Source organism: Brachyhypopomus gauderio, chromosome 11 (genome assembly GCF_052324685.1).
Source record: "Brachyhypopomus gauderio isolate BG-103 chromosome 11, BGAUD_0.2, whole genome shotgun sequence".
Lineage (NCBI taxonomy): Eukaryota > Metazoa > Chordata > Actinopteri > Gymnotiformes > Hypopomidae > Brachyhypopomus > Brachyhypopomus gauderio.
In genome coordinates, this window is record NC_135221.1 from 16,840,886 (window position 1) to 16,912,974 (window position 72,089).

At 46.7% G+C, this 72,089-nt stretch overlaps 2 protein-coding genes across 4 annotated transcripts in view; both read right to left on the minus strand.

Annotated features, from left to right (window-relative positions):
• Positions 1–5,925: 5,925 nt before the first annotated feature.
• On the minus strand, positions 5,926–55,286 carry LOC143526570 (AF4/FMR2 family member 2-like). The gene is made up of 4 exons (XM_077021043.1): positions 54,965–55,286; positions 21,401–21,521; positions 11,600–12,452; positions 5,926–6,041 (listed from the first exon to the last, which is right to left on the minus strand). Exons 1-4 carry the CDS (start codon positions 55,012–55,014, stop codon positions 5,926–5,928), a joined length of 1,140 nt encoding a protein of 379 aa, XP_076877158.1. The 5' UTR covers positions 55,015–55,286.
• A 15,240-nt stretch (positions 55,287–70,526) lies between these two features.
• fmr1 (fragile X messenger ribonucleoprotein 1) overlaps positions 70,527–72,089 on the minus strand; it is a 9,732-nt gene continuing 8,169 nt past the window's right edge. For all 3 annotated transcript variants that reach the window (XM_077022468.1, XM_077022469.1, XM_077022470.1), the window contains one exon: positions 70,527–72,089. This exon is cut by the window's right edge and continues 1,117 nt beyond it. The gene's annotated coding sequence lies outside the window, so the exon portion shown is untranslated.

A 72,089-nucleotide genomic window follows, 5' to 3' on the forward strand; every position in this document is an offset into this window, starting at 1 on the left:
GGGGAGCTGCCTGTAACCTGTGCACAATAACCCAATCAGCCCCAAACATGTGCCTGGGAGGAGGAAGAGGAGGGGCTCCATCTGGAGGGTTTCTGCAGAGCCCTGTGACACATGCGCACAGGGGCGAGAAGCCCGAGGCTGGGTGAAGTAGATCGGTGGAGTGGCGTCAGAGAGGAAGCCTCACACCTCCTGCGGCAGGTACGCCGTCCACGGGCGGAAGGGTAACGGAGCGGAGGGACAGGGCGTAGCGGTTTGATGACGGAGCTCCTCCAAAACCCCACACGGGGTCCTCGGCATGCCTGCTCTTTAGCACCTCTGCATGGTGCCTGTTTAATAAGCAAATCTGCTGCAGATTAAAAAAATAATAAAACAGAAAAAGGCAAAAGTGCACGCTTCACTGGGTACCTTCTACAACACATCACAAATGGCCACAGGCTAACAGCATCTTAAATAAGAAACAAAATACACGCACGGGGCTTCATTGACCACTACAGTGAACACGATCAGATAAACAGACCGAGTCAAAGGATTAAATGGAAATATATTTCGATGTGTACTTCCAGGAAAGGTAGCCAACACTAATCAGCTTCGCGTCCAGAGCTTCGTATCATTAGCCATTCATCTCACAAGGGTCACGTCTGCAAACAGGTGCCCAGACACACGGAGAAATAACGAGGACATGAGCGTCTGGAAAAAACCGCGACGGCGTAAACTCCAGCAGGAAAACCATTACCGAGCAGCACCACGCCGGAGTCAAAGTCGAACAGAAATACTCGGAGCGTCTGAAAGACACTTGCAAAGCCAAAACCAACAATACAGATATCGATCGTTCCGTATCACGCAGTACCGATATTTTTGAAGATACAGGCTGCACACTGTACTAATTGCAGAGCTGCACATGCAGTTTGGAGCTTGGCAGGTCTAATGAACTGGATTTTGTATTAAGTTTTTTTTTCATCATGGCTTGACAAGCAGCCCAGGAAAATGACTTTTGATGGGTATTATGCAAATGATACCAGCTGTTACTTCTAATGGGGGAGCTTCCTAATAATTCTCCTTCTCTAGTTCCCTTTCTCCTTTGTTTCCCCCAGTCTCTCCTGCTCTGTCTCTCCGTCTCTTTCCATCTCTCTCTCCCTCCCTCTTTACCCCCGTCTGTCTCTCACACACATCTGCCTCGGTCGTGAGGGGTGAAGTGTCTCTGAGGGGAGCTGGCAGCGGTGGCCCGCCCTGATTAGCGTCCGGCCGAGGCGCCGCGGTTTTCCTCCGCTCTCCCGCCTTCGTAGGACGAGCCGGCCGAACGGGAGCTCGTTAACTCCCGTTTCGTGGGGAGCTGCCGCACTCCCCCCTCTCTCCGCGCCTCCTGCCCGCCGCTGTGCGGGTGCGGGCAATCGCCGGGCCAGGCTGCGGGCTCCGCAGGGCCGGGGGGGGTTTGGGGTGGGGGTTGGTGTAATGGGGGGGAGCCAGTTCCCAGCACCAGCCCACATGCTGCCGATGAGGCCCACATACCAATCGCAGTGCGGCCAGGATTCTGGTCTCGGTCTCTTTTTGAACAATTTCGCAAGGAGGTGATTCTTTTTTTTTTTTTTTGCTGCTGAATAAATATGAGGGTCCTCTTGCCAGCTTTGAGAAATGTGACAAATCAAGACCTTTCAAAAAAGCTGCCAGGAGGGATGTAGAGAGAAAGCGTTCGGTACAGGTACTTAAGTGGAATGAGAATCTGTTGGAGGGACAAACGTCTCCGCTAATTGTGTTGCGCGGAAATTACCATACACACCAATGTCTATGCAAAATATTGCTTTGGTAATTACAGAGCATTCAGAGCAATCTAGCATGATTATTGTAAATCATAATAGTTTTGGATTGATTGAGTGCAGTTTAATAAATGAAGATTGCCAAATCCATTCTCAGATTGGGAGTATTTATCATTCCTTCCTGGGTATCTCCCCTCTCTTCTAGTGTGTCTGCTGGTGTTTTCTAGGCGTCTGCTGAGACGGCGCTGTGGAGCACATCGTTTTATGTTTATTAGCCATATTACAGACTATATCAGTGCATGTGCAGGAAGGAGGCACCCTTAACACTAGAAGTCCCTGAAATTTCAACCACCCCCCTGAAGTCCCAAAAGAGGGTCCAAAGAACCTTAGTCCAAACTGACACCTCTGGTGGCTCCAATTAACATCCATTCATTTGCAAAAGTGCCCATTGCCTGAGGAATCAGCAGGGGGAGAAGAGCTGAACTTGCCTCCAGTGTTATGTAAATGAGGCGTGTGTCAGTTATGGGTGGTTGCTGCTGAAAGCTTCACCTCCTTGGCTGCCATATGAGACTGTGCAAGATCTCTTGCAAGAAGTCTCCTCATCTACAGAACCAATGTTTGAGATTTGATTTGTGAAAGGTTGAAATAATGTGAAATTGACACAAACATAATATTTGAATTATAATGGCATATAAGTGGCATATTGATTAGTCAAAATGGCTCTGATATTTTTAACCTTATTTTAAGTAGTTTTTGTCTTTTGAAAAACTGCTAATAGGTAAAAATGTTTTTACATAAATGTATACAAAAACCCTCAGCTACTTGAAATAGAATAATATTATTGAGCAATTTTAACTTCAAGATCAAGATTTCGCATGTGTGTCTCTTCCAAATACAGCCATAACCAGCAAACAAAAATAGGAAATTTAGGAAATCTTACCAAAAGAGATATCACTACTACAGATTTTCACTACTCTCTGAAAACTAACAATGTGTTGTGTGTGACGTTTGTGACCCTAGGCTTGAAAATTGCTTCATATGGGCTTTTCAAACTTTTTTTTTGGCCCACCTCCACCCTTTCACCTTTGGAGGACAACTTTGTTTTCATGTAAGGATCAAAAGAAAACAATTCTGTATAATACAGTACAATAGTGATAAAAAACAATTGGGGTTAGGTAAACCATACAGGACAGAGAGAAAAGAAGGGGAGAGAAAGTAAAAGGGAAAAGACAGAAGAGCAGAAAAAACAGCTCAAATGATTCACCAACTGCTGCTACTAAATGAAGAGCAGAAAGTAAGACATACAGCACAAATGACTGATGTATGTGTGTGTGAGTGTGTGTGTTATGTAAGTGCAACATAGGATAAATGTACAGAATGTACTTATTAGCAAGGCCCCAGAGGCCAGAGGCAGGCAGAGAAAGACCAGGGAACCCCACCCGCCCACGGGCCCCTCCAGGATCATGTCCAAAGCCTGCTGTGTACTGGAAACCTTTGCTATCCTTGCTTCTCAGTCAACAGAGTAAGTGAAATGTGTGGTGACATGAATTTTCATCCACATGTAGGTGGCTACAGTCATCTTTCTCTTTATTATAAAACTGACAGACATTATTTGAACTATAATTCCAAAACATCTCAAGTCTGCCTCCTTTGTACTAATTTTGGATTTTTTTCTCACTGCAAAAGGTGACATGATTATTGGTCAAAATAGCTAAAGTTCAGATTTCTCTGAAAGGGTCTTTTCTTCTCCGTCTGAGTCAATGGATCAACATAGCTCACACTATCACCCATTCCCCCGTCTACCTAGAAGTGGCTGCATGACAAAGGATGGCCTCATGATCCAAAATACCTCAGCACTGACTTTTGGCAGGCTCAGGTAGAAATGTAGTAATGTTAGTAATGTTTTTCTTCTAAAAAAGATAAGTGGGTTCAAAATAACAATTTTGAAAAAAATTACCAAATTAATTGTGTTGATCCACCTCAAAAAAGGTCATGCAAAAGTGTGTAAGCTGGTCCTGAGTGTGTCTGCCCATCCCCCAGCTGCATTGTTGTGCAGGGGACATGCATAAGGTGAGAGAGGCAGTCAGAGGGCCTGGCTGAGAGCAGAAGCTACAGAGGACATGATGTAAGTTTAGAAATATATACAATAAAGTTGAAATGTTCTCAACAGAGCACTCACATACAATTATCCACTCAGTCTGCCACTCCCTCATTTGGGGAGAAACCTACACTATTGTGGCTATTCCCCCACTTTAGACAATTTAGACAATTTTTAATCATGGAGGGGTCTGAAATTTTCGTCTTAGGTGCATGTCCTCACTGTATTGGAATATTTTATTGTCTGAGTGAAAGAGAAACAAAATGGGGTCACTAAAGTGGGAATAGCCACAGTACTGTAGCTTTCTCTCCCCAAATGAGGGACTGGCAGACTGGGGTAGATAGTTGGTATGTGAATGCTCTGATGAGAACACTCATGAACAATTGTGCAAATGTGAGATGTGTGGACTGCTACAGATACACGTGTGGCAAATGTACCAGGGAGATACCCTGGCAGTGCCAGGCATGTTCTGACAGACTGCTGAGTGACTGCTAAAGTGCTAGTCACACAAGAAGGACATGCCACTCACACACACACACACCACACACACACACACACACAGCCCTGCACTGCAGCCTATTGTAAATATGTGTGGAATTGTTTTATTCCTTGTATTTTTTGTATAATTTTATGGCAATAATAAAAAGCATGGAACATAAAAAAGCATGGAAACATAACAGTTGTTCTTTTGTATGTTTCTCATGCTGAAATTTCAGTCCTCCTGACTTAGACACAAATGCTTCTGGTCATTACTCACATGTACCTGGCTATAAAATTTCTAATTTTCTATTTAAAATATAAAAAAAATAATTTATTGTTTGTGCTTTGTTGCTCAGATAAAACTAAACTAAATACAATATATATAACCTTTATATTATAAAATACAATAAACTGAATAGAACTAACTAGAAACTAAATGGCCAAACTCAATGAAAAACAACAATTAGTTGTGAGCTGAAGCATGCCCCCCTCCTGTGGTGCGCCAGTAATGGCCTTATTTTACAGAACAAAAGTGCCTGCTTACAGCTGATAATAGGGTGTTAGCTAAAATCCTTCAGTTCTCTCGACCCTTCTCTGGGTTCCGATAGTAGAAGTGTTGAAAGACCCTTCTCTGGGACTTCTAGTGTTAATGATCCCAAATTAATTCTGCAGAGATATTAAACAAAGGCTGAGAAAAACAGCCCATCAAGCATGACAGTGGGGTATGGGTGTGTGTGTATGAGCATGTGTGTGTGTGTGTGAGAGAAATGGAGCGGTTGGGAACAAGAGAGAGACAGAGAAATAGCCATAGAGAAAGAGGCAGAGAGAGAGAGAGAGAGAGAGAGAGAGAGAGAAATCAAGGATATGAGCCAGGGTGACCTAATTCTGAACAGCGATTGAGTTCTGACAATTTCCATGGCTTCACCCAGGCTGACCTACAAATGTCCCCTACTTTGTCTGAACTATACGAGTTATTTTATAAAAAATACTACCCCCCCCCCCCCCCCCCCGATTGTATTTTTGTTTCTGTCTGTCACATTAGACGTCATTAGCCCAAAAACCCTGTGGGTGTATGAGCGTGAAAGGTGTAGGTGGGAAGGCAAGGCTTACTGCTTCTGTTGTGTAACCCATATATTTGCCAGCAAGTGAAGGCTCTTTGTGAAACTAGGCTTGATTTGCACTGTTTAGTCCCATAAACAGCAGTGGGCTTCTAGTGATCTGCTAGCATCTGGTATTAAGTGGGAGAATGTTCACTAAAGCTCCCTGATGCCGTGTTTAACAGCAAGGCGAGCGAGCGATGTGGCTCCTGTGGTATTGAGTGATAATAAAGTAGTATTCATCCTTCACGCCTGTTTGGGGGGGTGGTGGGGGTTCCCAAAATGCAAGTTCAATTGACTCACATAACAATTCCACAAATATTCTTGCTGTCTTATGCTGTGGTGCCTTATAGCATTTTAGATAAAAGCTCAGTGATGTGCATAGACCCATGCCTATTAGCTGATCTGAAATCAGCCTGGCTGTCACCTCCAGCATGCTCCAGTAAGCCCAGTGTGGTGCTGTATATGCCGTATGCAATCTGCATGCTGCAGACCCAGATTAGGGGATGTGGCCTGTGTCCAAGCCCGGAGACAAATCCCAGGTGTCCCCTTTTGGTCTCTCCATAGACCCCTGGGCCTGCGGGTTGCTCCTGGAGCTGATCCAAACAGGGGGTTCTATCAGTCACACGGAAAGCAGTTTCACTCTTTCGAGGCGATTAGCAACTCTCAGGGGAAGGCGTTAGCAAGAGGCTAGTATAACTGCTAAGTCTGGCGAGACAAGCAAACAGGAAATGTCTGGTAGGAAGGTGAAGTCTTTGGCCTGCAAGGTGGTGGTGTTCGGGCATACGCCAGACAGGTTTGACGGAGGACGGGCGTATCGCTTAATGGGTTGTAGCAGGGAACAGATGAAGCGCTACTTAGCACGAAACTCAATATCCCACAATCACCAGGGCTGCCAGATTTATTATGACAGAAACAAGCACAGACCACACAAAAAATCAAACAAACAAACATACAAATATATATAACACAACCCATATAACGCCCATAATCCCCTGCTGCAAAACCACACAGGAGGTACAATCCAAAAATCAAGCCCGGCCATGTTAGCGATTTCACCGCATTAGCTATTTTAGCACATACATATTCCGAATGGACCATTTATCATATGTGACCCAGAACAAATATAACAGCCTTGTCTCCAAAAACATACAGCAGAGGGTATTTACTGAACATAATCACATTAACATGAATCACTACAATGTCCTGTGCTGTGGCGAATACCCTGGTTTCCCCACTGCTACGCGGCTCACAGAGCTGCACGTGGTGTCGGAGATGAGGGGCCAGACGACCTGGGCAGCAGACGACCCCGTCGGGCCGAGGACGCTTTCCACCGGGAAGTGGCGTCTCGCTTTGTGAGTCTTGGCAGTGCGGCATAATCAAATGTTCCTGGAAATGGCTTCCTGTCCTGAGAGGAGGAGTCGGCCTCCGTGAGAGATAAAGATTTCTCTGCCTGCGACGCCAAGACTTGTTTTAATAACCCAGGCTGGCCGGCTAGACCACGGCGACCAGTCTGTGATGGACTGCTATGGGGGACAGCGCCAAGCTACAATCCAGCAGTATGCTTCCTGCCGCGGCCCTGAATAGCTGACCAGTGGTTCCAGATCAATTCATTTCAAATGCAGCGGATCGTAACTGCTTAAAAGCGCACACACCGTGATTCTGGACTCGCCTTTGAAACTGAAGAAAGCAAACTGCTGGGATTATGCTGCTAGCCTCAGAAACACACACACACACACACACACACACACACACACTCACATAGCACTGACACACACAAGTATATAAAGTATATATATATGTGCATGTTTAATTTGACATCAGGTGTAAATGTATTCTTTGGAGTCTTGCACCTCACAAATGGAAACAGTTTCAAGTGATAAATATCTGGCCTGATGGTGCATGTGCATAATTGCATGCAAAAAAAAAAAAAGCAACTGTCCACATTAGCCCGTACACAAGACTGTGTCCATGTGATATGTGACAGGCCATGGCTTCAAATTGCATCCCCCCCCCCCCCCCCCCCCCCCCCCCATTAGCCAGGGTAACAGGAGCTCGGAAGGAACCGTTAACAAATGGAAGTGGGTTCCCTGATCCCGGACTTCCTGCTGCGATCTTTCAGACGCGATCTAGCCGCGTCTCGGCCGTTGGAGACGTCTGGAGAGCGATGGAATGCGTTTGGCTGGTCGGCATGATCGTATATGTGATCGCCACGTGCAATCAGCAAAGAGGGCTGAGGCTGACGAGACATTGTGAGCTGCTATTGCATCATCACTACATCATCATAATCGCTGTTGCATCACTGCTCACCGCAATTGGTAAGTGCTGGCCGCTGAGGTGAAAGGTCAGCCATGCTGCAGCGGTTCAGCAGGGGATTGACGTACCAAGGGTGTGTTAACTGAGAGAGGGGGCCATAGGGACTTCCTGAACAGAGTCGACTGTGTGAACTGTCAGTACAAGGCGACATAAAGGCTAACGGGAGAACTGTGTGAAAGCTAAAGAAGATAAACATGTTTTGGTACTTCCCGCCACCATCACTACACGACACTGTATTTTCAAAGAAAGTTCATCACAGGCCTGTTTGGATAAAACAGGCAACATTCTGGTAAAACATGAACGTGACTCGTTGTTGGGGTGGGGGGGGGATGGGGGGGGGGGGGGCGTTCCCTCCCTCTCTCTCCCCCATTATGTAGCTGCAGGAATACGTGCGCTAATTTTACTGTATTTTCAAATCTGCGCTGTGAGGGGCTGGTGATAAAGCCATTAGGCCCATAAAGTGCAGATAACTCTGGGTGCCATAACTGTTTTTGGAGGGATCAGTAGTCTTATCTGCCTGTCGATGAGGCATATACTCTTTAAAAAAAAAAAAAGAAAATGAAGAAAGAAAGGAAAAAAAAAAGAAAAGCCAGACTCTGGGCTTCTCCAGGCTGAGCACCGAAGCACTATCCACTAATCAATACGGCAGGCGATAACAGACCACTCCAAAGCCATTTAGCGCAGTCTTATCGCTACACCGAGCTTTCAACCTGTCAAAATATTCCGCAGGGGTGGGTGTGTGTGGAGGGGGTGAGGCTTGGTGACAGCGGCCGCATTTTATGCCTATCAAGAACCCCAACTGCCCCAGTCCTCTCCTATACTCCCACAGGTCCTCCTGGGTTGGTAAATCAAAGCGTTCCTGAGACATTAGACGCTCTCTGTTGGAATACAGCGATGCAATTAAAGAGCAGACACCTGATTGGGAGCGCAGCGAAACAGCGTGTGTCCAGGTGAGGGTTCAGGTGAGAGAGAACTCCACGTGAGAGTTCAGCAGGTGAGAGAGAACTCCACGTGAGAGTTCAGCAGGTGAGAGAGAACTCCACGTGAGAGTTCAGCAGGTGAGAGAGAACTCCACGTGAGAGTTCAGAAGGTGAGAGAGAACTCCACGTGAGAGTTCAGCAGGTGAGAGAGAAACTCCACGTGAGAGTTCAGCAGGGTTTCGGGGACGAGACGCCTGCAGGACATGAACGTGAGCTTCAGACATTCCAGCCTTCAGTCAGACAGAGTCTGGGCAGGTATGGTTGAAGATGGAATAATAACTGGCTTGCACAAGAGAATGCCGGCGGCTCTCCTGGGAGCCATGCGATTTCCAACCGATTCCACTGTTTTAACCAACCAATGCTAAGCAAGGTGGGGGGGTGGGGGGGGGGGGGGGGGGGGTGGGGGGGGGGAATCAAGTCAGTGTCCTTGAAGATGTACGCTTTTCTCCTGAGAGCCACATGAAAAGTTGTGAACCACTGTGTCACTCTCTCTCTCTCCATTCTCACACACTCTCTCTCTCTCTTACGCACGCATGCATGCACACGCACACACACACACACACACACACACACACACACACACACACACACACACACACACACACAAACAATCCACCCTACCCCCTTCTCCCACAAAACACATGTACATCACACCCCCTACACACAAGCATCTACATAAACACACGCACACATACCCCCCCCCCCCCCCCCCCCCCCCCCCCCCCCCACACACACACACACCACCTACACACATTCTCTCTCTCCTCCGTCAGCAGGAGGGGAACGGCAGGGGTGTAAAGTGTGAAAAAGAGGACCGCAGGCCCAGCTGTGGTCCACTCTACAAGGTGGGGGGTGATGTTGAGGGGGTTGTATGTGTGTGTGTGTGTGTGTGTGTGTGTGTGTGTGGGGGGGGGGGGGGTGTTCCTCTGTTACCCCTGTCTCCAACAACAACATCCATCTCCATTTCCCCACGAGCTGACCGCTCCGAGACCACTCTAAGAGCAATTAAGACTCCCCAGGTCTCATTCTTGCCACATGCTAAAACCGTACGACGTGAGCGCACCATATGCTCCTAGATGGGATTTGCTGCAGTTTCCAGCCCGACAGCCTTCAACCGCGAGGAAGAACAAAGGCAGTCAACAGCTGGCTGCCTCTCCACGTCTGGGTGACGACGCCTCAGTCCGCTCACTCACGTGCCAGCCCCCCCCCTCCTCCTCCTCCTTCGCATCGCTTTACTTCCTCCTCTGCGTTAGTTACAGTCAACGGGATCAGCCAGTCGATGAGAAACTACGGAATTTCAGCTCCCGGCTTTACGCTTCACTCGGAACCTCGATGGATGCAGCTTTTGTTTTTCGGGAGTCGGGAAGTCGGGACGAACTTTCCTACGGGCGGTTTAGAGGTGGCGGGGGCCAAAACGTTCACCTCGTGCGTCTTCTTGAGTCGAGCCATGCGATGATTACGACTTTATTTACATCCCCGCTGGGCCACCAGCTCCCCCCCCCCCATCCTACCCCCACTGGTGCCTCCTCTCCACGAGTGCCCTGGGGTCAGATGTTTTCTAACGGCGACGGTGTGGGAAGGGGCTGGGGCTGTGGGTAACTCCGTGGATGATGCAGATGCGTTGCCTGGGCGATCTCGCCCCGGGGGTGGGCCCAGAAAACTCACGCACTTTCACATCTCCAGGATGTGGGCAAAGTCAGTATATGATGCAGAATACACACTTTCAGTGATTGTCCTGACAGGTGTGTGTGTAAATGTGCTCTTGTTTTGGGAATGTGGGAATGAATCCGCATACATTCACAGTTCGGAGTCCCAAAGCATCAAGGGCAGATACACAGAGCTTTGTAAAACAGTCAAGCAAAGGCTAGGAACGGGTTTGCCTGCTGGAACCCCTGGACAGAGCTCTGAATGCAAGACACATCCACTACGGTCAGGAGCAGGACTACAGGCTCTAAAGATTCTGCTTATGCTGACGCTATAAATAACGCAGTCAAAATCTCTGCTGTCACGTTTCACAATTGGCTAGCACAGTTGCATTAGCAAAAATATCCAACAGGCAATCAAATGCACTGTTCCATGCATGCGATGTAAACAGTTTACAGATTCTTGATTGGGGACACATATTTTAGGCATTACGTATTCATCACAGTGTAGCTCACCTGGAGCTTTAAAGACCAGTGAATTCAGACAGACAGATGGAACTGTGTTTAGCGCAAATTCACGGTAATTGGAGCATGTCTGACAAACACACCTACTTATGGGAAAATAGAGGGTCAACTATTCTGCTCGAGAGCAACGTTCAAATGCAGTTTAAGTAAACAAGCCTGCTGTTGCTAGCGCTGGTAAGCAGCGAAAAAGAAAGCGAAAAAGACCATAAATGTCAGCGTAATATGTTTTACGTCCGTTCTTTAATACTGAGCTTCTGCTCTCTCTCTTTCATGTATTGTGACTTTTTATGACTAATTCTGAACCATTCTTTTTTGCTCAGAGGAGCAGCAGTGTAAACCGGGTCTTGCAACCCGATCACATAATGAGCGCAAGACAAAATCGCAGGCGCCAAAAATTTCCATCCGCTCAGAGTCATTTTGTCCAAAGGCTGGACAATTTAATGTCAGTATGAACTCAGCGACTCTGTTGAAACAATGAGAAGGAGGCCTGGCTTAGTGGACGCTAACGTGCTAATGGGTATTTAGACGATTATTCACGAATTAATGCTTTATGGAAACCTTCCATTCTTTTAGCATTTCAAGGGAAAATGTGGTCAGCTAGGAGAAGTCAAACACAGCAAAGCTTATCTGCAAGTTTTGTTCCTCAGTATTCCCGGCATGTAAAAGAGATCAAATATTTTTCAAGCAGGAGGAGCAAAATGTCGCTTACCTCGGCCCGATTGGGGCAGCGTCAGTTTGGGAAGCTTGGTCTTGCTCCCTGCCGCGTTGCCTTTGCCGTCCAGCAGGGCGGCGAAGGGCGCGCTGCCGTAGCCATCCCCGATCTCTGGCGGGGGCTTTAGCTCGGGTGAATCGTTGGGCACCTGGTCCTGACCGTCCATGGGCCGCACGTAGGCAGTGGGCTTCTGCTGCACGGCGCTGCTGGACTTGCAGTGCAGGCCCTGCGGGAAGGTGGGCGTGGCCAGCCCCCCAGGGAGCAGCGACGTGGAGGCCACGGGCGAGCCACACCCATGGGAGCCCGGCTCCTGTTCGCCGGGTGACTTGCCGTGCCCGAGCTCGGCGGGGGCCGGAGCCTTGGCCGAGGGCCCGTGCCTCCGGCTGGGGTGGGTGGAGGTGGAGGCAGTGCTGGGGCTGGAGTCGCCCTGTTCGGGCTCGTGCCTGACGGAGCTCTGCTCGTGGCCCGAGTGCTTTCCCCGGCCGGCCGGCTGACCCGTCTGGCCCCCTCCGGAACCGTGCGCTCCTCGGGACCAGTCGGAGGAGCGTGACTTTTTGTTGCCTTGATGGAGGACGTTGGGGCCCGGCAGAGAGGCAGTGGGTGGAGGTGGCATGGAGGCGGTGGTGGTGGCGGTGTGGTTGCCCTGCTGAGATGAAACTCCTCTACCTCTCTGAGCTTCGGAGAAGAAGCTGGGCTGTTCGACCTTCTCCACAGGGGTCTGGGGGACCGAGTTCTTCGGGATGCCCACCAGATGGCTCTGGCTGGAATGGCTGGTCAAGAGCTCCTTCATCTCATCGTAGTTGCCCAATGTGTTCTGGACGCGGTTGGCAAGAGCATCGCCTTTGTTTGTCTGCAACAACAGAGAAGACGGGTCACCATCATGGCCTTTCATAACATGTAATCCATGATCATTCTTTCCTCCAGTATATATCACCACGGTCTATTCAATTCTATTCACGGTCTGTCCTCCTTCTTACTGCAAGAACTCCACCTTCATCATAATCTCCAACATGCATCTCAGGTATTTAGATTACCGGAGGACCACCAACAACAGTTCACTGCTCACATGCATATGCGTGCCTGTAATTGAATAAGTATGAAAGGCACAGAAAGAGAGAACAAAAAGATAAAGGGAAAAAAACCAGAAGTGAGTGCTTGTGTGTGAACACAGAGAGTAAAACACTCTTAGATGCATACTGTACGGGTGCAGGTGCGCCGTTCGAGATGAGCCCATTCTTCTGAGAGCATTTAATGGATGATCAGCTCGAGTGTGAAAATTGTAGTTGATTGAGAAAATAACGCAACACTCTCCTAAAGTTAAATTGCCGCTCTCAATTAATTCAAGAGGAATACTGATTGTGATGTTTGTTGTGCATAACATGAGCGAGCTACAACACGATAAACAGATAAAGGTGTGAGAGAACGGGCAAAGTTTGTAGACCGTAGGTTTTGAATTTAGATTTTGAATTTAGATTCCCGAACTCTGTCAGCACAAGGAATGCAGGGAACACAAATATGGGTCAAAACCGGAAGTGCTGTTGATAAGCTGAGTTTATGGTCTTCCCCACAGTGCACTGGTGCATGTGACACAACACAGCTGAGAGTGTTTATAGGGAATCTGAATTAGTGTAATTATGCATTGTCATGGAGAAGAGACTCTGGAACACTTCCTAGTCATGCTATGAAGATACAAGTAAACTGTGACCTGGACCCGATCTGTTACCTGGACCGGATCTGAGCATGTTGACATGTCAGATACTGCACCGATGCACAGCTGCGTCCTAGCAACCAAGCGTCCTAGCAACCGAGCATCCCAGCAACCCCCCTGTCCCAGCAACTCTGTCGGTATTCACAGCTCCCCAGAAATTGGCTTCTGTTAGTTTCAAGCATGCCTTGTTATAATAATTGTTTTCTTTTCGCTGTTCAGCACATCATTAGTTTATACAGCTTCCTTCTGCAGAGAGCCATGCAAATGCCCCCCCCCCCCCCCCTTGACTCTTTCCATAATAAGTAACAAGCCCTTTGATACGGGTTCGTTTCGCCTGCATTTACGTCTTTTGCTTTTGTGCGCGCGAGCACAAGAACCCACAAACAACAAAACCAATTCGGTCCACCGCACTGGACATCAATTACGGTGCGGCGGGGACGGCGGTGTCTCAGAGAGTCCGAGCGGACGCACTCGAGGAACAAACGGGCCCATAGCTCGCACGTCGCCCTCTGTTTGTGATACAATTAAAGGGTCCGTTATTCTCGAACGGCACGCGAGCCGAGATAAATCTATTAGCTTTCGCCATTCATTTCACATGTAATTGCCACATTAATAACGCTGCCGCTGCCTCTAATATGCAAATGCTGCCGTAGCCGCTTCCGACAACATAAAAAGTCGATAAACAAATAATGGTAAATGATCCGGGAACAGGAGCAAGTGCGTGTGGCCATTATTGCAGGGAGGGAATTATCTGCTGGGCAGTTAACATCTGACCTCCCAACACAAAGCAGGGTGCCAAACCCTGATCAGCTCGGCTTAGCCGCCAGCGTGACCCCTGCGTCCGCAAAGCCTGCGTGCTGAAGCAGGTCACGGAGGCGCGGCTGCCTCGCAGAAACGTATCGCACCTGGAGGAACTTTAAAAGGCTTTTTAAATGGAAAGTTACAGGAGCCTGTATGAGAACTCCTCACGCAAGAACACAGCGTGGCAGATCACGGATAGCGATCTGTGTTTCTGTGTACCAGCACAAACATGAGCCCCAGGGTCCTCATGACAGCAAGTCTGCGTCTCCGACCCCCCCCCAGCCCCCCCCCACCCATCACACACACTGAGCAGCCTGCTCACACCATAACTGACGTAAACCTCCTCCCCCACACCAACCCTCAGGCGGTTCTCAGAGCTCGGATGGGTTCCCAGGTCACCGTGGCTCCGATCCAGTCCTTTCCTGAGGGGAGAGTCTTTGTGGGGTGATGGGGGGGGGGGGGGTGCTGAAGTTCCCAGACGCTGGGTGTCGGGAGGCGTGAGGGGAAGCCCATCTGGAGAACACACAAAGGGCTGTTGTGTGAACTCCAAGTGGCGGACTGGAGCAGGAGAATCCTGGAGGAGGGCCAAGCCCACATTCTACCGGCCGGTGAGAGCTACAGGGAGATTCGCACCCGAGGCATTAATTGCTGACACATTATATTAAAGGTCTGGGTCTTAAAAAACAGCTCTTCACGACTGGTTAATGGTATACATAATAGTGTGAGCCAGTCTTTTAGAGCATTAGTTATGTGTTTATGAGGGTAAATAAACACTCTGAAAATGCTAATCTTAATGCAGACATTTCACAGACTGGCGTGCCACTAAACTCAACCGAGTCTAATTAATTCGGGAGATGAAATGCTAAATGCTCAAATGATTTTCACCAACCTTCCACTATTTTCTCACCGGATTTATCATCTAAGTGAATAACGAGGTTATTCAATAGACCAGACATTTCCTGATTAAACAGCATTTTGTCTTTTGTGAAGCTGTAACTCACGTCATTATTGTGACGTCACTCGCTGGCACAGATAACAACCCCCCCCCCCCCCCCTCCCCCCCCCCCCCCCCCCCCATCTCCACCACACGCAGCTCCCAGAAACCCCCACCATGCGGCTTTGCACACAACTAACATTTACACTAGTACATAACTGTTACAACCTCCCCGTCCTGCAGCGTACCTGCACGGCCTGTGCTCGTATTTTCTTCTGCTGGAACGGACCTGATCGAGCTGAAGGAGACGGAGGGTATCCGAGTGGGGAAAATGCCAGACTGGGGTGTCAGACTGGGGACTGGGAGCTGCTGGCACAGAACGTCACCGGGCAGTCACTCAGCTTGGGGGGGGGGGGTCCGAGACCTCCTCAACGGCTGGTGCTCAGCGGGTGGACACGTCGGCGGGATGAAGGCTCCCTTGTCGTCGACCCCCCATCCCCCCCCCCCCCATCCCCCCCCCCCCCCCCCCCCCCCCCCCGAGGTGGCTGCACGTTCCTCTAGCCTGGCGCAAATTGCCCACTTAAAGCCACTTAAGTGTCCAGAGCGTAGCCGTCCCTCTCGACCCACTCCACAAACCTCCGGCGGGATTCCAGCGCCGACCCTTCACGAATGCTTAACAGCCATCGCGAAATCAGGTGCCAACGTGCCCGAGAGCCTCTCTTCTGTCACCGCCTCCGCTTTGCAATGCAAATGCGAAACGCGATAAGACCCGCAAAAAATGACCCGCGAAAAATGACCCGCGAAGTCGGAATCGGCGGGTCCCCTTCGTTTCCGCCGGACTGTGTGTACGTACGTGTGTGTGTGTGTGTGTGTGTGTGTGTGTGTGTGTGTGTGTGTGTGTACGTACGTGTGTGTGTGTGTGTGTGTGCGCGCGTGGGCATGCGTGCACTAGCGCGCGTGTGGCCACGTGTGTACGCGCACTTGTATCCAAACGAGCGTTTGTTCGTTTGGCAGTGCTCGGAGTGTGTAAAGGTGGTTAAATAGGGGGAATGGCTGAAGAGAATCAGTGTGTGACGCTACGAGGTAGCGGTCCGGGTCAGAGCGCCGACTCGCCACCACTCGGCACCGCCCAACAGCCTCTCAATAGACCTGTTTGTTTTTCCCTCTCAACTGCCCCTCCAGTCCAGCACCGCCCCAACCATCCACACTAGTGCCTCCTCCACCGAACCCCTCCGTGAATAATCGGTCAGAAAACAAACTGCTGGTTTATTTGCAGAAACGAAAGCTCTGCGTTTATGAACTACCCATCTTTTTTTTTTATGCTGCCGTAGTAATCCTCCCGTGATACCGCCTGTAAAAGATTAAATCGCGGATAAGGTCCTCGTCAGTGCCCGTCATGAACTGGAATATCGAGCGTGTAAAATTTGGGCTTCACAAGAGAAATTGTGTCTCTGTGCATGATGTGAATCATCGCAGGCCTCTCCATGAGGAGCCGCTCCCACGGTTACGAGAGCCACTCCCACGGTTACGAGAGCCACTCCCATGGTTACGAGAGCCGTGATGGGGTTATCGCCCATGTTCAGCTGAGCTGCAGCCCAGCCAATAAGCTGATGTACACAACTTCATATTTGCTTTTAAAGCTAGATAATTTTTTCTGATGGTGAGACTGGCTTATTAATGAAGGATGGCAATAGCCTGAGCACAGGCTGCTAGGAGTGTGTGTGTATGTGTGTGTGTGTGTGTGTGTGTGTGTGTGTGTGTGTGTGTGTGTGCGCGTGTTCATTCGCTCTGCCTCTCCTTGACAAGGCACTGGCAGTGTTTACAAAAGAGCCTTGTGTTAGTCCGCCACAGACTCTTGGGGTTTTGCCCTCCGGCCCAAAGACCAACAACTAAAATGGTAATGAAGGTGCCAGCACCCCAAGATCTCCATCAGAGAGCCACGAAACATCAGAGAGCTATGAAACATCGCACTATTTCAATAGCAAAACCCACACAGCAAACAATCCTCTAAGAACAAAGGTGCCTTGGCAAAAGTTCAATATTTCTGCCGTTGGACTTCTGTTTCGGATCACGTGCTGAGAGGGGTGGGGGGGTGTGGGGGGTGAACAGCAGTGGCCTACAAGGCCATTAATGCTTCCAGATGAGGGATCGATACTGGCTCAAATGAGCAAACTCCAACCACCCATCATTGCAAATCAATACAGAGCTGGTTACAGCACAGGCAAAAAGGACCGAATATGCATGTCACAAAATGCCTGTAAGGTAATCAAGAAGAGTCCCTTTAATGTTTCCACACATCGCCAGAACAATGCCATTCTCAAATTACTCCAGTTCCTCTTCCAAACGCCTCGCCATTTTTAAACGTAGCGTTTGATGCAAGCGGAGTACAATACCAACCTACGATGTGGAAAAAAACACGGATGACCTTTTAGTGAAAAATATAACTCATTCATAATGTCAAGTCTACACTTACATTCATCACTCGGTACCCTGAATGTATTATCATGCATTATAGATTCATAGGGCCCGTCATGACCTGCCATGTTTCCGTAATTCAAAGCGAACAGGCCTTGCTAACTGAACCTGTTGATAGAATGTGACAACCTTGACAGCAGTCACTACAAAGCCTGGCTCAGTCCGGACATCCCACTGAAACATGGGCTGCACAGCCCTCCAGACACCAAATGCTGGACTGAATAAATTAAACTCAACCCACTGACTTGCTTCGGTTATTCTCAGCCCCGCAAACATGCATGCATAAAACATAGCCGGGGTGACGAAAACACTCCAGAATATGCTAGAAGACAGGGACAGAAACAGGGCATTGTGGGAATGAAGACGCAGACTCCGTCTCCTCGTTTGCTGGGTGGCTCCTGACTGAGCCAGTTGCTTTGCAGTAAGGGCTAATTTGGGAATATTTGCCTTGGGGGTAAAAATGAGTGGGGGAGAAAAACACACACACACACGCAAGCACACACACACACACACACACACACACACACACACACACACACACACACACACACACACACAGTCTCACACACACATACACACACGCGCGCACACACACACACACACACACACACACACACACACACACACACACACACAGACACACACACATACACACACACATACATACATCCAGCCACACACACACACACACACACACACACACACACACACACACACACACACACACACACACATCCAGCCCACACACACCCAACCAAATGCACACACACACACACACACACACACACACACACACACACACACACACACACAGTCTCTCAGTGACTGGAGTGGTAGAGAAGTGTTTTTCAGGCTACAGAGTACTGGAGCTGGACGGCTGAGAGGCCCTTTACAGCCATGTTGGACAGAGAGCGTGGCAGGCGGGGGGGGGCAGAGGAAGGGGTAGTGGGGGTGGACCTGGGGACTCCAACACGGCTACACCAGGCCAGGCGGCCCAGCAACCAGTAAATTAGTCCCAAATAGCTGTTAACGGCCCTGTTCCATTAAACAGGATTTAGAGGGATTAGCTAATAGCAGCCTTAGATGAGTGGGGGGAGGGGTGTTGGAGTGGAGGGTGAAGAGCATGCACGGAACACCCAACGGACAGTGGGAGAAGAAGCTGTAGCGTCCTGTGACGTCCTGTAGCGTAGGAGGAGTCCCTCGGTGACACTATTAACGCCCAGTGGAGAGAGGAGCCACAGAGTGGCTGTTAAACACTTAGAGTGAGTCACCGCACGCGTCCTTAAGAGACGTTCCCGCGAGAGTGGCCCCCATCCGAACACGTTTTCGGGTCCACGTCGTGAGAGCAGCGTCGGACCGGCTCGCCGCGCTCCTGCCCCGCCCCTTTTCGTGCGGATCCTTTTGACGGCCTCGCCTCTCGGGCGCCAAGATCCCACAAAAACCCGAGCGTGACATCAGCATGACTCAGCAGAGATCTCTCCTCTCCAAATCCCTCGGACGGGACGCCGCGTGGCCCGCGCGGCTTCTGAGGTGTGACCCAGGGAACGCCAGCACATTCTCACAGGATGAGCAGGGTGGGGTTTGGGTGGAGCACCACGACATGCAGTTCTCTCACACCAGTTATGTCAACGTGAACCATGGCGGCCTCATGACCAGTGCCACAGTAGCATGTGCACACTGAGTGTACACACTGAGATGTGAGTTTAGAACAACTCAGATGTTTATAGTCATACTGAAAAAAGTACAGCACTTTTGAATTTCCTTTTTACTACTATTATTATTATTATTATCATCATTAACATCTTATGCGGTGACCACACATTTTCATAAACTCCAGCATGTCCCAGTGGTTTCCAGTGGTGCCCCAGTTTCAGTGATGGGACTTGCACGCACGCAGGTCGGGGTTTTAAGTGGAGCGCTCTGATCGTGGGACGGCTAATTTCAGAGGCTAAGAGAGTGGGGCGCGGGCTCAGATGAAGACAAATGACGTGTGGGACTGATGAGAGTGAGAACGAAACAGAGAAAGTGAGGAAGGGGCGGAGCAGAGTAGGGGGGGGGAGAGAGAGAGAGAGAGAGAGAGAGAGAGAGAGAGAGAGAGGGAGGGAGGTAAAGCAACTAGAAATGAAGGGGGATGAGTGTCCCTTGTCTTGGGAGGACTGTAATTAGTCTTCAAAGGGAAGCATGGTCACATCGCTGAACCATGGCCGCTCTGTGGGAAGACGCATTTGCAGACCCCGTTTCTTTGAAAAGCACACTTCAAAGTTACGGTTTACAGACACGCTGTGACGTTTCGGCCACAGTTTACGACCAAATTAGCTTCCCGAAAGGAAACAAAAGTGATGCTCCCTTTGGTAGAAGAGCACATCTTAATCATAAATCCTGTTTCGTGTCTGTATCAATTATACTCGACAGAGGCAGGGCGTATGCACGTAGACATGTGTTAGGACACGTTCATCCTGTCTCCTAAATCTCAATCAAGCCATGTGTGATCCATATGTGAAACGGTCTGCTGTCATCTGTAAGACTAGTCGTCTGTATGGTTTACATATAGTGCCATCACTCCCAGTCATCTTAAATAAAGCATCAAGTAACACTCAAATCTGAATGGGCTGTAAAGGAAAATAAATTCCTTTACTTTTTTCTCACCAGCTCAAAAGCGAATCTGTAAATTCTCTTGCCATAAGCTGTCACAAAATATTATGTCAGAAATGTCAGTATAATGGACAACAATCAAAGAAAAGAGGGAGTGGAGACACTTCCTCGATCGAAGACCTACAACGTGATGCCCCTACTGGGCGAAAGGCCACTCCTTCAGGGTGAAGACCCGCCCTTCTGGGTGAAGGCCACTCCTTCAGGGTGAAGACCCGCCCTTCTGGGTGAAGGCCACTCCTTCGACATGCGTGGGAGCAATGGAGAGGTGCCGGGGTTGTCACTGAGTGGGCCTCTCCTCCCATAAGAGGTTCGGGAGCCCCTGTATTAACCGCATCACTCCGCTTGTGTGCACATTTTCTGGAAAGTCACCTGCTAACCAGCTGTTGTGGGACAGAGATCAAAGGGGGGCAGCAGTGCGGAGCTCGCCGCCCACAGCCTGAAGCAGCTCACAGGGCAAAATGCGACGAAAATGTGTTTTGAGTGTCGGGTGGGGGGTGGGATTAACCTTTGGCCGTGTGACGAAGCAGCGTAAAAATCCTCCCCTATTTAGATACAATACAATAGCATTTGTATATATCATATACTGACTCTAGGATTATCACTGAAACCCTTAAGATGCAAATCTAAACACATTCTCTGTGATTAAAATAGGTCCCTTGTCTATAAATTGAAAATCGCAAACCCCCATAACATGGGCATATAATAATCCACTTATTGTAAGTGGATGTGACGATCAAGTTTCTTCCTGTGGAAACGTGAGCAGGAATCACTGATGTATGTGATGGATTCTGTGCCGCACCACAATATTCTAATGTTCAGTACGTTCAGTACCTTAAAAGCAGCTGCTTAATCTTCAAAATGGATCACTGGGAACAAGGAAGTCCAGCAAGCACGGAAACTGGAATTTTAATGTCACTTAAGCAATCGTCCGTGTTATACTCAGCCCTTGCACTGAAACCCTTGATGTCACTGAGGATCACACTGCATGAAAACTGAAAAACAGGAAGTAATATGGAGGATCAGTGGGGCCAGACGGCACTCTTCCTCTGACGCTGCAGCCCAGTGATGATGTGAATATTGGGAAGATGGAGAAGGAAGGAGGAAGGAGGTGGTGACTTTCTTATATTAAACAACTCCTCGGCCTGCTGCCGTGGCGATGCCCCCCTCCCCCCGTGCGAGATGAGGAACGGCGGGCTGTGATTGGACCCCCCGGGGGTTGAGCCCTCACCTTGTACGGCTCCCCGAACAGATTGAAGCCGGTGGAGAACAAATCTTCATCCTGCTGCACTTCCTGCGTCCGCCTTTCCCATTCCTTCTTCTTTAGCGCCGAGCGGTCCTGTTCGTAATGACTGTGGAGAGAGACAGAGAGAGAGAGAGAGAGAGAGAGAGATGCAAAAAGAGATGAAGAGAGCAGAGAGGAAGTAAGAGAGAAGAGATGTCAGAGAGAGAAGGGAGGGAGCGGAGGAGAGTGAGAGGAAGGAGAGGGAGAGAGAGAAGGAGAGAGGACGGTAAGTATGATTTGACTTGGCATGCGAGAAATCAACTGCAAAAAGCCCCTGCTTTTAAAGATGCAAGGGAAGCCCTTATCTGTCTAATAGAGCCAAGCTGACGCTAAGCAGGCGGGGGAGGGGGCTGGGGTGAAGCTGTGGAGATAAAGTAACTGGATTGGCGTGCAGATGCTTCACAGGAACAGACAGGAGGCTGCCAGGAAGCGGCTGTGGTGTCTGAAACATGGCGTGAGGGTATTGGGCCTCGGGGACACTTCCTTTCAATAAAAAGGCCCTCATAAGGCAATCAACACAGGCACTCTTACAGGAAATTCAAGCTCGCCCTAACCAGGGGCGGGCGACGGAGCACACACGTGTCCCCAGCCCCTTTATGGGAAAAGCGGTGAGTCTGATGGATGATCAAATGGGGCTCATCTCTCACCGGGCAAATCTGACAGCCCTTACCACTGTGGAACCAAGTAATTTCATTCGGCCCCAAAAAAACAGGTTTCTCTCTTCTGTTCAAGCTACTTTGTAATGACGAATGACGTGACGCCTGGTGCTAAAAACTAAAATCAACCAGGTAACGTGTGAAAGGCTGAATCTCAGGTCCCACGCCACTGTAGCGACTTCTACACTGGCAGCAGAGCGACTAAAATGGCACCCCTGGTATACTTTAACTGTAGCATTAGCATCCTCTTTATCTGTCACATTAACATCCTCTTTATCTTTAGCATTAGCATCCTCTTTTCCTCTTTATCTTTAGCATTAGCATCCTCTTTTCCTCTTTATCTTTAGCATTAGCATCCTCTTTATCTGTCACATTAACATCCTCTTTATCTTTAGCATTAGCATCCTCTTTTCCTCTTTATCTTTAGCATTAGCATACTCTTTTCCTCTTTAGCTTTAGCATTAGCATTCCTTGTGGGGTTACTCAGCAGAATAGTCCCATAAGTGACAGACCTAGACACTTATATCTATAGGCTACAGCTATATCCATGTCCTCTGATATATATATATATATAGGTGTTATAGGTAGGAAGTTTGTGGATGAGAGTCAATGTACAAGGCCAGGCTGACATTTCGACCTGCTTTCTTGTCCCGTTATCTGTACATTTTGCCTAGTGCCATTAATAGAGGAAACCTTTTAACCTGAACTCCACATGTAAAGCTATGCACAAGAGATCAGCTGATATTTGCTTGCGCTAAACATTTAGCACAATGCCCTCTTGTCAGCGTGACAGATTAGATTTTTTTTGCTGTGGCCCTTTCGGAAATGAGTGAAGCCCACTGCTCGCTCGGGGCAGATACACACAGGGTGCGGTGAGCCTGCTACCCTGAGAGACTGATGGCTACAGGAGGCCCAGAGCCTGAGAGACACTTGTTTTCAATCTGCTCTCACTTCTCTCCTAGCAGCTCCTCGAATGGAGATGGGAGGGCAGAGCCCCTTCCACCACATTTAACCCATCATCGAATTATCCCCGAAAGGGTCGCGAGGCGAAGGGAGAAATGGGAGCGTGGGCCGGAGGAGACGGACGCTCTCTCCGAGGAGGGAGGGAAAAAAAAACAAGCGATGACGAAGAGGGAATGAACATGGCCGAGAGAGAGACGGAGCGTGAGGGAGGAAGACTGACGACGTCTCTCTGGCTGTAATGACAGCAAGGTGTCAGTTATCTTTATGTCAGCACGCCAGGCGCACCTGACAGAGCCGCCTGACAGGCTGATAGATCACATTCACAGCTGTCAGCAGCACGGTCTCGGAAGCGCGCCGTCCCTCGACACTACATTACCCCCGCTAATGTACAGCAGGCCCGGCAAGAGTGGGGTCACGTCTGCTAATTAAGAAACCAAAGGGGGGCTGTGGGGGTGGGATAGCAAGGTGTTCCCCGATAACCCCCGAGGCATGGCATGTGTACAGCCTGACAGGAGAATGGCTAAGCCCTCTCCAGCTATGGATGTGTAATGGGGGCAGGGACATTTTTTTTTTCCCCTTATCCGCGTGTTGCAAAATTAGATTTTCAAAATGCGGCGAGTCCTGGACTTAATCAGCAAGAGGTTGTTGTCTAACCAGTTGTGACAGCAGGTTTGATGACTGTGTTGGGAGATATGTGGCATGGCCAGTTTTTTCCTGTCCTCTGTCCATTTGACCCCCCCCAACCCCACCCCACCCTCCGCGCAGGCCCCGCCCCCTTTCTCTGATAACAAATTGAAAAAAATGAGGCAGGGGGGAAATCCCCCTAAACAGAACAGTGATATTCATGCTAAACCGAATAAATTTAATCTTGGCTGAGCGCCACTGCTTTTGGAAGATAACCAAGTCGGCCGCCTGCCTCTCTGTCTCTCTCTCACGCCCCTTGTTCCCCTCATTCACAGATCCCTCCCCCTCAAAAAAAAAGTGGAAGCTTCCCATAGAGAACCTTAATAAGATGCGAGTGCCACCATTATTAGAACGTCGCAACCGCCACAACAGCGGGGCCGACTTCTGATTTAAGCGGCAATTATTAATTTGAAACACTGGCTAATTAAATGTACGGCTAAGTGTTTAGCCTCTTGTTACAATCGTTTTGCTGGATTGTAATTATATGGACCTGTTCGTCATGCCCATTAAGAAGATGACTTTTGGAGATGGGAACCGGCTCCCGTTTGATTCCTGGCTTCTAAAACCCGGAGACGGGGGGGGGGGGGTTGATGGTGGGGGAAGATAGGAGCTGTGCACGGGGACGGTGCCTACGCTTGTGAGAGAGGTGACAGTGTTGCCTGAGGGAAAACCCAAGTGCTGCCGAGGAAAGCCCCCTGCCTTCACCCACGGGGTTTTCCGCTTGGTTGTTGGTTTGTTTGTTTTTTTTTGTTTTTTAAAGATGTCTTTGCACAAGACGCTCGTGTCTCAGGTTGTTCCAGACACGTGAATGTCATTTGATTTGGCGTCTGAAAGCCACGCAACATTGCCGATAGTTTTGGCACCGTCGTTCTCCCGCTGGAGGCAGAGTGCTTCGTAGCTGCGCGAGGGCGGGGCAGGTGAGACGGCTAGCCGTGACTGGCCTCGCCGCGCTCCGCCCCAGGTCTGGCACCCGGCCACGCCCCAAAAACAGGCCAGCGCCTTCCGCGTGCCGCCCCAGGGCCAAACCACGGGCAGCACAAATGGCCTCGCCGGTCTGGCCTTCGTTGTCGGGAGAGGGAGGGGGGAGGGGGGAGGGGGAGGGGCGGGGCTTGCCACAGCCATTCTTTGAGATTAACTAGTGCTGCTGCCAGTAATTGCCATGTGCCAGGTTATCACCCCAGCCACTGACACCACTTCCCCCATGCGGCTTCTCGCCGTCTCCTCAAGGAGGTCATTGTTTGAGCTCCCACTCACTTAGGCCCTGCCGTGCGGCTAAAGGCACCGGGCGGCACAAAGGAACCTTGTGGACTCTTCAACCACTCCTGCTGGTAGCAGAATGACTCAGTGCTAACAGAGTTACGGCACTTCACACTCACTAGCTTCCCTACATTGGGTTTGTAATGCACCGAGAGGACACGGTACACCCACTAATGATTAATTATGCAGGCATGAGAACACCACGGCTAATGACACCACCCTGTACCAATACCATAGACAAGCTTTATGTTTTCACAACATGGTGAAAAGTGTTGTAATAAATGCTGAATATCTGAAAAAAGCATAGTATGCATCACAGCATATTAAAATTCAACTTTGGATGTATGTGACATAAATAGTCTTGAAATATTTCCCCTTTTTAAATGGCGCTCTACTCCGATATCCCTTCCCCAAACCTTGTGTTCTTTTAACGAACAATGCAGACATTAGCTGCACGGGCCAATTACAGAGCGTGTCTGGACTCCGCGCCTCATCTGAAATGTCACCCCATGAATATTGCAAGCAGGGAGCTCAGGCACGCTTCCAGATTTTGACCCAATTTAGCAAACAGACCTCCCCGTGCTCCGGGACATCATATCACTGTCCGCAAACGGCACGGCTCTGTCCGTGTCTGCTGCCGAAACAGACACGGCTCCGACAGCAAAACCCCCGCGCCGCACGCACCGAACGGGCGGAAGGGAACACCCGCCGCTTCACGCCGTGGATCGGCGGCAAGGGACCGCCGCGCGCCTCTGTTCGAGGACATCAAAAAACACGCCGCTTGGCACGGCACGTAATCAGAAGCGGAAATTACGGCAGCTGCACGCCGATTACGCCTTAATAGGCACCGACTTCAAATTAATGTCTTTTTCATGTTCCATATTTCACATTCATTTTGAGAGGAATTTACCTCAATTATGAAGTAATTGCAGATCCACGGTTGAAGTTAAAAGCAAGTGGCATGTGTTCAAGAAGCAAATGTAATCTGTCTATTTTGAGTTTGTCTTGTTTGAAATTCAGAATTCTCACTCATCTTAGTAGTTTTCCTTACAAAAGTTCATGACCAGTGTATACAAGAAAAATCATGAAAGCTTTTAAAAATATGATAAAATATATTTCAGAACTTAAGACCAGATAAAATCTCCATTCATCCAATTCAAGTCAACAGTTACAATAAGCCTTGCCATCAATGAAGATCATCTATGAAAGTGTATTATCATTCTGACAGAAACAAAGAGCTTTTCAACCACTGCCCTCTAATTTTATAAAGGCAGGTCTTGGTTGAGGTAGTAGATATAGTATAACACAGAGAGAGAGAGAGAGAGACAGAGACAGAGACAGAAAGAGAGAGTGATAGAGTGAATGAAATAGGGGCGCTGAAGAGTCTGGCAGGTGTGTAACTACCCAGACGTCTGACGTCTTCATTTCAGACTGTCTGATAACGAAACGCATCGTCTTACCACTAGCAAACCTCTCTTCATGACCCCTTGAGTAAGCATCCCAGGATCACAGCACTCCGCTCTGCGACTCAGCTCGAATGGAATTCTGGGTAATTATAACTGCCTTGTCCTTAATCGCATGCTGTTCAAATTTGCATGGTGATGAGATTGTCCCTGATGGACTGCAAGATGCACAGAGTTCGCCGAAGACATAATTACTTTTTTTCTTTCATCACTGGGTTTTCGACCCAGGCTGCTGTCCCACATGATTGAGGTGGCGGTCAGAGTAAACACTCTTAATAAAGGCCAGTCTTTAGCATATATGTTCAGATCCTGTCCTGTAGCGGCCAAGGGCTGTAAATGCTTGGTGCATGGTCAAAGCCACACCGTTCATTAGAGAGAACAGTAGTGGCGAATGGCCAGGCTGTGTAGTTCACCCAATTACACGTGTTAACCCGCCATGCCTGATGTCTGACTGGGTTGATATGTGACAGTGAACAGAAGCTGGCTAATTTTCCATTTTGCTATTTCATACTGCATTTTTTTTAGATACCCAAACATTAGAAGCGTTGCTTCTGAGCTTTCCATCTTTAAATGCCACTCACATTATGATTCATCGCAGATTTTATGGTACTAAATATTGTATTCATAATCAGCTATTTCTAGTGGCTAGACTGTTTTGCCAGACAGCCTGACAAAACAAACGATTTACCTTATTTACAAATGTGTATATACATTTGTGATATATGTGACAGTTAGAAACTTAGTGTGACTTATTTCTGGCACTAGTCTTTCACTAACTGTGGATTTGTCTGTGGGAGGTGAAGTTCACCCCCACTACCTTGACACGGATACTGGCGTACCCAGATGTAAATAAACACCTCTGACAGAGCAACTGAAAACAAGCGAGGTTTTAGTCATGTCTAGACAACCACAATGACCTCATAAGCCACACTCGTGCACACACGTCTGCTCAGACCCAAACACCACACTGGAAAACGTGACGGCTCTCGAGTTCGCTACGTCCCCCATTTGCTCCATCAAGGAACAGAAAATAGGGCAGTAAACACCTTGTATTACTGCTGACGGAGCATAGATCTCTTTACTCATGTAATAAACAGAGATCTATTAAAATGACTAAACTATGAAATATTGGGTCAGCCAGCGATCACTGACATTACTGCTTTTATGAGGCTTCGCAAATGCTTAAATGTATTTACGGGCGCGAAAAAATGGAAAGCTACTCCTGCGGTGTGCGTGCGCACCGCCACATTTAATTACGGGGATACAATATTTGATCAACGTGCAACAGGATTATCTGAAACTGTGACAAAACATGACAAGGCATCAAACGCGTATCCATACGTGCGCTTCCCGGCGCGGACCAATCGCGCGTGGCGGTCCACGGCTCGTCAACATGAAAAGGACAGAGGAAATAAAGAGGACTATTACAGGCCTTGCAGAGGACACGTGGGAGGAGGTGGAGAAGGGTGAGGGAGATGGGGGGGGGGGACCTATGAACTGTACAGCACCAGGCACATGGTGTTTGGGTTAAACAAGACACTTCTCTTTGATCTTTGATTCTGCCGCACGGGGCACTGAAATGAAAGCCCAAGTCCTTCTCTGCAATTTTCTCTTAGGGAGCCCAAAATATCACGTGTTCAAATTCAAATTATGTTTGAAAAAAATATAAAAATAAATAAAACAATGAACTTTAGTGACCTTCGATATCTTATCCAAACGAATTATGTTTCTGTATGACGGAGACTATTTAGTCATCACAGAGTCACTTTCATTCCCTCACAATGTCGATTCAATTATTTGATGTAAAAAGTGGTTGCAGAGTAATTTGTGTGAACAAATTACTCGTAGTATATCAGCAGCACTGATAAATTGGACATGATTAATAATCAGTATTTAAAACAGTTTGTATATATCAGGACGTTTTTCGAATAATATGTGCAACAACTATATAGATCATTGCTTTTCAGCTGTTTAGTAATGACTAGTAAACAAAGTACCATAAATTACAGCATACATTATGCTAGTAAATTATGGAATACATCATAATATAAACTACAACAATTGTGAAATCACACTTTCACTGTGCATAAATATACAATGAAAATCAAACTAGAGTGGTAACCACTTGGCATTCTAATATACCACAGAGCCTAAGCAATGTAGCATGGTGCAAAACCTGCAAAACGGTGGTGATGTACATCACATCTAGCTACCGTAATCTTAACGCAACTTGGTTATGCAGTTATGACACTGATTTTACAGTGTTGTCCTTCACTAACGCTGTTTGTAAGATTTGATTAAGACTTTATAGATAAATCACTGTTAAACTGACAAAATGAAGGAGAATCACACTGCATGTGTTCTGGGCAAAATAGAAAAGCCCCCAATATGTCTAGTGGTTTGCATTTCACAAACATGGAAATTAATGGGAGAGAAAGCTGAACAGCACTTCAAACAAGAGACTGTAAAGAGGCCATGAAAGAGAGTGAACAAATGCAGGCGTGTCATAATACCAAGCGATATGTTGCAAAATCCATGATAACGATTCATACAATCATACACGGGCAAATACTTTGTTTTCAGACAAAACACATCTGATTATATGCCTTTTTAAAACCAAACACATAAATAAGTACATATTCTTTTTATATCTTAAGTGCTTTGGGTGGAAATAAAAGGCACAACAACATTACTTCTGTGTGTGTGTGTGTGTGTGTGTGTGTGTATGTGTGTGTGTGTGTGTGTGTGGAGGGGGGGGTATGGTCCGTAAACTGAGACAAAGCTCTTGCCTGACCCTCAGCAAGGTGATACTGCCACCAGCTCATCAATCAGACGCTGCCGTGCCTGAAATAATGGAAACACACACACAGTGGGGAGCGCCCTCACACGGGGCACCGTTTGCTCACTTGTTTACACTACGATATGAGTTATATCATTGCTACTGGCTTGGACCACTAAACCCCAAAGGAGAAGGTGACACGAAACATATCAATGGTGACAGGAATCCTTTGTTGCTTTGTTGTGTTTAAACATAGCAGTGATTCACTTGGGCTACTATCTGGTACTTTCTCGTGAATAATAACGGCTGTTGAAGCATTTGTGGCATTCTCTATGGAAGAAAATATATTTTCTTATTCCATCACTCTCTCCCTTTCACACACACACACACACACACACATACAAACACACACACACACACACACACACACACACACACACACACACACACACACACACACACACACACACACACACACACACACACACACACACCATCATCTAAGACACAACAAAGTTCTAGCCCTGCTGAGATTTCTCCACATGCTCAGTACTGATCATATCTTTATATGTCTGTCTTTATATGTCTGTCTTTAACTTCACCCCTCCCCCCAACCCCACCTCATCACTCATCATCTCTCTGTCGGTGAAGCACGTTATTTTCCCTGGCCCTGGCAGCAGTGAGAGCGCTAACATTAAAAAGAAAGGCTGGCTAATCAGTGGCTTTGAGGAGAAGATAGTGCTGGGGTTCCTGAGGGCATCCAGCCAGAAGGCGGTCACTTTCCCCCTGCCTCTCACTCTTTCTCTCCATCATTTTAAAGAGAAGAGTCCCCTAAGCACCATGGGTGGACTCTGCCTCTCCACCAGTGTAGGCCACTGGCCCTCTCTCTCTCTCTCATTAGTCTCCAGCCCTGCCCACTCCCCCTAGACGAGCATTTCTACTGACTTCATGACTAAATGAAGCGTGTTTATTTATCAAATTATCAGTAATGGACTTCGAGGACCCTGATTACAGAGGGCAGTTCTGCCTGTGTTTACTTTTGGATGGAGAAAGAGAGCTCCTCATATTCTAATAATAATGGCCGTGTGCTCTCATCACTAATAGAGTTCCATTGTGAAGTGTTGGACGTATTGGTCTGGAATGGCACTTTAAAGTGCACTTGAATGATTGGGGGGCAGAGCCCACAAACATAAAATGCACAACTGCTCCACTGAGCAGAACGCTGACCCAAAAGCACAGGCCCAAATCCTCGGTGATAAATACCCACCGGGACCCTGAGGCTTGCGGACGGTGACTCTGAGCAGCGGGAGCGGGGGGGGGGGGGCATTAATGCTCTCTGCTGGCTTTATCTCAATAATAAGGAGGGGACAGCGGACAGTGTGCTTGGTGATGACGGGCAGGGTGGGGGTGGGCTTCAGCAGGGACCTCCACTACCTGCTCCGGCACCCAGCAGCTCGCAGAAACACCACAGCATCAATCACTGTCGCGCCACACAGCCGGCACCGCGTGGTCAAGGCCAACACAAGGACCCGGCTCGCATATGGCGGCGAGATTTACTGCACCCGAAATCCACCGATTATCAGCAAATATGCATTTTCCACACACTGTACTTTAGAGCAGAAAACTTGGTTCACTGGTAAATTTGGTGCAGCATAGTTTATTGTTGAATATGATTGATGATGTCGGATTAATTGTCACTGTGCATGTAACTAAAGCATGACAGCATTTATTCAGGTACAAGGCTGGTGAAGAAGTTTGCAAATAGCACGGGCACTAGTGATGTGAATTATGGCAAACGACAGACCCCTTATCTTAATATTAATCCAGGTCAACTGTTGATGTCAGTAAATAAAGCAAGAATTTTATCCAACAATATGGTCAACAATTGTGTAGTACAGTGTCGACTCAGTAAACAATCGGATTTCAGTAAAGCATTGCAATGCTGTTTCTGCGAGGCTCTATCTGAATTATCTGAATTTCAATCTACATTTTAATTTAGAAATGCTAGAAAACGGGGCCATGGGGCAATTATGTGCGATGCAATTTCAAAGTGGTGTCCAATGTCCTGGTAGCGCATGTTCAGCAGAGCTAATCTGGGGACGTCCCCTGGTTCCAGAGTCTTCTTTAGCAGGGCAGGCAATTTGAGTCTCTGAGCACGACGTACAGACGAATCCCACGAAAGCTCGCGGCTTACGTGGGCACACCACGAAACCTTTACGCAGACGAAAAGCAGTGCTGAGTCAACTGCTGATAAGACAAAATGGTGAAAATAGTCCAGATTTTTTTTATTTACAGGCATACAAGTCTCCAGCCAACCAAATATTTATTTCCATTCCCAATATACGATATTGGTCTAAATAAGTGGTCTAAATAAGCACTTTGACCTACTAAAAACTACGTTCTCTATTGTTCTAAATGCATGAAAGAAAGTGTTGGGAAATCTAGTATCAGCTCATCAAACAAGGGCATTTAACATAGATGCCACAAAGACACACTTGCCCTCTACCCTCTGAAGGACATCAAACGCTCATGTAATGGGAGCAGGAGCAATAGATGTCATTGTAATAAATGCTGCACATCTCCGTAATGAGGGCCTTTGGACGACAGGAGAGAGAGACATTAAACAGATCAGCTCTGGCTGCCAGAATATTCACAATGTCTTTAAACAGATGGTGAGAGAATTTGAGATTTTCTCGCACGCGCCCGAGACTTGTTTACATCAGGCCGACTATTTGGATGACGTCTCCCCTCTGACGTAATGGAGATACCTGCCCGCGGGAAAAGAACCATCAGCTTTTCTTTAATAACGCAGAGAACAGGCTGCAATTAATGCGAAGCCGTCCTGAGTGGGCATCGTAAATCAGGGCGTAAACGTCAGCCTCGGTCAACACGTTGCGTACACTGTTCGGCCAAATCAACGGCTTCACACCATCCATTTGGAGCCTGAGACGGGCCACTTGTCATCACGTATGAGCGCAGCCTCACTTTCCGATACATCCATTCTCTGCAGCCTAACTGCTCTGCAGTATAAATAATGCACATCATCGGGTTAAGCAGCTAATAACCACTGCTTAGCAGGGAAACGCTTATGGGCTCGAAAGGAAACTGAGCTCATTTTTCAAAACAGCGGCTACTTAAACCGACAAGTGCTCTTTAAACGTGTCTTCACTCTTGCTCCTTAACGCTAATGCCGCTGGATTACTGAGTTCAGGGTGCAGCCGTTGCTGTCTTGGAACAATTTTTTCCACCTGTCGGAGCCAAACTTCCCCTCCTCTGCACTGGCCTGCGTTGCCTTTAAAAAACGTTTCAATTGATACCATGTGGGCTGGCGATACAAAGCTCTATTATTTTTCTATATTTTTTTTCCCCTCTCCCAAATTCCTTGCAGAAACAAATTTATCTTGTTTGACTATGAAGCTGGCTTTCACTCCAGCAACAAGAGGCCTCTTGATCCCGCAACACTCACCGCAGCAAACATGGAAGTCCTCGTTCCTGGGGTGCGCAGCCTGCCCCCCCGAGCCTCGCACATGAAAGCCCCTAAAACAACGAGGGATCTAAAAGTGTCACTTTTAACTAAGGCTAATGCGGTCTGTTTATCAAAGCTGCGATGATCTGGCATTTCCTATTATATATATATATATATATATATATATATATATATATATATATATATATATATATATATATATATATATATATATATATATATATATAATATTAACAGAAAGAAAAGATCTTCTGAAAGTAAGTCAAATACTCCTTTTCCTCTAACCGCTTAAGTTTACCGAAGAATTAGCATCTAATTACATTATTTGATTATTTTAAATCCCACATTAATTAAGCGATCAAAGACTTTTAACACATAGTACTGTAGGACTTTGAAATCTTTGCAGTCAAAGGTTTCATTCGAGAAACAGAGATCAATCGATTCCTGCTTTTAAAGGGCAAAGCAACAGACTGGATGAGAATCACCAATATGACAGCAGAACGCGGAATATAGAATACGGGTGATGGAACTGCCTACACATGTTCCAATCAGCAAATAACAATTCAGCTGCTGATGAGAATAAAGAGTATGTCCCTTTGATCATACACAGAGAGATAAATCCCTTATCTAGAATACTGGCTTAAATGTCATGTTCTCTATAGTTGATGGACATCACACTTCAAAAATACGCCCATACCACAGAACAGCATCATGACCTAAAATCGACCGCGTGTGAACAAGGCCCACCAGTGCGGCGGGCTGACGAAAGGAAGGTGTGAGACTAAAGGAGTGCTGTACGATAACAGCCAGAGGTCTGATGTTCAGCTAGTGGCACAGACAGAGATCTTGTCCAGGCGGGGGACTTTGGTGGGGGATTACTGGATCAGACTGCGTTGGACAGAGGAAGAGAAGAGTTAATAAAGAGGCCCCATCAAATATACCCCGCCTCCTCCCTTTCCAGTTGCTGAAAAGCAGGCAGGCCTTAAAGGTCGCTATGGCGGAACCAGCTCTGCGTTTGGCCCAGGAACAGCCAAGAGCCCGCGTGGTCCACTGACCCGGGGGCAGGCTGGGCCGAGGCCCGGATCCGCCACTAATCTTCAAATAATGACTCACCAGTCACTCCACCAGAGGAAGAGCGAGTCAATCTAACTGGGGTGTTTCTCTTTTTCCAGTCTACAGTGGGAAACGTAGCACCAGTAATGGATCTCTTTGTGCGCGTGTGCAACTATTCTAGTGCTAAAGAGAACAGTGTTCACTGATTGAGATTTTGATTGGATACAAAGCAATTTTACATTTGATTGTGCTCGGGATACAACAATGCTTTGCCGTTCTGAAATCTGTTTAATTATCTGCGGTTTTCAAATAGTTAACAACGTACAAAAATTGAAAGATCGTACAAAGATCCAGAACCATGCACAACAAAGAGCATTTAGTCTTTCTTGCACTACAGATGTTTGGAAGTACCAGTTCTCTTCCCAGACCTCAGTCCATCTCTCTAGAACACGGGTATAAAAATATCCTAATTTTTTACTATTGTTTTAGCACATCCATGCTACCATCCCTTCCTTCTTCCTTATATAAAAAAGCACAACAGTCTCCACTTCCCTGCCGATCTTCCCAACATTGCTGAACGTTACCTGCTTTATTACCCATGAGCTTGAGCAAATAAAAACACAGATCTGCAATTCTTTTCTCTGGCTACTTTACAGTATTGTTTTATTGTGCCATTAGCACATGCCGCGTTGGAAGCCACAACTCGCTTCTTTTGCCCTTTGTCTTTTTTTCCCTCTACCCTGGTCTTTCTTTTCTGACCTTTTCCGGAAAATTCCGCACTCGGGCTTTAGAAGGCAACTAATAACAGTCATCTGGCGTTGCATACAGACAGAGGTGCGTTTGCGGGAAACTGGAGAAGTTGTCAGTCTGGAGGGGTAATGTCCACCACATGGGGTAAGGAAAGCTGCCCTCTGAGGAGAGTGTGTCACCACTGGGAGTTTAACGTCAACTGTTTGATCTGTACGAGCCCTGGGGGTTGGGCGGCATGGGGGGGGGGGGGGGGGGGGGGGGGGGGCAGACGTTGAAAAGCTCTGGGGAGAGAGTGCTTCTGGGCCTCGTTCGCTAGCGCCCTCTGTGTTACGGGCAGGACACAGCGCAGCAGTGGCAGAGAAGTGGCCCGGCTCAAACCTGACCAGGTGAGCACATTGTTTATGACACGAAGCGCTTCCTCCGAGTATTTTTCAGTGCATTTTGCACACTGTTTGTGGTGAAAGAGGAATCAAAGTGACAGCACGTGGTTTCTTTCTTGTGCCAAGCAAACGATTCTTTCTACGTAATTAATGTAATTGATTTAATGAATCAAATTTGTCGCATTAACGAAAAGAATCATTCTTTTTGTAGGCCGATTCATTTCACTACAGTCGACTCCTACTGTGAATGACACTGTTCACAATAAGAACAAGTAGCAGCATTATATAACAAAAAAAACCCCAAAACAAAACAGGTTTAACGTGTAGGTTCTCATACCAGGACACGCCAAGGACTGACATAGCCGTTATGATCCTGTAGTGAACCGGCATCTGTCCAAATGCACAAACTCACGCCCCTGACACACACCACACAGGGGGGGGGGTGCGTGGTGTGCACGGGGGGTGCGCGTGTGCAGGGGGGTGCGTGTGTGAGGCGGCAGGAGAGCAGGAGATTCCTGATAAGGAAGAATAACAACAGACAGTCAATTTATCAGGGGAGAGAGTGGAGAGAAAAAACAGATTAGAGTTGTGGGTGAGGCCCTCAGCTATCAGCTGCACAGGAACTGATAAATCCACGGCAAAGCGTCCACAACAAACGTGAGCGCGCACGCACGCACATGCGTTCTGCCCTCCGTCACTCCTTGCTGGCTAAGCACTCATGAATTAATTACCCAGCGCCCTCAGACAGGGACCGAGGCCCTCCGTTCAGTCCCGGCCCTGCTATCCTGCAGCAGGGGTCCCGCCAGGCCCGCGGGACTCAGCAGCAGGCAGCGAGCGAGGAAGTGCGCGTGCACACACACACGTGCGCAAACACACACACACGTGCGCAAACACACACACGTGCGCAAACACACATATGTGCGCGTGTGACGGACAATCCAGAAGTTCTCCCACGGTGCGAGAATGCTACAAGCCAACGTCGTTTTAGGTGTTTTTCATCGGCATCTGAAGTCGTACGAAGTCCCAACCTCTGCGACCCAGCCGGGCCGCGCGCAGTGCTTAATCGCCGATGAGCGCTGCAAATGCAAAAAAGCCCCGCGCTCGGGCGCAGAGCGGGTGGATCGTTTCACACCAGCTCGTCTGCTCTCCTCCGCCTCTGCGTCTGGCCGCCTTTCATGCCCTAATGGCATTCTATTAATTTTCCAGTGGTTAGAGCTTGCACTATTCCATCTTGTTTATCACCAGAGGATGGAAGGATTACAAAGTGGTTAATAAGAGGATTTTGGGCGGAATCAGGCACATTGGTGGGGGGTGGGGGTATCCACACTTATCACTGTCAGCAACTGGGAAGAATATTTAGTGAGACAAGCAGCGTAAGCGGAGCAAACAAGAAGGGAACCCGGCTCGGGTGTCGTTGGGGAAACTGCTGCAAGGATGATGGGATATATGTGGTCTAAAGGGCTGTGGTATAGAACGGGCCGCTCCAAACCGACCCGCCTCATTTGCATGTATTCTACGGGTTGCGCAATAATGGTGTTTGCGTCTCGCACAAAAGGATGATGGCTGGTTCATTTCTGTGAATGGCTGATACTCAGATCACCCTGAGGGTCCTGTGCAACTTGACGAAATCCCCAAACAGCCGCCTGCTCTTATCTGGGGCCAAACGGTTACACAAACAAGTCGTGTTTGCGGTAGCTTGTTGAGCTAGTTGAAGGTCAAAGAGTCAAGCCTTTAAACTCACAGTGACACTCTCATACATGGACCCTGGAGATCCATCATCACGATTTTATTATTTGCACAGACAAATGCTGAGGAGGCTCCATTCTGTCACCAGTAGATTACAAGATCCTCAAAAAACAAAAACATCTCATCCTAGCGCTGCCCAACCTTGTAGCCAGCTCCAGAATGTCAGTTATTTAGCACAGCGTGTATTAGCATGCTAACATGAACAAAAATTCTGTCAGAATTGCTTCTTCCAAAAAATGGGAAAAAAAGGGGGGGGGGGGGGGGGGGGGGGGTGGAGAGAAAAGATAATACAATTTCTGGCTCCTGCTGCATTAAACTCTTCTTGGGTTGCCATGGCAACGGGCTTTGGGCCCAGACATGGCGATGACTGGGGGGGGGGGGGAGGCCCCCAAGGACGAGAGAGAAAGAGAGAGAGAGAGGAGTCAGAGGGAGGGAGAAGGGAAAGAGAGAAAGAAAGAGAGTGAGAGAGAGATAGTGAGAGAGAGAGAGAGAGAGAGGGAGAGAGAGAGAGAGATGAGAGAGAGAGAGAGAGAGAGAGAGAGAGAGAGAGCGCACAAAGGCAAAGCCAATTACACCTCTCACAGCACTTCGAGGGTTAAGCCCATCAATCGCTGGCCGGCACTGACGAGTCTGGAACAGGCAGCCGAGTCTCTGCGTGCAGAAGGAGATGGAGGCTTTGATTTACCACGTATGAACTCCTGCCTCTCAAAAGTGCTTTATATCCATACGCTCTTATACTGACACGCTTACATCCAAGAATTCCATTTGAGCATGAACAAAAATAAATATATGAAGTAAAAATGATGAACTTCAGCCTCAGTTTAAAATAAAAATAATATTTTTTCACTTGTACACATCTCTACTTTTTCATCTTTCATGGTGGCAATAGAGAATCTTTATATATTGTTTGCAATGCACATATTTACTCATACTTACAATTCATATAGCATTTTTGAAAGCGGGTGCATAACATTATCAGTCATTAAATAAAATCAAGAGGTTCACTGTAGAGAACATGCAATTCCATTCTCAGTAATCTTATGCGATAAAGAAAAGAAGAAAAGTTCTACAGTGTTTGCTGGGTGCAGGACTAGAATTATACTAGATCATGATCTAGTCAGTAGATCATGTCAGACAGCAGATATATCCACAAATACCGATGTTGATATTCATGAAAATGAGACAATGCAGTGTGAACTAGCTCTAGTCTTTATGGAAAATCACAGATATTAGCACTGCTAGCAAAGCAGACACCCATTTAGATGTGATCTTCATATCTAGCAGAGCCTACTGCAACGCTCCATGTTCCAAATGTGTTTCGGATTAAGGTAGCAACCAGCAAGGGGGTGGTGGGGTGGTGGGGAGTCCTTTTTGAAGCATTGGGCCGGGAGGACACGGGAAGGGGCCACAGATGAAAAGCAAACACGTCCCTGTTTGTTGACTTGAACGCGGCCCCCTTTTTTAATCTAGCCCTCTCCGAGCCAGACAATTGCGAGCATTCCTTCTCGAGTACTTGCACCGGGAACACCTTCCGGAAGGCCTCTCGCTGGCTTTATCCTGGAAATCCTAACGGATGAGCGGGCATCACAGAAATGCTTTATTTCCCAGAAATCGATGTATTCCTGTTCAACATATTAAGAGGCATTCCTGCATGTTAAGCACGAAGCCAACACATTCACGCACACGTCTATCGTTCTGCATATAAATCAGCCCGCCGCGGCCGGCGATATTAGCGTCGTATCCTTATCGCGTCAGCCGGCCGTTACTTTGCAGCTGCTGCAAGAGAAACCCCCGAATCATCGACCAATCGCGGGCCGCCGCGCCAACGAATCGCGGCGCGGAAAAAAGCGGAGCCCGGCTCTAGAGCCACGGCACCGGTCTGTACGCCTGCGGGAGGATAATGGGCCGGGAGTGCGCCGGGCCGGAGCAGGGGGGGCTGCGCGGAGAGAGGCAGGCTGAGCAGAGACACCACGCCGCCGGCCCGGCCGACAGCCCGCGGCCCGGCCGCATCCGTCACCTGGTCTAGAGGGCAAAGGTCGCCCAGTGCGGAGCGTGTCTCCTGAGGAGCTAATGAGGATGTATGCCAGAGTGCAGGCATGCTCAGCTCTCTCGCGCGCTCACACACACACACACACACACACACACACACACACACCCACACCCACACACACACACACACACACACACACACACACACTCATCCTGGCAAAGCCTCAGACCTGGGGAGCAGAGGTTGGCCCTTTTATGATCAATTGCCAAGTGCGGACGTGAAAAACTCTGGGTTCGATTACCCATGGTGCATAGCTATCAGTTGACGAAATTTGATTTTTAAACAATATTTGCAGCTTTCTCTCTGCATTAATGAAACACCTATATGTGTTAAATATGTGTTAAATAAATTCAAATCAAAGGTTATATTTAAAATATTTATAGTATTCATAATATTTTAAATAAACAGTTGTATCAATTTTTTAACGAAAGACCTTTTCCACTCCTTTTTATTGCCAATACATAAATGCAAATGCATTCAAATCCATATTCTAAATGAACCATAGGTATGAGTAAGCTGCTAATAAATTAAAGATATTGCCGATGGCAAAACTGAAAAATTTAAGACAGACTGATCTGCTTTTGGCTCGTAAGTCTAAAACAAAATCAGCCCCAAAGGGACAAAAAAAAAGGAAATTAGTTTTGGGGGAAGCCCCTGCTCAGCAATGTCACTGTAGAAAGAAATTGGGGTGATTGCGATTTTGGCAGCCTGACAGGAAAATGGCCACCGGCCCGGCCACACCCCCTCAGAAGCAGCAACTGGCCGGCCGGTTCCCCAGCCAGGCCTGTCTCCCCCGCACGTAGACGGGTCCTAGCGAGGTAGCTGCAGCCTGCTGCTCACATGTGGGAGGGTGTGGACTAAGCTAAGAGAGGCCCTGGCCCCAATGGGCCCCGCATTACCCAATATGTGTGGCCCTGCAAGACTTTTATGTTCAGGTTTTCCAATATGTGTGGCCCTGCAAGACTTTTATGTTCAGGTTTTTGGTTGTGCATCAGCAGAATTTGATTGTGACTCCTGCTCCGATCCTCCACTGATTCAGTCGATTCACCTGGAATCGACACCGTGTCTTAGATTTCAGGTTTCATATTCCTTTTTCCTGTTCGTATTCCTTTTCATATTCCATTACGTTTTGAACCTGTTTCTCTTAGCTACTTCGATTCTTCCTCAGACTCTGATCCTGTCAAACGCATAATAACATGGAAAGCACTTAGTTTCAGATCCGTTTCCTGGTTTCTGATGAACGAGCCTTGCACACGGCCAGTCAGCTCTCCTAAGCACAGAGCAATCACTTGTTGGACTGCTGGCGATGGAGTAAATCATTTGCCCCATGGAGCTGACCACAGAAAACAGTTGACAATAAAATAACTAGTCCGAAATCTCTACATCTCTACACACACACACACACACACTCACACACAAACACACACACACACACACACACACACACGGAGGAATGCCTCTCTATTGACACAGTGTTGACTCGTGGACACACACATCTCAAGAGCTCTCCTTATCCTGAGCCCCTTCCCCCCAGCTGCCCTGTTTACAGACACGCTCCGCTGTGTTCTATTTATAGGCCCTGGCCGGCCGGTCCGAGACACCGCCTCGGCCAGCTGCGCGTCTGCGGGGAGCGGAATGAGACCGGGCGGGGGAAACGGATCGCGGCCCCGCTCCACAGCTGCCGGGGGCCACCTGGACGTGCCCGCCTGGTGGTCGCCGGGGCCCCGTGGGGGTGGGCAGGTGGAGGGGTGGGCAGAGAGGAGGGGATGCACAGTGACGTGTCCACACTGGAGCAGGGGGCAGGGCTGGGTAGATGATTCCCTGCCCATCCGACAGAGGGCACCGAGGTCCAGAGGTCCAGAGAGATGGATTTTAATGACCGGCAGTGCAGGATGAATATATTCAGAACATATCCATATACGGTGTATATCCATATGCCATGTCTTCTATAGGTTGTGCAAATAAAAAAAATGTTTGAATTCACCTCTCCTATAACCTTCTGTTTTTTTGCAGTTTTTGCCTCAGTAGCCTACAGTATGGCCTAATGAATCATGTTCAGACATGTAAACTGAGTAAATCAGTAGCCTCATCCCCCACTGGTAAATAAAACACACATTTATTCTGTCTGTCTCCAGCTGTCCCAGCTTTTTATCTCGGAGGAGGGGTGGGGGGGGGGGGGGGGGGGGGTCTCTCTCACATCAGCATCAGTAACTACAAAAAGGCCATGCCATCTCTTAAAGTCCTCCACTGTGAAGTCAAGAAGCACTACCCGGCTAAGTGAGCACACAGACCTCCTGTGTTCTGTACACAGAAAGGCCATCTTTGAAAAAAAAAGAACTCGCACTTCCAATAACTGTGATGCTTGATCCTTTGAAAGCGCCGGGTTACATCGTTTGTTCATTTATTCTTTTCTTCAGGCTTTTGTTTTTCCCAGAAGCAATCGTGTTGCGTGGATCGCCGAAACATCCCTTTTAATTCCGCGCGATCACTGTCTCCTCAGAGCATGCAAAGACGAGCCAAAACTTCAAAACGAGGGCAACTTGTTGTATGGGGAACTTAAGAGGAAACCAGTTCCTTTAATGAATCACCACTGGGAGGAATGGTTGGTGTGAGAGGGATTTCCTGTACTCCGTCTGCCCCACCTTCTGTTCCGGAAACATCCGAAGGGCTCGGAAAGATGCCAGGTGGAAGAGGTCATCACCCAAGATGGACTTTAGCTAAGACTCTGGGATTCCCGCTCGCTAGAATCAAACAGCTGTTTTCTCCTTCGTAGTGGTCCTGCCGACTGTCGAGAGCTGATAAGCTTGCTGTTCACAGACACCTCAAGCCCGCTGCAGCCTCTGTGAGGGAGGGGTTTCCCATCAACGTCAATGATGAAATGTTGGAAATAAAACCTATTGATCCCTCACAGGACGCCCTGTGCAAATCCAATTGTCTCCAATCCGGCGTTTAACCACGCTGATGGAGCTATTTAGGAATCCTTTCGAATCTGTTCTGCGTTACCAAACGCAGGAACCTGAAGTGTGGATCCAGAGATATCGGATGCAAAGAATGGAGAATCCAGAGAATGTACCACTTGAAAAAGGGGCATAGATTTATCTGTCAGCTCACATAATTAGCGAGAGCATCATTAGAAAGAAAAACAAGTACATATGCTCCAGTATAAATAATCATTGAGAATGTTTAAATCTTCTGTGGAATCACCTTTTCATAAGACAAATCATTTAATAAGAAAAATACATACTTCCTTTATTGTCCCCATAACACAACTAAACAAAATAACTCCCATTTAACAATATACATGCAATTACTGCAATCTGGACTGTTCCCTGAGACAACAATGAGTCTAATGAATCGCATTATGACCACATTCATCTCAAATCACAGCCAATGTCGCTCTCTACATCAGCCAAGGGAACCGTAGCCTTTCGTAAGGGAACAGGGAACGTCCCATAAGGCCAGAAGAGGAGGACACATCTTTGATGTGTGGCCCATCCTGCCCACGGCCACCTACGACACGGGTCAATCTCACACCAGACACTCCCTTGCTACAATCACCTTCGGTCCACCAGTGAAGAGTCGGTTTCCATCATATATCCTCTACGTAAACGTTTTATATATAACATATATACCAGTTATATATGTATATATTTGTTTTTAAATTGCTCTTTTATTTAACAAGTGACTTTCTGGCCATGTCTGCTGATGTTCCAAACTGTCTGCACGTTTATTTCTTTGACATGTTCGCCGACGGCATACGAGACACACTGTAAGCTGTGTTATTAGCCCTGTCCACCATCCCCGCTGTTTTGCTGACCTGCCCGTGCCTCACAGCTCACCTGAGGAACGTCTGGGCGCTCGACAGGTTTGACCGCCGCGGGGCCCGCCGAGACACGTGGGCAGAGACGGGGCTCCTTGCCCCCGCCGGGGCTCTCCCAGACCTGTCAGCCACACGTCCCCCCCCCACACAGAGCCTGGGGCCCCTCCGCCCAACTCTCCCCATCTGTCTCCACCCGATCCCGGCTTCAGTCGCCGAGCCCTTCGACCGCATCCGACCCTCTCGCGGAACGGAACCAATGAAGGCCTTTCCTGTCACTCCGGTCAACTCTCTGACGGAGTGCAGGCATTTGTGGGCGTCGCGGTGGGGACTCCTCATCCCCGGGCCTGATTCGGGTTAACTGGGTCTGAGCAGCTGGCCGAGGCGTTTTTTTTTGTTTTTTTTTTTGTGATTTTTCCCACTGTGTTAAAGTGAAGTGTGTGAAGCGTGCTAACCTTTGCGATGACCGTGCCATCGAGACCTGTGGCGTTCGAGCTGGTGTTTACCACACAACGTCTGCACCGGCCCTGCTGCTCGGGGCTAACGGTGTTTCTATCGAACACAAAGGCTACAGTCCTCTAGGAATGCCCACATCCTGCTCAGATCCCACTGCTTTCCCTATAAAATCAACATTATCAGAGCAATAAACCAGGCCTTTATGTTCCATAACCATTACAGGCACTCCACAGGAGAGGCCAGTAGTTAATGATGCCAGATGCAGTTGTGCATAACAAAACAAGCGGTGGGTACGTTTGATTTCCGTGTCCCTCTTTTCACTCTTTCCCACGTGAGATTGATCTTCAGCCATTCAGTGGCAAAATGTTGTGATTCATGAACGCAACATGCCATATTACAAGCTACAACTGTCGCCTTTTATTCGCTAACTGTAGCGAAGGAGAAAAGATGGCACCGCACTGAATCTTTGAAAAACTGGCGTTTGTGGCTTGGTGTGCTTGGTGGCCCCGCTCCAACAAGAACCCTTTTCCTTCTGTTCCCACTGAAAACAAACAGCGTGGTTGTGGATCAGGCTTAAAGAGAACAGTGTCATTGCAGTCTCTTTGAAAATAGTTACAATACCCAAAGCTGCACTGTGACCAAATATTTCACAGATGGCGTCCCATTACGCGGCACCATAAACGGTGCTACACGCAAAGCCCTGATGCTTTATTAGCGCCGTGATGATGAACCTGAGTGACATACTGTCCCGTGCACAGCCATAGATCCCTGCGTTAGCGCGCGGGCCTTCATCCGACACGGCTGGGCGAAAGAGTGGTTGTAGCAGTCTGTGGCGGTTCGGCACCCCGCCCTCGGAGCGGCCTGCCACACCGCCCTTATCTGCAGCCGCAGAGGGTCTGCTATCTGCTCCACCCCCCCTCCACCCCCCACCTCCTCCAACTCCCTAAAACCCATCCGCTCTGCCTACCCCCACCACCGCCAAACCCAGCCTGCACAACCCAAGGCCCCGGGTGCCGGGAGCGAAGCAGAGCCTGGCATTCCTGCAAAGTGCAGATACCATTCAGGTAGGGCCCCGGAGGCCCACCACCGGCGAGGGCCCGCGAAACACGCTCACCCAGGACACCCTGGCGAGCCAGAGAGAGACAGAGAGAGAGAGGGAGGAAGGGAGAGAGACCCCGTCTCACACAGACAGAGCCAGGGGGCAAGGGAAGCTGTCTCCAGTTCACCTCCCCGCCCCTGTCTCTCACTTGGCGAGCCAACATCACATCAGGAGACCCGTGATATAAAGAGGCTTTCATTCTTGGTTGTGGGTGGATCTCCTGTTGTTAGATTTAACACTGGGTGCAACACTTCCTTAAACTACTCAACAAGCTCTTGGAAATCCGGTGTTATATGCCTCTCATTTTAAAGACCCCTTAATATATCTTAGAACAAGATGTCAACTGTTAAGCTTACCCTGTGTATTTATTACCGCTGTTGGATTTCACAAATTCAGTTCTTCCATTGGTCATGAGTTCACAAGGGCCTGATAATGTGGACATGCTTTAATAGAAAGCTACATAGTTCACTACATTCACAGGAAGCCACCAGAAAGCACCTCACCCAGAAAGAAGGTTTTGTTTGGCAATGCAACTGACTGGATTTCGTGGTCATGGTGTTGTGAAGTGAGCGAGACATCCCTGCCTTGACATCGATTTCCCAGTTTGCAGGATTCTTAGGCACAGCTCAGCAACTGCTGACTGTGTCTAATATGACCTTAATGAAAGTGTACAGTGTTAATTGGGAGCACAGACCTGCTCCTGTCCAATCGATATGCAGTGAGGGGCTTGAGTTTCATCTGTGCACACACACACACACACACACACACACAAACACGCACGCGCATACACACACCCACACACACACCCACACACACACACACGCATGCGCATACACACACACACAAACACACACGCGCGTACACACATAAACACACACTTTCTTTGCTTTGTGTAGTTTTTCTTTGTGACATATTCAGTAAAGATTTCTCTTACCAGCTAGCCTGTGTCTGGATATTTTCCCTCTCTCTCTCTCTCTCTCTCTCTCTCTCTCTCTCTCTCTCTCTCTCTCTCTCCAGCTTTCACTGACTGCCAATATATTTGCTTTCCTCTTGGCACTCGCCTCCTTCTCATGGACTTGTATGTTTCTTTTTCGAGTTAGACACAGATGCAGCACTCAAAGTCTGCCCACAATTAAGCTCGCATTCTGCTGAACACCAGCCTAAGTTACAAATAAAATACAGTTTTATTTACCACTGAGACTGACAAAGCCCTGCAATGTGATTTCAGCAGTTTCAACCTCTGACCTTGACAAGTGCATCCGTTTACAGTATTAATTTCTACAGTTCAGACACTTTGAAGTTGTCAAACACAGGACCCGTTCACCCTCTGTCTCTTAGATCAGTCATCGTGCTGGGTTTCTGAACAGAGATGACAACGAGCCGTTAATGTTTCTTAAGAAGCAATCCCAGACTGGCTCTCCACGTACAACGGAGTTCCCCTGTCAGCTCCGAGACATGCACTGGAGAGGCATTCTTGCTTTAATTAAACCGGCTCTAAATTAGTTACAGTCCGTCAGGAAACAAGAAGCTACTGGTGCCGGGGGCTTTTCCAGAACATTCTTAATCTTAGACCTCTATGTTTCAAAACTTCAGACAAATTCAAGGTTATGATTTCTGCCACTGACTATTTTCTCAGACCAAATGAGCTTCTGTCTCTTTATACACACTGAAAAAAATGTAGCCAAGGTAATAGGATTTATGAACTGCACATCTGCATATTTTTTTTTCTCCTTTGCAAGTCTCATTCAGAAAGGGTGCATTTGGAACCAAGTGTGCATGGTAATTATAAGATACATTATTACAACCCCCCCCACCCCACCCAAACCACCCCACCCCCCCACCCCCCACCTCGTGGTTAACTGCTTTTGATAACAAATGAATTAATGAAGCTTTAAAGGACAGCAGGAGTGGATCAGCAAGACTGTGGAGGGAAGGGGCAAAAGTGAGAGAGAAAGACAGAGAGAAACCTAGGGACATGGAGACGGAGAGAGAGAGAGAGAGAGAGAGAGAAGGTGGCAGATTACGACTTAATGGTTACAGAATAATGGTAATTTTGCCATTCTCTTCCCTCAGCCGGACTGCGCTAATGGCTTCATTAACACTTACACTCTCTAGCGGGCAATAGAGGACAATGTCACGTCCATCTTTGTCACATCACGCAGAAACTGCTTAAACACAACTGGCCCATCAAGCCGGGCGCGGAAGGAGGCGAGAAATGAGCACGGGGCGAATCAATAGTCCAATATCAACGCACGCCAAGCCGTAAACACGCGGGGCTCTGGAAGTCAAGCAGGTCCCCGCAAACAGAAAGAGCGTCGAATTGATCTCTAACAGGTACGCCGCCCGCGCTCAGGGCTATAACTCAATGCCACGGGGCCGAAAGGAGGCACGGCATGCTGGGTAAAAAAAAAAAAAGGAAAAAAGAAAGAGCGTAGACAGGACATAAATCAGGCCGGCCTCGATGACGCCTGCCTCCGCCGTCTAGATCATTCCGCTGTTGACTCACGAGGCGGCTTCCTGCATCTGTGCGCCCCGTGAAATCCCCACGGCGGCCGTGGAACTAAAGGGTGTGATTTTTGCGTGGAGGCTGGGTGCAGTGCGCACTTGGTACACAGAACCTGGAAAAAGGCCTGGGGGAAATCAATCAGACAGACAAAAGATGCTGGAAAAGCTAATGGAATACGAACGCCGCCACGTTTGCTGTTAATCCGTTTGAGCAAAGTGGCAACGAACAGAGGACTAACTTTAACTACTTCTGCGAATTTCGTTCGTTCCTTTTTTTATGTTTCCGTCGTGCTGCATCTTGTTTTTCCTCCAGTCTCCTCATTTAAATGCGCAATCATCTAGTGCGAGTCCTTCTGGAGATTCTTCCCATTGTTTTCTGGGTAAGAGTAAATGCAGTTTGAGCATTTGACCATAAAATAACACATTCCTAGTCATTCCTGGCTGAAACAAAGCCTGAAGATCTGGGTGATGGATGAAGCGAAGGTGTGATCTCTCTTAAACACGCACCCTGGCATGCGGCGGGCGGGAGGGGAGCGAGAAGAAGGCCGGGCGTTTTGGCGGTGCGGTGGGTCGCCGTCACGCGCTCTCGGTGAGCTGCCTGCGTGACTTTAGACCGTGAAGGCACAGGAGCAGGAGCTACCATCATCCTTACGCTACTGTAATCCGTATCTCGCTGCCACGTGACAACGGTGTTGTCAGGGAGGGTTCCTCCTCGGTGCTGTTTATTCGCGCGTGAACGCGACGCACGTGGCTTCTGACGCCCTCGCTGCTCACCGCGCCAATATAAAGGAGCTCGGCGTTCGAAGCCACAGATGGAATAATAGACATATCTATAAATATCTCTCATACGGGACGTGCTGCCTCGCTCGCACACACATACGAACGGACCGAGGTGATAGACCTATATGACCATATGTTAGCTGAATTAAAGTTACACACCCGGGCAATGTGTGAGACCGGAGGTACAAAAGTAGCATATTGATGCAAAATGGAATGGGTTTTATCTACTGTGGCAGTCACGTGGAACCGTCCCGGACACACCATATGCTAACGTGCACGCTCTAATTTTAGACATGGCTACTTGTCGATGCACAGTATGACTGGCTGGCTGGGTGATTTACCTTCCGGTGTTAAAACACAACGTCCCTCGGGAGGGACCTATCATGTCACTACTTCCAGCTAAGAAAGAAGAGGTCTTAACCTGCACCCTAAACCAGGGAGGATCACGCCCTGCCATTGAAATGTCAGCCACGTGGCACGGCGGTATTTTCCCGCCCAGGATAAGAAACCCGCTCACCCCCCCCCCCCCCCCGCTTTTGTCACGTGCGACACTTAACAGTGCAGTGTATTGTGCGCAGGTAGACGGCTCTCCGCTGAAGCCGCCTCGGTCCACAGCTCGGTTTCTTATCTCGGGCCGCGCGCGATCGACGTTGGGGCCGGGCCGATCTTTATCGAGCGGTATAATCCGGAGGGCCGTCTTTTCCAAAGCGCTCGGCCAACAGGGAGAGCCACGGAGCGCGCAGTTCTACGAAATCGATCGGCCTTCTCTCGCAAAGTGCCTGTCACGGTTTTTGCACAAGATTTGATTGTGGGGACGGGAGGCTAATCCCAAAACCGAACACACAAAACGCTGGGCAACATAAGAGTCATCGAATGAGTTTCATGAGGTCTGTGGTTGAGCCTTCTGCCATGTGCGCCCCCCCCCCCCCTCCCCGTTAGCGACTTCATGACTGTCTCTTGCACTCTCTCTCTTCATGATCAGGGTGTTTAATGCTGCTGAGGGGTGTTGTGAGCACACTGCCACCTCATCTGAATTCCATCATTCTCGGTGAGAGAGAGAGAGAGAGAGAGAGAGAGCGAGAGAGAGAGAGAGAGCGAGTGTGTGTGTGCGTGTGTGTGTGCGTGTGTGTGTGTGTGTGTGTGTGTGTGTGTGTGTGTGTGTGTGTGTGTGTGTGTGCGTATGTGTGTGTGTGTCGGGGTCGGGGGGGCTGGTTGGCTCAAGGATGTAATCCTCAGATTCGCACAAAGAATGAAGCATTTAGAATAAAGCTCTAGCTATGCTCACTTATTTCAAAGGTGTTTCTAAAGGTGCTGTAAAGCAGATACATCTCACGCAGAACAAAACCTTTTCCAGGAATAAACCCTGTATGGGGAGGGCATCATTTTGGTTCATGATTAACTGTCACACAGATAATTGTGACTAATAATAACTGACCTCTTTTAACATTTACCCAATTATTACGGTTATTACCTCAATAACACAACAGAGCACTAGTAGCAACACATTAAAATATAAGAACCGTATATTAAGACTTTTTATTCCCTTTTCTCAGATCTACATAATAACAGTCACATCGCCCAGATTAGAAGGCAGTAATAAGATTTGTGATTTGGTTTAAACCAAAAGGGGCCCAGATGTCTGAAGTGGGTAGACTTAGGAGTAAGAGCCATGCCAAATCTTGTAACTAGTTAAAATGACAAAGCAAGAGAAATCATAGAACTTGCAAGTAAATCTACCAATTTCCACCTATTAACCTAGTAACTACCTAAACTGTAAAGTATACTTGTATAAACATTTAAACACATACCATTAACATATGCAGACGTGTTTACAAGCACACCTGCTTGTTAACAACACAAAAAAAAACAGAACTGGTTGAATTAATCAATAACTGCTCCTGAGATGACAATATATAGTTTATATATAAAAAATATATAGTTTATTGATATATAGTTTATTATTACTTCTTTATTGCCTGAATGCCCGAGCGAGTTCCTTCAGTCGTAATCAGGTTTGCGATGCACACAAGGGTGGCTAGTCAATCCCTGTCAGGGTGTGCAGTCTGGTGCATTCCCCAAACATGTCCCCCGCGTGGCCCGTCAACCCCTCAGGAGTTCCCTACTGCCATTTCACAATATTCTCGTCTCATAAGAGCACCAACCTTTCCGCTCTCCCACAGCAGAAAAAAAAAACCCACGGCTGGTTCATAACTCCCATTAATATGTGAGTCTCTGAAAAGAATTTCCAATTTCCTTGGGCTTACACAAGGCTGATGGGAAATGGTTAGTCTCAAAGACAAACCTTTTCATCCCCGCCAACAAGGTCGGGGAGGGGGGGGGGGGGTTCTGTGGCAGTTTGCCTGCCTCTGTTCAGACATCGTGTTTGTCATACAGTACTGTCCATAGATACAGTGACCTTTGTAGGTAATGAGTAAATTGCATAAAGGTAAGCTATTAGCTTTGAGCTCCTCCAACTTAATGCAGCCAGTCATACTGGCAGCTATAAGAAAATATAAGGAGCTATAAGGAATCTCTCATTTCATGTATTTCCTATTTTGATGGAAAAATCCTATAGGTCCTTGATTTTATTATCCCCATGTAATGACTTCTGTTTGTCAGGCTATACAGATGTCCACTAGAGTCTCAGCAGATGTCCACAAGAGTCTAACTTAGTCTCTCACCTCACCAGTTCCTGAACTAAGGGATTAAATACCTTCTTGTGCTCCCTTTTTGTGAATAAAGGTTTTGGTACATTTCATTAAATTACAACTTGCTTCTGACAACATTTGCACAGATTACTACAACAGGAATAAATAGCAATTAATGCAAGTCTATACTTATGATATCATGTGACCGTTGCCAGAGAAGAAAAAGAGGAATTTACAACGGCATGTTGTCTGGGAAAAGTAAATATCACTGCCACACTGCTTTTGCTAAACATAACAAAGAACAGAGCCTCACAGTAAATCTGGCCCATATCCTGTCATACAGGGTAGTCACTGAGAATTTGGACTTCACCACTGTGTTCGTTCTCAACACCATTCAAGTCGACGCAGTCTTGGCGTGAATAGCACTCTGGTCTAATCAGCAACGTCAAGCCTGCTTGGGTCTGAAACGTAATGCGCATTTGCATTCATGGAGTCATTACTACAGGTCTTATTAGGGCCACTGTAATTAGTATGGAGTTAATAACATTTCCCGAGTCGAGCCGCCAAACAAGGCGTACGACGGAGCGCGTTGGCAGGCCCGGCACTGCTAGATTCGCCCTAATGGCCTGCAATTGGCCATCCACAAACCCACCGTCCCCTTAAGATTCGCCCTTATGGCAGACGACCGGGACCTGCCACAAGTTCGCATGTAATTCCCGTCCGTGGCATGTGGGGTGTGGGTGGAGCGCGAGCGTTTCACAACGGATTTGTGCTCCATTTCACCTCGGTAATCCAATACCAGAACCGTAACACTGAAATCGGCGACTTGCTGAATTCACGCCACACTGCCAAATCTGATGCGGAGGGGGCACTTTCGAAGTCACGTCCCACTCTGCGAAGGGTTCAGGAGGAGCACAGTCCGGGTCGGGGACACCCGACCGCCCGAGCTCCTCCAGAGTAACCCGTTAATCGCGTGCCGGACCTGCGGGCGGAGAGAGGTGGCAAGCCATCACCTATTGTCTATGTCCCTCCAGCCTCCTAACCCCCCCCCCCCCCCCCCCCCCCCCGTAACCCTGCCCGCCTTGCCAAGGCTCCCGCTTTATCGTTCGGCAGCATTTGGCTTCCCTCTGGCAGGTGGCAAAACGAAGCCACGGGCATGGAGCTTGGCAGCCTCGTCTCTGGTGCGTCGTGGTGCCAACTGCCGAGGCCGCTCGCCCGGATGGCGGTCGCCGGGGCGGGCGGGCGGGCGGGAGGGCCGCTGCCTGGCACGGGTGCCTTTTCACGCCGGGCACAAATGAGACTGGCAGCGCGCTGCGCTCCTCGGGCGGGGTGGGTGATATATAGCCCCCAGCTGCAGTCTGGGGGGGGCAGCAGGGTGACTGGAAGAGCTGGGAAATGAGGGAGATTGCTCGCTGCCATCTCGGGGAACACGCAGTTCCATGACTCCGAACAGCAGGGAGGGCAGACGAGTAGCACACAGAGTAGAGTGGACACAATGTGCAAACATAAAACTGGGCTGGAACACTGCATTTGTTCTTGAAGTGAACAGACAGACACACACACACACACACACGTACACACATGCTCCCACGCACACACACACACACACACACACACACACACACACACACACACACACACACACACACACACGCGAGTACCCCAGTTTCAAAACAGCTACCTGAATTTACAGCAATAACAGCCTCTTTCAAAAGACATTTAATAGTGTAGGTTTGACTTTCTGTAGATCAAGGTTCCAAATCCAGACACCCTTTATTTGAAAAGCAGGTTACTCACATTCGTGAGCAGACTGAGAGCGAGTACCCTTATTTGTACCCTTATTTGTACTCTTATTTGTACCCTTATATTTGTTTTAGTAACCGTGCTACTGCTTGATCTGTTTGGAGTCCTATTGTTTAGTACCATAAAGCCTCATTGGTACAAATTACTATTAAAATGGTTCTATTCCATTTCAGACTTTAGTGAACACAGACCTTTCATACTCCTGATTTATCTGGTCAAAACACGTAATTGAATGTCTGAACTCTTATTCAGCAAGCGCACAAGGTTCTGCACGTTCACATAGGCATATAACGATGAATTATTTGGGACAGAAATCCCTGCTGAGAAAGGACAGGTTGGAGGTGGGTAAAGACACAATCGAGTCATTCAATAATTTCTGCTGGAATTATTCTCAGGGTTGCCATAAAGCTCCTCAAATGAAAAGAGACTCACGCTAAATGACTGAAGCCAATAGCGAGGTCTACTCCAGGCTGGGAATGGGAATCCCTATAAAACAGGTTATCACAAGTAATTAGACTTTACTTGCCCCATTTTAATTTAGCTCACAAGTATTTGTCAGTCGTGACAAATACGAAGCTCCCAGCGCATCATCTTTAAATCATCTAATTACAGGAAAAAAACCCACACACACCACCACCACCCTGCACCAGTGTCCTAACTGGGCCCAGCAAGGGGAGCAATTATCATCACAAAACCAGTTTCGCACAAACACGTCTCAAACTGCGGCCGGGACGTCTGACTCCACACTCGGGTGGGGAGCTTGAGCAATTTGCCAGCCGGCGCAATCAAGCCACTAAAGGCGGCGTAGCGACGCACCGCGTCTCACTACGTCAGCTACGGCATCCAACGGGGGCGCGCCGATAGGCCGGCCCCCTCCGCCCGGTTCACTCCGCACCTCCCCAAAAAAAAAAAAACCTGACTTGATTAAATCCAACACATGTTCGAGTGTACAAAACAATGCCGGGGATATCAGATCTAAATCAATACTGCAGCTGTGCTTGTGCCCTGGGCCATGACAATCCAGGGTGCAGAATAAATATTAAATTCAAAAGGGGAAAATCAGAACTGAGTTATTATGCTTCTGGATAGACGCCACTGCACTACACTTACAAACATTCCTACAGAATGTTTTTCTTTTCATGGTTTTTTCTGTCTTGTCCCATTTAAAACATTTTGTGGTGGCTGTTAATTCATGCAACCACCATCACACATGAGCCAATTCTGTGTAAACAATTAAGAAGCATGAATATAATTGTGCTGAAATCTTAATGTGATATTAGAATATTGCTCTATTGTAATAATAAGGAAAAACTAACCTGTAGCTACATGAAGGCCTGACTGATTGACAGGAACTATCTTTGACTGTAAAGTATCAGTCAGAATGACATGGGGATTTGAAGGGAGGAAGTATTTCATCAGTTGAACTGGTAGACGAAATGGTGGCATCTTTTATCTGTTTCTTCCACAAAGATTTCAGCCTGGTTATTACACAGTTGGGGTTCTTAACTGTTTACACAAAGGTTAAGCATTTAACCTAAAAATAAAATAAAATAAAATTGCTGAATTGTCTTGTTCGTTGTAATTAGTTGAGAACCAAATATGAGAGCGTACTGTATATACATAAATTCCATTTTTTCCTTTTTAAAACAGGAAAAAAAATATATAGGAGAAAATATATAGATCCAAGCATAACATGGGGACACTCAACATATAATCCACAGTGCACAAAGAGCCTCCTGCCCAGTGGTGCTAATGAACTTCAAGTGAATGATTCCTTTCCAAACCATACAAATGCTAAAACAAATTTTAATTACACACATAAAGAGACGTGACATGGGACAAAGCAGAGGACAACAATTAGGGGGTAAAAAGCAACAGCAAAGACAAGTTCCTTGTAAAATCTCGGGGTCAAAGGTGAACAGCATGAAACCTAAAGAGGCAGTCCGCAAGGTTCCTCTACCCATCGGCGTGTAGGTGGGCACAGCTGTGATTTTCCTCTGGGAGGATGAGGAGAGAAAATAACACAGGAGGCACCGATAAAACAAGGCGACAGAGACCACAGCAGCACACGGTACTGTCAGGAGAGTGAATGCTAACAAAGACCAGCCCACTAAGACCTTGGCAACGTGTCTTCAGTGCGTATGCGGCTGATGGGTACAGCTTAATAAGGGACAGTGGGGTGGGCCGGTCGCTGGTCTCATCCTGGTGTTGTGGTTAAAGTTGAAAGACGTACACAGCCCAGACCCAGTCAGAACAGACCGTCGGCTCCTGAGTTCAACCACATGGTGGAGCTATGCATGCTTACAGAATCTGCAAAGCAGAATTTGGGGTGCTGAACTAGACCTGCTTGATTGAGGATTTATGACGGAGCAACATTCACCATGTTATAATAATCATTGTTAAGTTGAATTCAATTAATTAATGTGTTTGTTTATAAACAGCACCATAATTGTGGTGTTGTGCTATGCTAGATATTTAGCAAATATTATTATCAAAATCCTTTTTTTTTTTACACTGGCCTACAATAAACACGTTATTACACAAGATGCTAAATGTTTATTCTCAGCAGAATCTGAACATTTGCTTTTATTGTATTAACAGCAATAAAGCAAAAATAAATAAATCCTTGCAGACTTATGAAAGGTTTGTCTCAGCATTAAAGTGGTAAACCATTTACTCAACTAAAGCGTAGAGCCAACTTAGCTCTCTTCTTAACACACGTATCACAACCATCAACACGTATAAATACAAACCACCCAACTATTGCCCCTAACATATTAATAAGAAGAAAATAGCGGACCGAGAAAAGTACACAGCAGCCAAACAGAGTAGAAAGGGTGAACTTACAGCATCAGTGTGTGTGTGTGTGTGTGTGAGGTGGCAGTGCAGAGCCTCGCATGCTGGACGCAACACTTTCTATTTACAAACCTAAGAATAATAATTCATAACCCGGCAAATATGAGATTCCAGCACATCTACCCAGAAACAGCCCTCCTGCCTCCCCAGGGGTTCGGGCTGGTGTTTTTGGGGCATGCCACAATGTAAAGACTACAGCAATACGACCACATCGGTTCGGCGTTTGGAAAAAGCCCCGTCGTGACAAAGACGTTTGAGTTAAGAGAACCTGGACCTACCACTGTTCCAGCTCCCAGTCCCTGAAGAAGTCGAACTCGAATAGGTCCATTGTGGGTCCCCGTTGTGTGGTTCAGTAAGGTACCGGTGGCCGTTGAGCGTATGCGTCAGCCTGCATGCAGGAACGCTGTGCGTGTGTGTGTGCGTGTGTGTGTGTGCGTGTGCGTGTGTGTGTGTGTGTGTGTGTGAGACGCCGCTATCTACAACTAGCTGTATTGTACTAGCTCCTCTTCCACCGATAGGCACCGAGAAACACTACAGCTCCCACTGCCTGCCTCGCCGTTAACGACACGCAGCCCGTGCGGAGGAGGAGTCGAACCGAGCCGTCACGCAGCCTGGATACCGGAGGAGACCCAAAGAAGGACATCATCACTTTCAATCAGACGCCTTCGTGGACCGCTCATCTACACCCCTTCACACTGTCGGAGATTTTTCATCCTACAGTGTTATTTCAAGTTTGTCAGTGAGGAGTCCTAATGCAAAGATGCACAAAGAATTCAAAGAATTGTAAAATGGTGACATGTAACACATTTGAGGCTATTTTTCAGAATGTGTATATTTTAAGTATCTAGTGAATACGTTTATAGAGGGCTTCAGACATCTAAAATGAATCCTTAAAACTAAAATGTGCAAGCACTTTTTATTCATAATCCTAAGGCATTGTGACATTCTGTTGCAAAACTCTAGACAGATTTCTCAGTGAAATCTGTGTCTCTGTGTCAACTGAGCTTTGTGGTACTTTCAACAAATAATTTTTTTTTCTAAAAATGCTAAAGTGAAATTTTAAATATTTTTAAATATTTAAAGTGATATTACTGTAAGTATCTTTGTTCATCATTTATCAAGTATGTCTATAGGCTACACCTGCTATTTAGCTTAACAAATAAAGCACTTGAACTTTAAATACTATTACTGTTGGGTTTAAATACCATTACTGTTGGGTTTATATACTGTTGGGTTTTTAATGCCAGTCTGGGGTGCCCCAGGAAAGGAAGCACATAACTATCAAATATAATGAATATGTTCCTCCTGTAATGTGTCCTCTGCTGCTGCTATAATCGAACTGCTATAATCAAAACAATGACAATACAATTCTGACCATAGGCAGTTGCACCTGCTAATGTACCAGAGAGACACATGCTGGCAAAATTCTACCACCATTTTGAATCTATTTCCCTGATAGCCTGACCGAAACATTACACACCTGACTACGCCGTCAGAAGCTCGTCCAGGCCCATTACGGCGTGATGTGAATGTCCGTATGGGTTCTATAAAGACCACGTCGTTGGAACACAAGCCCTATCACAGAGCCACATATGTTTATTGTTGACATCATAATGATTTGGTGAGAAGCATGTGGTGACCACGGTTCGTGCGGTATATTACAAAAACATTTTTTTTTCCCCCATACTTCACGTTGCCTCAGGGTGCCCTCTTATAATTCATAGCAGAGACTGCCAAACTGATATTAATCTTACCTTGAAATAACACGGAGAGGCAAGCAGGGATGAATTTCTGAGGCAGAATGACTGCGCAGACATTATACGATTGGATGCTTTGCTGATGGATTCCACTGTGGTCAGGCAGCACATGGAGGATACTAACAATAGCTCAAAATGATACAGCACGACGCCTGCCCTGTTCGCCTGTCCTTTGACAATGAAGCGATAGGAGAATCACGAATCGTATGGCTGCCACACTCTGCAAGTGGAGAATTGTAAAGCAAACGTGTGTTACACAAGTAACGACTTAAGTCTGTAAAGCATTCCTGAAGGAAACGATTATCGCACGAGGATATTCTTTTTCATTTCGGTATTGTGAGGCGAACGTATCCTCGTGATCAGGGATTTATTTCAGGTTCGGTCTGACATACGTGTGGAGGAGCGACTGTGCAGAGTGTTAATTAACTGGTGGTCCACAGCTTTGATGTGACCTATGACCCTGTCTGGATGTATTTGCCTCAGTGGGTTCGGTGAGGTGAGCAGGGCACTGTGGGCCCTGTCTGCCTGAGGTGAGGGCTTGGCTGAGCCAGCTGGATATGTCTTGAAGGGCTAGTGTGTGTGTGTGTGTGTGTGTGTGTGTGTGTGTGTGTGTGTGTGTGTGTGTGTGCGTGTGTGTGTGTGTGTATGTGTGATGCCCAGCCCAAGGCTCAAAGGTGTATGTTCTTTCTGAGACTTTTGAAGATGCTTTGAAGGAACCCAGTCTAAACAAATGCATTTGTCTCAGTCTCTGCATTCTAATAAACCCTGCAATGCAAAGACCAAGCATGCACCATGTAGGACCTCAGGACTCACAGTCTGTCCAAACATCTACAGTCTTGCATTAACCATTATCAATAAACCACACCAAGATAAACAGGGCTGGAATCAGTAACACCACTACAGTGTCAGAGTCCAACCCACTGCAAAGTCCCACAAGTGCATTTGGAGTCAAAGAGGTTGTGGTCCTGAACAACATCCTCTGACAACAGAACATAAACGTGAAGGATGAGCAGCCGTCTGGTGGGTTTACCCTAGTGGACAGCATCACGCAACCACTGGGAGAAAAGGACCCGGCAACCGGAAAGGTCCGTGTCAGCAAAGTAAGCCATGCGTTATATTAATTTTATTTAGTATGAGTAACCGCAAGGCACCAGACCAGGAAAGTGTAGGCAAACACATTTCAAAAAGTAGATTCATTAGTAATTACTAGTGAACCAAAAATGCCTTTACCGGTCACTGAACTGAGTAGGAATAATTATACGTACATATGGGAGATGCTATATACATAACAGGGTTGGACTGGTTATGAGCTGTATGAAATACTGCATGTTGCGTTCTAATAGGAGAAGATATTATATATATATATATATATATATATATATATATATATATATATATATATATATATATATATATATATATATATATATATATATATATACAAGATCTACTTTGTAAAAACAAGCAAACAAACAAAAACATTATCATTTATTTGCATATTGGGAGAAGAAGATCCATTCTGTGTGTTTACATTCCTGGGATTAGAACTGTTCTGACGAACTCACACCTTTTAACCCCACAGAGGACTAATTAGCTTCTGCTTGGTGACAACCCCATTCAAATGTCTTTGGATTTTCAGCGAGTCGCTGGTCGGACCACTCACTAGAACCTCTGCTTGCGGAGAGACACGACGGCCAATTGGCTGGCCTTTCTGCTGTGTCCGTCCTGGCTGAGGTCCATTACAGCCTCTCAAAACAGTCATGGCAGCCCCTGGCAAGCAACAACCACGGCCACGAGCGATCGGGGAACTGCCTCATCCCAGCGACGGGGGCGACGGCGTGTGCTCCTGGTGCCTTTTAATCTTACCGAAATGAAGACAGTCATTACAGGCTACGCTGATATGGTCTAAGGGGATCACCTCCTAATTATATCTCTGTAATTTCCGAGTTAATTATCTAATGCCCACCCCTCCATCCAAACTTTCCTCTGTTGTTATCCTCGTTTGTTTTGTTTTATTTTTTTATCGATACACAATCTCTAACATCAGTTTAAGCCGTTAGGGAAATGACCAAACATGTTTTTCGAATCTACATGAGAAGACACAATGGGTTGCTAAATCTCGTGTGTGAGACATCCAGTATGAGATATTAATGCTGAGCTTCACAGGCACCATTGTGACCGAGGGAAGAGTTCTTCCAAAAGCTGCACCTCAGGAACATTTATGCTTCATATTCCCATTATGTCTGTCCTCACCAGGTTATACATGTGCAAACACTTGGTCTTCCAGGAGTACATGATAAAAAGCTCCCACTGGAGAATGTTACGTTGCTGATACCATCGAGGGTCTGTGATAAAACAACAGCCTCCTCTTAGTCACTTACAGGGACGAGGCAAAGTTCTCATGAATGATTCATGGTAGGCCTGGCTGACTTTGCATAGACCAAGGGTCAGGAATGAAAAAAAAAAGTATATATACATATAACATATACATATATGCATATATATATATAAGTATATATACATATAACATATACATATATGCACACACACACACACACACACACACACACACACACACACACACACACACACACACACACACACACATATATATATATATATATATATATGTGTGTGTGTGTGTGCATATATGTATATATTATATGTATATATACTTTTTTTTTTCAAATGAAGATTGTCATTTATACATTGAAATGGGCCATAACCACCACCCCCCCCCCCCCCAGACATTGACAATACCTGAATTCATTTGAATCCATAATTTCGCTGATAATTCAATTCCCCCGCGCAGAAGGCCCATGCTTCTTAACATGACTCTCCTATGACTTCATAGATAATTGGCAGCAGCACTGGCAGTAGGGAGCTGCCACAGCAACAGCCCGGCAGCACTCTGTCCTGCTGAGTGACAGATGTTAATTAGCCCCCTTTGGAAGTCCTACCTAATAAACTACTGCCGTGCCCAGCCTGAGACCACCTCCGTCTGTGTGTGTCTGTGTGTGGCTCTCTCTCTCTCTCTCACACACACACACACACACACACACACACACACACACACACACACACTAAACAAACATAATCTACATTTCTCTATAATTAGCACATTTTACTTGATCGTACTTTACAGTTATATGTGTTTACAGTTTAACAGACTGCTTGTTCTGGGCTCTGTCACAGCTCCAAATAATATGAAAGGAAAAATTACATTTTGATGTAAGTCACATACACTGTCAGTACAGAGAGATCAGCAGTTCTATAAGGTTTCAATTACTGTTTGCCTTAGCAGGGTAAATATTTAGACTATGTTATAACTGGGATAATAGATGCAATTTCTTTGCACATAGAAGGAGTCTTTGGATTGAAGGAGGAGAAAAATGCATTTTAATTATATCACAAAGGTACCACAGCTTCACAGAGCCGAAAACAGAACTTTTCAAATAAATAAAAAATACAAATGAGAACGTGGCATAGCAAATTACCATTGCAAACAAAATAACTGTTCATTTGCGCAGCTAGTTGGCATGTTTGATGTGTTTTTTGTCCTGTTACTGAGTAGTGAGGTGGTATAGTACAGCCATCCCAGCTGAAAGCTCGCACAGGGTTTGACTGAATCAGCTCCTCAGTCATTTTCTGTTCAATTCCCTGAAGACTCCCCACGTTCTCGTCTCGCTTTCCTTCCCTCCCTCTCCCTCCTTCTCTCTCTCTCTCTCTCTCTCTTGCCTTCTTTTTCCAAAGCCTCTCTTAGGGAGCAGTCATCTGGAACGTTTGTACAGTGTTAAAAAAGGAGAAAAAACAAAAAAAAAGCAAGTGTGAAAAAAAAGGAGAAGTGGGGGTGAACGGTGCGGAGCAGAGCACCGAACCAAAGTGGCTGTGACTAATTTCAGCAGTGAACTGGTTCTCGCAGTGATAGGATCCGCAGTGCTGCTCTAGTGCACCTCAGTCTTCAATTCAATTAGAAAAAAACAGGAGCTGGGAAAGGGCTGAGGGATTCACACTGAAATATATTTCACTAATTGCTAGATGTTCGCATGACTTCGAATAAAAAGTTGCGGCTCAGATAAATAGTTTCTTTAATGTAACTCAGCTCACAAAGATGTGCAGTGTGTAATTGTGTAATGTCTTTCTACAACATGTATTTATAAAAAGCGTCATTACGTGTATTTTGAGCTTAGGCGAATGTTTACATTCATACAACGCATATTGTGAAAAAATCTTTATTTTTCGGTGTGTAGAAAGAGTATAAATGAGAGCAATTCATAAAAATGCCATGGAAGGCTTTGCCCCAGTGCGGTGAGTTATCACCTGGGTGTGAGTAGCACGTCTGCTCTGGGTGCACGGTGTGCTCGTGACAGTGAGGTGCACTATGAAAGCCTACAGATGTGAACCCTTTGCAATTTGAGACCATCAATTATTGCATGGCGGTGTCAGTTAGGAGGGCAGCTTCCTCTCCGACGTCCCTCTGTCACGGGCCTCATTTGACTGTGCTGAGCTGGGAGAAAGTTGTTGGCAGAAATAATGACCAAATGGAAAGGGGTCTTTGAAGACAGCAATCAAAGAATGGTTGCCACCGGATCGGGGGGGATTGATAATGATGGGCTTCCTTTTGTTTGTTTGTTTGTTTGGCAGAGCAACACCATTAGTCATCGCCTCAGACAAGAATGCCAGGGAGTGGGAGTAAAAAATAAAAAAAACACAAAACAATGGTAAGAACGATAATTCTTACTGGCTGAACATTTCATCCGTGTCATGGTTCTGGTCCAGAGTGGGCTGGTGTGGAGCAGACCCAACAGGCCCCCGTTAAACGGCCCTGCGGCTGGGTCTACGAAGGGGCCTCACCAGCCTTGCATCCGAGCACGGGCCCGCACAGTCCGCCACGCTCCTGGACCGAGGTGTTCCGCTAACATATGGGTCAGACGGGCTGCACGTCTGCAGGGCAGCTGCTGATGTCATGCGCATTCACTTCAAAGACTTCAGAAAAGGCCCTATGTATATAAAATATATTTATACACACGTATATATGTGTGTATGTAATGTCCCAGAAAAAAAATCATATATATATATTGTGTACACATAACCTGATCCTTGTTTTGTTGACAGTTAACCCTGGCAATCTTTTTTTTTCTTAAAAAAATATCTGAGGAATAATGATTTGCCTTGACAGTCATGTCCTCTGTCTAGTATCTTCAACAGCTGAATGACGGCGCTATTGGGAGACACGGTAAAGGTCTAATACGTTCATTTCTTTGCAGCCTTTCTCTCTCCAGACAGAATGACCGTGGAGTATACAAGATAAGGTAGACGGAGGTTCACTTGATCTTTTGTAGTGAGGGCAATGAGAAATACAAGGAATAAATACTCAATACTCTGTCACCAACATGAAAAAATTCGACTCCTCGTTTTGTAGCCTACCAGTAAAAACCCCAAAACTTGATTTTCTCTATTGTCACTGATAAATCTTATCATATCATAAATCTGCATAACCCAAAGAGATAAAGAGTTGTAACATTAATGTATCTAAAATCAGTACCAGGAGTGTTAAATGCCAGGTGCAGACACTGTTATCATGGCCTCGCTGCTGACTCATTTCTGGTGGATTTCCTCATTAACAGATAGTAAACTGCATGGTAGGAGATGGTATCAACAGGGAATATTTACAAGGAGCCGACCGCGTCCGTAGGCCGGGCCCCTGTGACTGGTCCCTGGACCAGAGGCTAGTGCAGGCCTGGCTTGAGCCGTCAGGCGGCGTGACCTTTAGCCCAGCGGGGGATAAAACTAACCGCTGTCAGCGGTAATGAGCCATCTGGACCTCTCGCCACCGGCCCCACCTGAAGCGCCTCATCAGTCCGCCCCATTGCCGTCGTGAAGTGAAGGTGGCAGACGTCTGCTACGACACTTTCAGGTGGGGGCCGGTCGTGCTCACCGCACGGCGACAGGTCTCGGATAGCGGGGGCGGTTCCGACTGCGAAACCTCCCACGTCTGACAGCAACGGGTTTGTCGACCGGGTTTTTCGCGGGGACAGTGGACCGTAGAGAGCGCACCATTTGGAAATGAGTTCATTTGAAGACCTGTTATTCCTAACAGCGAGAACTCAACTCGCCTTGAGTCTGTCCCTCTTAAAGCTGTTTGACTGCCCCTTTGCCTGCTGGATGTGCAGCTGCTAAGAGTGCTCTCCACCGAGGTAGCCAAATGGCCTTGTGAGCCAAGTGATTTCTCTGGCCCAGGGAAACAGTGCCCCCTGCTGGACGTAACGGGAACTTTCTCCTTGCAGCCTAAGGGGAACAATGCCATCTCTGCCCAGGTGTGTGTCATGATGAGCACAGGGAATGTAGTGTTCGTGTCATTACTACCATGCTGAGGCCGCAGTGTTTCGCATTCTGGTGTTTTGGTGTTGCAAAACAAAGAACCAAATAAATAATCCATTTAAACAAGTATGTGCTTTTACGTCCTTTTATTGTTAAGCAATAAAGTGACAATATAATTATTGGTTGTGTATATATATATATATATATATATATATATATATATATATATATATATATATATATATATATATATATATATATATATATACACATACATACATACACACACACATATATGTATATAAAATATATTGTGTGTGTGTGTGTGTGTATGTGTGTGTGTGTGTGTGTGTGTGTGTGTGCGTGTGTGTGTGTGTGTGTGTGCGTATGTGTGTGTAATGTGCCTCTCACACAGAAAGTCCCAGAAAAAAATCACTTGCAGCACCATCGGGCTTTTAGCTCTTCGTTCTTCTTCACCTGGCATCCTCAAATACTGTCACATGCAGCCTGTACACCCCCCTACACACACACACACACACACACACACACACACACACACACACACACATACACACACACACACACACACACACACACACACACACACACACACACCAGGAGATGGAGTTGCTCTCTAAGTCCCCTCTCATCCGGAGTGACTCATTGCCAGTGTGTGCGTCTGGAGTCCTGCAGCCTTTGAGAGTGACGTTTCCCTGAGCTTGGCGTCAAGATGGCTCCATCTGACAGGCTGTGCGGACGGGTAGGAGCACAGAAACACACAACTGCACGGAGATGGTCGCTCTGTCAGTGGTGAGATGGGGGCGTGAGTGGAGGGGTTGGGACAGACTTCCAGATACGGATCAAGCCAGATATGGATCACTGCTTAAAAAAAAAATATTATATATATATATATATATATATATATATATATATATATATATATATATATATATATAATAAAACAAACAAAAACATGCTAAATGCTGATGCATTGATGCATTTCTTTGATTCCAAAGCTAATCGTGAATTTAAAAGCTTAGAGCTCTTTTAAACCAGAGTTAAGCTGCATACAAGAAATTCACATTTTGTTTCCACTTCAGTTCTCAAGGATTAAGTCTCCTACCAGTTTCTTTCAAACCCTGCTTCAAAAATCTGTCCCATAAAGCATGAATGTCTAATTACGTTTGACAAGAGGAAATGGCATGCAGCTCTGATCTGAGGAATGGTGAAGTGAATTCAGGATTACTGAATGTTAACCCTCACCGTGTTGCGATTTAGCAAGTTGATAGACAGTTGTTATTCAATTCAGCATAGCATTAAAAATATTTTAAAGAATTTTGTGTCCAAAAAAATGTCATGTACACAATCCATGTTTCTCAGGACTGCATGAACTGCTGGGGAGAATACCATGTGTAATTTGTTCATTCATATATTTCAGTTGTTGGTCACCAATATATTTCTACAATAAAATATACAAAGCTAGTTGACTTGGATCAAATCACATTCAGTTCTGAAATCACGCTGTCTGTGTATTTTTCCCCTCAGAGACTAGTAATGATGACATAATGACTAAAGGAAGCGGCTATAAACTGCTGTTGATGAACCAGTCAAAGAGAAATTTTGATCACAGGGCCCTTTGATCCATCCTGTCTAGACTACGTATGTATTTCAGGCTTAGAGTGGCTGGACAGGACCATCAATCGCAGCTCCAAGGGCAGTGGAAGTTAATGGACAGTCATCACTGGATGTGGAGCGGCTGAAGACACACCTGTCCGTCGCACACAGCCACTAGGGAGAGGGACGAAGACCTGCTGTCAAAACCAATGTAGAAGCACACCAAGGGGTTCATCTGGCCAGTGATCTGAAACATCAAACACGGACATATTTTAAGGTTTGTTAAAAGGCTCCTATTAAGAACTATACTTTTAAAGTCTCAAAACACATTGTTCACTTCCCCCCCGAATCCATATGTGAAATCTAAGATGCAAAAAACAGGTTGAAATCACTGACGTCACAAGAACAAACTCATTTACATATCTCCACCTATTCAGCCTACAGCAGCGTAGCCCACCCACTTATACAGTTCAGCTCCAATGAGGGCGTAACACTGGGCAGCGAATCAGAACAAAGCTCGTTTATCGGTCTTAAAGGCGCAGTAACAGAAACAGCCTGTTTAATTATCAGAAATAAAGTTGGAAAATGGTGATATAAAAATGAATTATGACTCTTTATGGAGCATAAAGCCACACAAATGTTGTTAGTATACATCAAGGAGAAAACACTTGTAGGGTATAGGGCCTTTAATATTTTAAACCAGCCCGGTGAAATTTAACAAACTGCACACTGATTACATTAAGTGATCTTACTCAATCTCGTGCCCTTTTATGTAAGATTCTGAAGAGTAGTCACTGGTTTCATTAATGAGAAATGTCAGAAAGGGGAAAATGATGTTTAAATTTGACTGGGTTAATAATTTAATCCTCCCTCCCTGTTGGTAGCATGACCCGGAGTCACGGAACAGCTGTTGTGACTTTGATGTACTGAGCGCTGCCACAAACACACAGCTGTAATGTGCTGCTGGTTACTACTCCTCCACAAGGATCTCCATCTTTCTGCGGACCTCAGCCTCAGCCTCTGACATGACTGCCTTATCCTTTCAAGGCCTTCTGAATACTTTGTTCAGTTGGATTATGGTGGAAACAAACCCTGCCGATCGGTATATCCTGTCGTGGGTTCTTCCAGTTGTTGATATGTTCTTTTCACAGATTGTATATTCAGTAAAAAAAAATGGAAAATGTGGAACGTGTTGCCTTAGATTAGTTTGGTAGTATTTGCACGAGATGGTCAGTTGACTTGCGTGCGCACAGCGAGAACTGAGGATAGTTACAAATTGTTTGCCTAGTACACTCATATTCTATTATCCCACGTGGGGGGGGGGGGGGGGGGGGGGTCATACGTTCTATTATATACATTCTATACATAATGTATACATACATTATATATATATATATATATATATATATATATATATATATATATATATATATATATATATATATATATATATATATAGAGAGAGAGAGAGAGAGAGAGAGAGAGAGAGAGAGAATGTGATGATTTAAACATCTACACTCACCTGCCACTTTTTTAGATGCACCTTGCTAGTACCGGGTTGGACCCCCTTTGCCTTCAGAACTGCCTTAATCCTTCATGTCATAGATTCAACAAGGTACTGGAAACATTCCTCAGAGAGTCTGGTCCATATTGACATGATAACATCACTCAGTTGCTGCAGATTTGTTGGCTGCACATCCATGATGCGAATCTCCCGTTCCACCACATCCCAAAAGTGCTCTATTGAGTGCTCTATTGAGATCTGGTGACTCAATCAGGAGGCCATTAGAGTACGGTGAACTCATTGTCATGTTCAAGAAACCAGTCTGAGATGATTTGCAATTTATGACATGGTGCATTATCCTGCTGTAAGTAGCCTTCGGAAGATGGGTACACTGTGGTTATAAAGGGATGGACATGTTCAGCAACAATACTCAGGTAGGTTGTGGCATTGACACCATGCTCAATTGGTACTAATGGGCCCAAAGTGTGCCAGGAAAATATCCCCCACACCATTGCACCACCTGAACCGTTGATACAAGGCAGGATGGATCCATGCTTTCCAAGTTGTTGACGCCAAATTCTGACCCTACCATCTGAATGTCGCAGCAGAAATCGAGACAGGCAACATTTTTCCAATCATCTATTGTCCAAATTTGGTGAGCCTGTGCAAATTGTAGCCTCAGTTTCCTGTTCTTAGTTGACAGGAGTGGCACCCGGCGTGGTCTTCTGCTGCTGTAGCCCATCCACCTCAAGGTTCAACGTGTTGTGCACTCAAAGATGCTCTTCTGCATGCTTCTGTTGTAACGACTGGTTATTTGAGTTACCGTTGCCGTTTTATCAGCTCGAACCAGCCTGGCCATTCTCCTCTGACCTCTGGCATCAACAAGGCATTTGCGCCCACAGAACTGACGCTCACTAGATATTTTCTCTTTTTCGGACCATTCTCTGTAAACTCTAGAGATGGTTGTGCGTGAAAATCCAGTTTTAACTGTAGTTTTAACCATGTCTACATGCCTAAATGCATTGAGTTGCTGCCATGTGATTGGCTGATTCGACATTTGTACAGTCATTTTGAAAGAGGAAGGGGACAGCTCCAAACTGTTCCTACAAAGTTGGGAGTGTGGTATTGTCTAAAATGTCTTGGTATGTTGAAGCATTCAGAGTTCCTTTCACTGGAACTAAGGGGCCAAGCCCAGCTCCTGAAAAACAACCCCACACCATAACCCCCCTCCACCAAACTTTACATTTGGCACAATGCAGTCAGACAGGTACCGTTCTCCTGGCACCCGCCAAACCCAGACTCGTCCATCAGATTGCCAGATGGAGAAGTGTGATTCGTCACTCCAGAGAACACACCTCCCCTGCTCTAGAGTCCAGTGGTGGTGTGCTTTACACCACTGCATCCAACACTTTGCATTGCATTCGGTGATGTATGGCTTGGATGCAGCTGCTCGATCATGGAAACCCATTTCATGAAGCTCTCTGTGAACTGTTCTTGAGCTAATCTGAAGGCCACGTGAAGCTTGGATCTCTGTAGTGATTGACTCTGCAGAAAGTTGATGACCTCTTCACATCTGCTGACCTGCTCCATCAGTTTACGTGAACTACCACTTCATGGCTGAGTTGTTGTCATTCCCAAACACTTCCATTTTCTTATAATACAGCCAATCGACTGTGGAATATTTAAGAGCGAGGAAATTTCCTGACTGGATTTGTTGCACAGGTGGTTTCCTCTCAGATCCACGCTGGAATTCACTGAACTCCTGAGAGCAACCCATTCTTTCACAAATGAATAACATATGTATATAGTGTATATAAAACACGTGTTAAGTATTCATGTTTATGGGACTTTCGAGTGTTACACACTGACAAGTCGATGTGATACAGAGCTGTAAATCACTAATTTTGTGTCACATTAATGTGTAGATGGAGCCTTGTGCGTTTACTCATCATTATTGTTTCTTCGGTGAGAGAGCTATCAGTTCGCTCAGGTGCATCCCTGCGTCTCATTAGACGGAGAAGACTTTATACTCATCAACGTGCACGACGAGACACGCATCTGACGTGCGCTTTAAAATAGCTCGTGCTTCAACTGAATGGGACGGTACCAGGTATGGGAACCTGCCCTACCTGTCCTAATGCTCGCTGGGGAAAGGCCTCTTTCACTTTCTCAAGGACAGGGCTCTTGTTGACGGGGGGTGGCGAACGTTAATTGTTGAGCGGGGTGGGGGTTTGTATATCGCGATCGATCGCCAGTGGAGGGCGACATAGATATGGATCGGAGGTAAATAAACTAGATTTTTTTTTCTCGCCGTGTGAAATCGGAAGTGTGGTGTGTGAAGACGGTCAAATGCGTGTGTCACACGCTCAATGCGTGAGACTTGAGAGCCCTGCTCATGGACGTCACCGGGCTGCGCCATTTGTCCGGGGAAAATACAAAAATCAATAATTTAATTTCACTTTTCAATTAAGTGTACTAACAGAGGTTAGCCCTACCGTTCTTTAAACATACATTCCTCCTGGGTCATCCATCTAAATTAGCTCTTACTACAAGTAAGGACCAGCCCCTGTATATTATACAGGCCTATTATCTTTTATCTCTATATTATCATATGTGGGGCTCACAGGTAGGTAACGTGGAGTAACACTAATTAAGACCACGTAGCAGCTTTAATGGGCCTTCCCAGGTTGTTATATAGTGAAATATAAGGGCGCTCGGTGAGTTGTAGTCTAATTGTATATATTGGTTTCACCATTACCATTCCAGTGCTGTATGAATAACTCTTTTCGGCGTAGAGGATATAAAATGTTAACAGTCATCCAGGAGGCACTCAGCTCTCTATAGATCGTATTTGAAAGATTGACCCTAACAGAGCAGGTAACTGAATTTCTGAGTTGCTCTTGATTCATGAGATAAACGTACATATTGACATAGTTCAGCTTGGTCAGCGTAACGCATAAGAGATTTAGCCCGCCGAGTACATTCAACAGCAACTTGTTGTCAAACACAAATTGCCCAACAGCACACTTGCTCCACGAACCTGCACCGCAAGTGACCCAACTGAACGGCACATGGCAGGCGTTTCTGATAAAGTGGCCGGTGGGTGTATATGCTAGTGCGTCTTACAGCAGAAGGCGAGGAACAGCAAAAAGAGCAGACAGCGTTTTCAAAATTAATGTACAATCCCGTTATTCACAAGAGTCGAAACTTTCATACAAGGAATCTTTCATGACAAGTGTGGTGATCCCCCAATCAAAAGGACAGCAGTCGACTTCTCCATCCCATAACGTGTGATTAGCATCCACAAAAATGCTGTTGTATTGTTCCCTTGCTACTGTAGGCTATGCAGGAGCCAAAATCTGAATGATGGGTTCACACTTAGTTCAACATGCCATAACTCAGTGCAACCCAGTTCTTTGAAATGTCTTTGTTGTAGTAAAATCCTAAGTACCCAATCAGTCCCGTTCAGGGTAGTATAAATGCAGATTAAACCCAGCCACACACTAGACTGGAATAGAACTCTAATGAATGTACAGCATCTGTCATTATATGCTAATTAAATAGTGGCCTACTCCGGGCACAATTTTAAGTGTTGTCATTAATTTCCCATGCATTTATTAATGACCACACAGGGAGGAAGTGTGTGTGTGTGTGTGGAGGTTGTGTTGAGCCAGGCACCCCATGATAAAAGGAAAAAAAAAGAAGAATGGAGCAAGAGCAAAAGGGTGTGAGAAAAAAAACAAACCCCCAGACCAAACAAACCCAGAACTCATCTGGGGTCCTTGTGTTTTCTTGTTTGTGGGAAGAGAATGAGGTCGACTCGCTGGATCCATTCGGCTGATGGTGGCTGGAGTTTCCAGGCAGCGGGCGTGGAGAAAGACCCCCCGCTCTGAGCCTCGGATAATTGGCACCTTCCGTCTGCGGGGTGGGCGTGAGGAGCGGGAGAACTTGTGTCAGCGCCGGTGGAGACCCCAGCCATGCATGAACTAAAGGGCGGTGCAGGGTTATCTGCCAACACAGTGGGCTGTGTAACCGAACACCGTTCAGGTACCTCTGTCACACCGCACTGGCCGAGTGCGCAGGCCTCCTCCACTGTGAGGGGGTCCAGATCCTTGGTGTGTTTCCCTCATGCATTACTGTACAGAGTGATCTGGTAGTAGGCAGCTTTTAATTGTAATTTCTTTACACCTTTATCTGCCAAAAAAATAAAAGCCCCCAATATTGGGTTGTAAAGAAACTACAGCCAAAGCTCGGAGTCATTCCGCCAAACATGTCACCATAATTGTTACTGATCCCATGTATAATTATTGATAAATGTACTTTCTCTGCAGATTAAATGTAATGTCATAAGAAGCTGGCGAATAATCAAAAGAACAGTTAAATAAAAAGTAACTTTGTACATGATTAATCATGCTTGATTATTTGCACCATATTCGACTAGTATAAAAACAAAGAGAGCTGTGCCAGCAATCAATATGCATTTTTATTGCAGTCGGTTGCGCAAGGGCTCCCTCATGTGGACGAAAAAGATTACAGCTTTCGTGTAAAAACGTTTTATTCTTGGGGCATATGGCATGTTAAATTTGTGAAACTAGGTGATGGGTGGGGACGGGAGGTGATTGAAAGCACGTGAACTGTTCGAGCTTGCAGAGGAAGATCAACCTTTATTTATTGAAACTGCTTGCATACAAAATATATTGCACTATAACCAAACAATGTCAACATAAAACCCAGTCTGTTCTGCTATTATGTACAAAGAAATTATTACCCAAAGTGCAGTAACATACAAGGTCAGTCTACCTTGGTTCAGTATCTACAGTTTGCAATTTTTTTTTCTTCTGTTCAATTCATCTTTAGACCACAACAGCCTACAATGTGTGCAAGAGATGGTTTTACAATTTTGCCATTTTGTAAATTCATGTACACTCCGAAAAAAAATAAATAACTAGAAAACAGTCTGTTTGGCAACGCTTCAGAGCCTTGGAACATAGTTTCTTTTTCGTTTTCAGTTAACAGACTGCGCCTCAGATGAGCAGGTTGTAAAACCACGGAGAGTAAACCATTTAACGCTAGCGTTAGTCTAGATTAAGAACAACGAGGGGGGGATCGGGGCTGTCACTCCACTCCACCGGTGTGGAAAACGAGAGTGACTCCTGTCTGTGGAATTCCACTGCCTGTGGCAAGTTACTTATTTCCACAGAATATTGATCTGGGCAGATCGCACTGAGATTGGGCTTTAAGCTGCAACTACTAGGGCAGTTTTTTTTAGTTTTTTTGTTTGGTTTTTTCTTTTTTTTGCCAAAGAAAATTTAGCAAGTGTACGGAAACAGAAATTAAAGACCTAATTGGCTATAAAGGAAGGGCTACTAGCTGTACAATAAAATAAAAAGAAAAAGAACAGAGAGAACTACCAGGATTACCGTCACAGTAGGTTTCGAAAAAACGCCTGTGGGTTCAGAACAGCATCACGTCTTCTCAAAATGTAAACTAAAATGTAATGCACAAGCACTGATCAGATAAGACAAACGGGTTTTTATCCCAAACGCAACGCCACGTCTCCCACCTCGTCCCGCCCTAAGCACGTTCAGCTGTAAAAGTACAGTAGACTCAAAATTAGCAAAGATATCAGTTCATTATGTTGACAGCATATGTGTGATTCACCTGCTGAGAAGTCTTATCACATTCTAGTTTATTAGAGTTTAATAGATTAAGTACTTGCAGAGAAACACAAACATGATAAGTGCACATTTAAAGTTCAATCCAAAAGAACCACAACCTCTTAACGTGTGATAATATACAGTATGTAACCCGCCGCTAAATGTTTTGAGTTCTATGATGAGTCATTGTAAAGGACAGCGACACGGTCACAGACATTTCCGATATTGGTGCTTCACACCTGAACATGACAGAGAGACAGATGACCAACAGAATGTCTGGCGGTATACTGGACTCGGGACAGGGCTATGAACGCACAGTGTTTCACCGACACCCTGTCAGGAGTGGAAACGTCACAAAGTTTGAATGGCGAATACTGGGAGAACTAAAGAAGCAGTCTGCAAAATGCCATCAACATAAAAAAATAATAAAATCTTGTTTGGAGAGAGAAAAATATTGTCCGTTGTGATTAAAACTTACGCGTATGTAACTGAAAGAAAAAAAAAACTACAATAAAAAATAAATCTGAACAGAAAAAAAATGTCAACTTAA

What these genes read in the sequence shown, in the direction of transcription:
- LOC143526570 (XM_077021043.1), bottom strand. Translation starts at nt 55,014, where the DNA reads ATGGACCTATTCGAGTTCGACTTCTTCAGGGACTGGGAGCTGGAACAG. An exon ending in GACTGGGAGCTGGAACAGTG is followed by an intron (nt 21,522 to 54,964) that starts GTAGGTCCAGGT and finishes CTCTCTCCACAG; the next exon opens with TCATTACGAACAGGACCGCT. An exon ending in TGTTCGGGGAGCCGTACAAG is followed by an intron (nt 12,453 to 21,400) that starts GTGAGGGCTCAA and finishes CTGTTGTTGCAG; the next exon opens with ACAAACAAAGGCGATGCTCT.